Raw genomic sequence first — 72,089 nt, forward strand, 5'->3', positions numbered from 1 at the left:
TGGTGCTTGCTAAACACCGGGGCGAGGTCATGATAAACCTCCAGGACAGAAGACAGGTCAGGGGGCTCTGGCAGAGGGAGGGACTCATTGGAAACAGGACCTTGGGCAGACAGTTAGTATGGCAATGAATGGTCAAGGAAATAATCTTACCCGAGGTCCAATCAATATGTGGGCTGTGGTTCTTAAGCCAGGGGTAGCTGAGCACCAATGGAGTGAGGGGACAGGCGATGACATGGAAACTCAACTCCTCCCGATCATTACCGGATAACAACAATGTCACAGGTACAGTCCTGTATTCTATCCAGGCTAATGGCATGCCATTTAGAGCCTTGGCTTGGGGTTGTTAGGGAAGCCAGGGAAGCTAGTTGCTCACGGATGTCGTTTATAATAGCACACAGGTCCTTTTGATCAGCAAAAACGGCCTTTAAGTTCACACTCATCTTGTGAGAGCCAGTTCATGTTGGCCCAGACGGTTTCCCTGGTTGATGACGGCCTGACGGATCTCTGTGTCTGCTGGGTTCGGTTCCATGGCCAGATCGTACTGTAATGGTCAGGCTAGTGAACCCAAATGCAGAACACAGAGAAATAGGCAGATGATGGTAAACCCAAATGATGGATGAATTTATTGTAGAAGCAAGGTAGAGCTCGGGAGAGGATGAGGGGACCACGGCAGAGAGGAGCTGAGCAGAGTTCGGGTATGGGCAGTACAGAGGTGATGAGGGAGTAGTGGAGAACGGAGTAGCAGTGTGGAATGGCAAGCAGGGTAGGGTAGCAGGGCAGGCAGGGCAGACAAGGCAGACAGGACAGGCAGACAGGTAGACAGGTAGACAGGCAGGTAGACAGGGCAGGCGAGTAGATAGGCAGGGCAGGTAACAGGAGGCTGGAGTCAGAGGCAGGAGTCAGGCTGGAGTACTGCAGGCACAGGGAAACAGGAATTAATATACAAAGGATATACTGATGGGACAGTATAATGGAAAGGCTGGAAGCACGACTTAACAGTAAACTGAAGCTACGATCTGGCTGAGTGGTGAAGTCTGGACCGGGTCTTTATGGCAGGGCTAATGATGAGATGATGACAAACAGCTGGTTATCCTGAGTCCCGCACACCTGACTCCACTCCTGTAATCAGAGAGAGAGCGACAGTAGGAGAGGAGGGGTACTGCAGGCTAGATGGAAGTGGAGGGCGTGACACCTCCACATGATTGTGTACATGTTTTGTGAAGATATAAAAATGTAATCGGTAATTAAGCCTTCACATGCATGCCAGGGTTCTTCCCGTCCTTACCATGTGAACTTGGCGGCGCCCCTATGTAAACATTTCAAGGCAATTTTAACTATATATTTAGTAATGATAGAGTAACAATTTTTGATTGCCAATGACATCGTTGTTAAAAGTGAAAGCGTTATGATGTTCCTCAGTGAATTTAAATGTTCCTCAGTACATTTTTTGTGCATTTTGACGTGAATAAACGCGAGTTGGGTTTTGAAAATGCAATCCAGCGCCACGCTGTTCAAAAATCCTGGGGAGAACCCTGCATGCAGTATATCATTCTTTGCCTTGAATTGAGTAGCATGTGGGAGATCCTGTATCATTTCTATGGAAGAGTATTGTCAGGAAGGCAGAGTCACTATCTTTTACCTTAGACTGAAGACCCTCTAATCTAATCTTTTTAGATTACACCTGGGAAACCAGAAACCAAAAACAATATGCTAATTATCTTACCAGATATACAGTGCCCTGTGTAAGTAATGGGACAGTGAAGCATTTTCTCTTCTTTTGATTCTGTACTCAACTTCAAACAGAGATTCTCAGCTTTTATTTGATGGTATTTGTGTACATATTGGTTTCACCATTCAGAAATTACAACACTTTTTATGCATAATCCCCCTATTTTAGGGTACCCAAAAGTAATGGGACAATGGCTTGACAGGTGTTTCTGGTAAATCAGGTGTGTTCGGTCACATCATTTGTGCAGGCATAAGAGAGCTTTCGATGTGTACTATTAATTCAAGTTTTTTGATTTGGCTTTGGAGTTTGCTCTTGGTCTCTGTCAACATGAGGATCAAAGAGGTGTCAATGAAAGTCAAGAAAGCCATTATTAGGCTGAAAAAAAAAACTAGCCAAAACCTTAGGTGTCGCAAAATCAACCGCTTGGAACATCATTCAAAAGAAAAAAAAGTACCTTTAGCATTCACAAACAGGCTGGTAGGTCAAGGAAGACCTCTACAGTGGATGACCAAAGAATGCTCACCATAATTAAGACTGTTCGATACTCAGCCTGCACAGTGCCAAACATATACATGTTTTCTTGGTAGTTCAATATTTTAGGGTTAGGGTTAGGGTTAAAGGGTAAACAAGAAGAAAATTATATATTATTATTCTCTAGTATCTACTGATTAAAATTATATGCAACACGATTCCTCAGATGATGTTAGTGTCAAGAAATATGACAAGAAATCTGCCCTGTGCATTTCACTCTATGGGAAATCCCATAGGAATAATTTTCATCCAGTGGAGAGATATAAATAGAAATTTAGCAAAGTGTCTTAAAGACGAGAGCATAAAACCTCTTCTGATAGAGAGGGACTTCAAAAATGTAATTGGATATAGGACGGAAACATCGCTAATGATGGTTAAAACACAGAACACCAAATTTCCTGATTCATGGCTTATTCTGGGAACTTGAATCATATACCCGTGAGGGGAGTCTAATGGCAGTGGAAGTTTGTTTTTCCTGTACCCCAAATCTCTTATTATATCTTTGATTTTAATGTGAAAAAGAGCTACTTTGAACATATATCCATCAAATGCAGCCCTTGCATTACTAACTAGAGAGAAAATCTACACACCACAATCCCTTAGGCTTAAACACATGTGTACACAGCTGGATGTGATGTCACAATGATGTGATGTTACATACGATGGCATCATACAAGGGTTGCCATAGGGATAGAGTATTGGGTATGTGAACTTTCTGGGAGTCAGGTAGTTGGAGAAAGACTGAGCATTGGTAAGTCCTCTACAACATTTTACAATAACTTCATAGTCATTTTGACAGTATTGTACACAGAAAATATTGTCTTTGGTGTGATAAGAAGTCAGAAGTCATTAATGGTGAGCAACATGTATTTCTCTTGTAAGATTGGATGTAATCCAGATTTATTACCCAAACTTTGAGAAATAGCTTTCCTTTGTATTGATGTGTTTTTAGGTTAGGGTAATATGCAACAAAACAAAACAAAAAAAGACGCACTAGTGTTCCAACCTTCTCTATCCTACCAATTTAGTCAAAAGCAAACAAAGGTTCAACATGTCTTATTTTCCAACATATTAAATCAGGACGAGTGGTATTTTTTACGAGTGGTGTATTACCTTGGTGTATATACCACTTGTACAAATGACGAGAACTGAATTCATCAATCTGTGAGAGGAGTCTAATCGCAGTGGTAAAAGGTTTCTACAGTACCCCAAACAACTATTTGATTTCATTTGGAATTGTGAAAAAGAGCTTGTGTGTAAAAACTGCAATGTGAGCTCCACCAAACTCAGCCCTTTGATTAATAAAGTTACAGTAACTAGAGAGAAAATGCCCAAACTGCATCTTCACAGGCACATGTACAGTTTAATGTGATGTCACAATGATGTGATGTCAAGTAGTTGGAGAAAGATTGAGCATTGGTAAGTTTTGTCTTGGTGTGAATTAACATTCTAAGAACCAATTCATTGGTAAGCAACATGTATTTCTCTTGTTAGATGTTATGCAATCTGGAATTTGTAATAATTGTTTGTGAAAAACTTGCATTGATTTTTTTTTGCTAAAAATATTATGCATGAATTGCAAAAATATCTCTAAAAATACTTATGAATGTTCCATGAACATTTTTGTTTGCTTTTTAGAACATTGGTAGAATAAAGAGAAGGCTGGATAAGTGTTTTCTAAAAGATAGTTGTAGTTGAGATATTTGTTTGTTTTGGGCTGTCTTATGGTAAGGTCTATCAATATTTGTTTGCCAATAAAATGTCAGCATTATTGAGGGCATTGTAGGTCGTTTTATTGAAAGCATATGCAGACCCAGCCTAGTGCATGGTTGTATAAATGGTATATATATAGTAATTTCAAATGTTCAGCATAGAATGAATTTAGGAATTGCAACCATTTTTATACAGTCACCTATTTTCAGGAGCTCAAATGTAATTGGACAAATTAACATAATCATAAATAAAATGTAAATTTTTAATACTTTGTCGAGAATCCTTTGCAGGCAATGACTGCCTGAAGGCTGGGACCCATGGACATCACCAAATGCTGAGTTTCCTCCTTTGTGATGCTTTGCCACCTTTTACTGCAGCTGTCTTCAGTTGTTTGTTTGTGGGTCTTTCTGCCTTTAGTTTTGTCTTCAGCAAGTGAAATGCATGCTCGATCGGGTTGAGATCAAGTGATTGACTCGGCTATTGCAGAATATTCCACTTCTTTGCCTTAAATAATTCCAGGGTTGCTTTTGCAGTATATTTTGGGTCATTGTCCATCTGTACTGTGAAGCGCTGTCCAATCAACTTTGCTGAATTTGGCTGAATCTGAGCAGACAGTATATCCCTAAACACTTCAGAATTTATCCGGCTGCTTCTGTCCTCTGTCACATCATCAATAACCACAAGTGACCCAGTGCCATTGGAAACCATGCATGCCCATGCCATCACACTGCCTCCACCGTGTTTTACAGAAGATGTGGTATGATTTGGATCATGAGCCGTTCCAAGCCTTCTCCATACTTTTTTCTTCCCATCATTCTGGCACAGGTTGATCTTAGTTTCATCTGTCCAATGAACTGGGCTGGCTTTTTTAGATGTTTTTTGGCAAAGTCTAATCTGGCCTTTGTATTCTTGAGGCTTATGAATGGTTTGCACCTTGTGGTGAACCCTCTGCATTTGCTCTCGTGAAGGCCTTTTTGTTTTGCCAAGCTCACCAGTGCATTCTTTTTTTCTCAGAATGTACCAAACTGTTGATTTGACCACTCCTAATATTGCCGCTATCTCTCTGATGGATTTTTTTTGTTTTTGCAGCCTAAGGATGAGGCCTGTTTCATTTGCATTGAGAGCTCCCTTGACCGCATGTTGTGAGTTCACAGCAAAAGCTTCAAACTGCAAATGCCACACTTGGAATCAACTCAGACCTTTTACCTGCTTAATTGATAAAGAATAATGAAGGAATAGCCCAAACATGTCCATGAAACAGCTTTTGAGGGGCTACATATAAAAGAGCTGTAATTCCTAAACCCTTTCTCCAATTTGGATGTGAATACCCCCAAATATATATGGACCTAACTGTATGTTGTAACACAGTGACATCACACGAGTGGTTACACAAGAAGGCTCATATTTGATGCCGGCTGTCATGGTAACCTACTGGAGGTCAAATCTCAAATGACATTACACATATAGCATACTGCTTTTGCACATGCAGTTCACTATTATACTGTAGGGAATAAGCTGTTATTGGAGATGCAGATTGTGACATAGAAAGTCACATTTTCACACCTACCATTAGAGAAAAGATACTGGCCAAATGCATGGAATGTAGGCCTATACATTTTCTGCACTTTCTGAGCTGATCATGAGTTCAAAGGTGCTCGTGGAGTGAGTTGCAGGTCAAACTCTTTATTATTTAGCTACTGTATTGTAGTGGGTTGAGTGAAATTTATTGCTTTTAACTATGTACTGTGTTTTGGAAATGTAATGTACTGTTACTGTATGTGATGTTAATGTGCTTAAATGTGTCTGATTAATATTGCCTTTATGTGCCTGACACCATAAACAAAGTACCTTGTGGAAAAACAAACTTCTTCTAATCTAATCTAATGCCAGCTTGTGGTCAAATGCAAAAAGCATGATGTCACCGTGAGTCGTAATGTTATAATAAGGTCTTCAGGTGACATTCTAGAAGGTTAGAGTTTAGCAGTTAGCACAGTTTTTATGAGGCCGAAAAATTATAAATATGATCATGTATTTTTTCTTATAACATAGTGGTTGTTCTGGCTCTTCGTGAAAGGCATGAGGAGAAATGGAGAGAAAGGTAGAGAGAAGGGGTATATGAGGCTGGAAGAGGAGGAGGGGAAGACTGAGGGAGAAAATATGAAGACGGAGGTGAAGAGAGTCACTGAATCAGTGGAAGACAGGAGGGGTGGGAAATGAAGGAGAGAGAAGAGAGGACGAGGAAGAGAATAGATATGGTGGGGGAGGAGGACAAAGGGAAGAAGGAGAGCTGGGAGATGGACAGAGGTGAATTGATGGTGGAGGAGACCAATGAGATGGAGAGATCAGGACGAAGGGATGTAAGGGTGGTGGCAAGACTGGACCCGGGCACAGTGAGAAAGTCTGAAGGAAAAATTGTCAAAGAAGATAGAGGAAAGAATGGACAGGAAAAGAAGAGAGGAGGCAGAAAAGAAGATGTCAATGAAGAAACTCTGTCTGCATGATGAAGGAAAAGGAAAAGAGAAGAGAGAGGGAGGATAGGACGCTTAAAATGTACTTTAAAATGTCATACAACAAACGAAGGAAGCATATGAAAAGAAAAAAGAGATCTGAAGGAAGGAGAGCAAAGAGACACAGAAAGACTGAGTTGAAGAGAGTGATGCAACAGCAAATACAGAGAGAGGAAGAGAGGAGGAGATTGTGGAAGAAGAGATAAATAGGAAAATGATACATAAAGAAAACGGAATGACAGAAAGAGAGGAAAGAATGAAAGAGGAGGGGAGGAGAAAGGGAGAGCCAGTGGAGGGGAGACAGTGGAATGAGAAGACTGAGGAGAAGAGAAGGAGAAGAACAGAGGACAAAATGAGAAGACAAGAAGACGAAATACAGAAAAAGGAGAAAGTTGAGGATGAGGAGAAGCTGGAAAGTGATGGAGAATGGTCAGAGACTCAATATCGTGAGAGTGATCAAAGTGATGATGATGATGATGATGGTGAAGCTGAGGACACAACTAGTGCTGAAGAGAAATGACAAAAGTGTGGATGAATGCAAAGATAAAGTGTCTGATGCACTTAGATGTAGCATGGGGATCCTTTTTCTCATCGGGCCTCCGTCCATAATACATCAGAAATATGTATTATATGGCTCCTTTGCCGACTCATCAGTTACAGTAGGACAGAGTTTAAAAGTTGGCCACTGGTGTGACAATGTCGCAGGCATACAGTGATGGCACTAGTAAGTTTTATTTCAGATCATTCACCTTGGCAAAAAACAACCACCAGGCATCGTCGAGCAATTCTAGTGGATATGCTTACAATGTGTCATAGTGTGTTTACAAACTTAAAGTTTATGAGTTCAGTAGCTTATGAGTTCAATTTGGAAAAGGTGAAAAAAGGTTAAAAAAAAAATGAAAACCTTAATTTAGAATAAATCATGTCTTCATGGACACTTCATAAAATTATGAAGTGAAGCATATTATTCTTGCATATTATTATAAATATAATGTTTCTCAGTTGATTCTGCGCATTTCAGCAGTAGGCTATATGGACACAGCGCGCTCACAAAGCAAAGAGTGCAGTTCGTGTCAATAATTTTCCGCTCTGACAACGCTGAGTTCATGATGAACGTATTTCACATCATTGAAATGAGAACTTTCATGAAGCAATCAAAAATGCTTACATGCCATGTGCAATGACATGAATAAAACAAATTATATTTTCACTGTTTTACTGCCCGTATCCAACAAGTAATTTGTAGTTGACAACTGTCTGTATTTGACTGTTCTTTTTCGCCCTTGTCCGTCATGTTGGCAGAATGCATGTTGTCATTCCGGCTCCAAAGAAGACCAAGGCTACTTGTCTTAATGACTATCGCCCTGTGGCTCTCACGTCAGTCATAATGAAGTGCTTTGAGAGGTTTAAGTCCCATATAAAAAGTCCCTGCAACACTAGACCCCCTCCAATTTGCATATCGTCTCAACAGATCCACCATTGCCCTCCCCCTACACACTGCTCTGTCTCACCTGGACAAGAAGGGCACCTACGTGAGAATGCTGTTTATTGACTACAGCTCAGCATTCAACACCATGGTCCCCTCCAAGCTCGTCACGAAGCTCAAGGACCTGGACCTCAACACCTCCCTATGTAACTTGATCCTAGACTTCCTGACAGGAAGACCCCAGGTGGTGAGTGTTGGGTGCACCTCATCCTGCACTCTGACTCTTAATACGGGGTCCCCCAAGGGCTTTGTGATCAGTCCCCTGCTGTACTCCCTGTTCACCTATGACTGTGTGGCCATGCACACCTCCAAATCCATCAACAAGTTTGATGATGACACCACCGTGGTTGGCTTGATCACCAACAACGACGAGACAACCTATAGGGATGAGGTAAGAGTCCTGGCAGACTGATGCCGGGATAATACTCTCTCTCTTAATGTCAGCAAAACCAAAGAGCTGATCGTGGACCTGAAGAAACAGCGGGGGACCGCCCCCCCATCCACATCTGTGGGGCTGCAGTGAAGAGAGTTAACAGCTTCAGGTTTCTTGGTGTCCACATCACTAAGGATCTAACATGGTCACACCGCACCCACACAGTGATCAAGTCGGCACGCCAGCGTCTGTTTTTCCTCAGGCGGCTGAGGAACTTCAGCATGTCCCCCCAGATCCTCACAAATTTACAGGTGCACCATTAAGAGCACTGTGTCCGGCTGCATCACTGCCTGGTATGGCAGCTGCACTGCACAAAATCATAAAGCCCTGTAAAGAGTTGTGAAAACGGCCCAGTCCATCACAGGCTGTGAGCTCCCAGCCGTCCATGCCATCTACTCCGAGAGATGTAAGAGAAGGGCCAGGAAGATCGTCAAGGACAACAGCCATCCTAGTCACACCCTCTCTCTGCTTCCACTTTGTGTGGTGGTGCGCATTGACATAGGCGCCTGCTACTGTAGATTGTAGCACATGATTGGATGAGTTGGTATTGTCATACTGACAAATATATGGAACACTTATCAGAGGTGTTTATAGGCCTAGTGTCATAAACCTAGATCCAATCATGTCTTTCTTCTCACTCAAACTAATCACTTTGTTATTCTCCCGTCAAAAGTCACCAGAATTGATTGTTTAACATGCAACACAACCCCCCTTCACCCCCCTCACAACATATTAGGCAGCACCTCCTCACATCTTTTCCTGTCCTTGATACTGTATATTAGCTTCTAAACATGGTGTACTTTGGCTCTGACAAAGGTATATCTTATGTAAGATCATCCGTTCGTGATGTTGCGATTGCAAGTCACAATGTATCACATTACAGGTGAGCTAGTCATCAAAATAATTGACTAAAACACTTTCCAAAAGTTTAAAATAATCTGCTGGTGGTTATTGTTTGTGAGTGCTGTCAAATGCGCACTGACAAATGTAAGCAAACATGGATATTTGCAAATGCAAGACACATATGGCATCCTTCACAGCTCTTATCACCACCTTGTGGTGGCTTTCGGCAGTACTTCACACTGTGAGTGCTGCAGCGGCGGCACTGAGGCCTACACCGCTGAAATGTTGGTATGCTCGTATTAAACTCCTGCCAACTGTATGTATACAAAGTGGTGTAGTTTCTGAATGGTGAAACCAATATGTACACAAATATCATAAAATAAAAGCGCTACTTTAACCTCATAGTAATTGTTTGATTTCAAATCTAAACTTATGTAGTATGGCCGAAAGAAGAAAAAATGCTTCACTGTCCCATTACTTACACAGGGCACTGTATATTCAATCATCATTGAATTGATCACTGTACAAAAACAAATTCATCATATAATTTCTATAATGTAGATCAGGTGAGCACCATCCACAAACATGTTCTCTATGTCAATTGAAAACAAAGACAATCTAGATATGTAAAAAAAAAGTGTCAAAATGTCAAATGGAAAATGCTCTCAAATGCCTTTGGATAACAGAATGGAATGTGTGGCATGTTCCCTGTGTGCAATAGATTATTTATGTTGAGCATGACAGTGTACACAGAGTGGCCATTTTACAGTATGTGAACAAGTCCTTGTGTGTGATTACGATATGGGCCTATAGACGACTATAGAGCATGTGATGACAGGGAGTTTTAATAGTATGGTTGCTTTTTTGTTAGTTTACTGTCTTTATTTGTTTAAACTTTAAAAAAAAAATAATAATAATTACATGTGGTCCTGTGTATACCTGCTGCTGAACATGAATTTCCCTTTGGGGATTAATTAATTAATCTCTCTCATATACAGTATGGTACTGCACTGGGGTAAGAGAAGGGGTAAAATGTGTGTTTATGGTAGTGTGCCTTGTGCCCTGGGTCCATGTTTTGCCCATTATCCTCTCTGTGATGTCAGTGTAAAAGGCCCGCGGCCCAACAACTGCACCAGGCCAGTATCAAACACTTGTATGTGTGTGTGTGTGTGTGTGTGTGTGTGTGTGTGTGTGATGCCAATTGGGATGCAGTCAATGTCAGGGAGTGTGCTACACTACATAAAAAAAGGAAATACCCAGAGCTGCTTATCATTGTTTTGACTTGTGGGGCCTATTTGTGCCGTGCGGTAAGTCAGTATAAAAAACACAAAACAGGAGTATCAAAATAGTTAATCTGGCTTATGCTTAAGAGTAAACAGTAGTAGCATCAATCAAGTGCACAAGAATAAAAGTGTAATACACATGGATGAGGAACTACAACTCAGAACTACTGCTCAGAGTCTCTGTACAATCGTTCCTTTCAAGGTGGAGTCTTAATCTTAAGGCGCTCCAGGCTATTGGCCACCCATGCTCTGGGGAGAGGGGTGGGCGTGGTTCTAGCACCACGCCCATATTAAGGTCCATGGGTGATACAAATGAGCTCCAGCTCATGGATGAAGAAGGGGTCAGGGGTTGATCTCCATGGGAACAATGGTGAGGATGGCGTCCTCGTTGCCACGACGCACCACCACCCGGAGGGTGCCGTTCCCTTTGATGGCCTTGCTGACATCATTTGCGGAGGAGATACGCTGGCCGTTGATGGAGATGATGACGTCATGCTCCTTCAGACCGCCACTGAGGGAGGAACAGAATGACAAGCTTACTGTATGACACTTCTTAGTGACCTCTTTTTAGTGTAAAAGTACAAGTGCAAAAAGGGGATAGTTCACCCAAATTAAAAAAAATAACATATTTAATTCCTTTCCCTGAAATGAGTCTATGGACAAGTGACCAAACACTTTGGTTCAGTTTATCTGGGCACTGTCACTAACTGCTAATTGATAGCATTTTTAACCAAAATCCAATGAAAGCCAATGGACCCTAAACTAGCATGTTTTAAATTCCATGGCCAAATCATCTGACATTCTCTGAAAAGACTAAATTACTTAAATGACATTAATATGATTTGAGCATGACATTTCAAACATGCTAATTTAGGGTCCATTGACCTGCATAGGGTTTTGGCAAAAAATGCAAACTATTAGCTGTTAGTTACGGTGCCCAGATAAACAGAACCATCAAGTGTGGATTGAAGTCTGTCCATGTCCATATACTCCTTTTAGGGATAGGAACCGAATATGTAATTGTTTAATATGGGTAAACTATCCATTTGTACAGCATTCAGAGTAGAGAGAGTGCTTTGAGCAACACACAGAGGAAATACACTCCCAGGCCAGAATAGAAATCTAGTAAAAACCAAATTACACTAAGGTTGGAGAGGTTACCAGAAGTGATATCAAAGGCTTGACTTTAACACAACAGGCTCTATAATCACTGGCACATGTGAACTCCCCCCCCCATCCCCCCAACCCCCCCTCCCTCCCTCACCACCAGCAACCCCACTTCCACATTCCACATTCTCCTCATGGCACTCAGCTAACTGCGTTTATAGGCAAACATTATTTAACACCACACCTCTTATGACACAGAGGTTTAATAGATGTACAGTACATACTGTACTGGTGGTTGGTTGATTGGGACCCAGGCACAACCACAACCACAACCAGAATACTGCATGCTCACTGTTTGAGGGACAAAGAGAACAGCTGACCTCAGCGCACAGAATGCACCACTAAGGATGTGGGAGGAGGGGGCGGAGGGGGAGATTCAAGCATGTTGGGGTAGGCTCAATAATGTTTTGCTAAAGTAGTTGTGTGGCTGTGAGTTTGGATGTGTGTGTGAGTGTGTGTGTGTGTGTGAAAGAGAGAGTGTGTGTGTGTGTGTGTGTGAGAGAGAGAGTGTACATGCGCGCATGCATGCTTGCGTGTACAATGTGTGTTTTATGAATGCATGCATAAGCTTGTGTGGGGGGAAAAGTTGGGCGCTTGAGGGCCTTACATACATTTGGAATGTGTACAGTGGAAGACAGTTCCAAGGACAATATCCATGAGTGCAGAGAAAGAGAACTTGTCCTCCTCATATATAGAATAATTAGTCTCACACCATTAGAGTGTTTGTCCAGTACTTACACTGCTGCCGGCGTTTTAGCGATGACCTCCATGACATACGCCCCTGAGGTGACATCAGGGAAGTCTGTATGTCTCCCCTTCAGCTCCTTAGATAACCTACAGAGTGAAGGGGATCAGTGAGGGTGAAGCATACAATGAAAAAATTAAATCAACTAAAGATTAATTCTATACCTCAAGTATGTCTGGTATATAGTGATCGGACAGTGAAGCATTTTTTCTCATTTTGGCTCTAAGGCCAAGGAAGACTTATACTCCAAATGTTTGGATTTGAAATCAAACAATTACTACGAGGTTAAAGTAGCAGCTTTTATTTGCCGGGAGTTGTTTATATATTGGTTTCACCACTAAGAAATTACAATAGTTTCAAATGTATTGATTGTATTGTATTGAAATCCCTATTTCAGGGCATCAAAAGTAGTGGGACAATTGGTTTGACAGGTGTTTCTGGTAAGTCAGGTGTGCTCTGTCACATCATTTGTGCAGGCATAAGAGAGCTGTCAATGTTTAGTATTGATTCTAGGATTTTTACGTTTTTGGTGTTTGCTATTGGTGTCTGTCAGCATGAGGACCAAAGAGGTGTCAATGACAGTCAAGGAAGTCATTATTAGGCTGAAAAATCAGAAACATAGCTAAAACCTTAGGCTTGTCAAAATCAACAGTTTGTAACATCATTATGAATAGCAATGGTGAGCTCAGCAATTGCAAATGTGCTGGTAGGCCAAGGAAGACTTATACAGTGGATGACTGAAGAATGCTCATCATAATTAAGAAAAACCCAAAACAACTGTCACATAGATAAGGAACACTCTACAGGAGGTAGGCATCAATGTGTCAAAGACTACCATCTGTAGAATACATCACCGGCAGAACTACAGGGCTTCATTGCAAACCACTAGTTATCCTCAAACAGTATGGTCAGGTTATACTTTGCTAAAAAGTACCTAAAAAGCCTGCAGAGGTCTGGAAAAAGGTATTGTGGACAGATAAGATTAATATGATTATGTACCAGAGTAATTGCAAGTGGGAAGTTTGGAGAACTAAGGATCTGCCCAAGGTTTACAGTCTGTTATATGAGGGGGTGGTATGGTTTGAGCATGTATAGCTGCCACAAGAACTGGCTAACTTGTCCTAAATGATGATGTAACTGCTGACGGCAGCAGCAGAATGTATTCTGAAGTGTACAGAAAAATCTTGTCTGCTCGAGTACAAGCAAATGCAAAAAAAGTGGAAAGTTCTCCACTGGCCAAGTCCATCTTGAGATTTAAATTCAATTGAACATACATTTCATTTCCTGATGATGGCTGCAATACAGGCCTGGCAGAGCATCACCAGAGAAGATACCCAGCACCTGGTGGGGTCAATGGGTCGCAGACTACAGGAAGTTATTGCATGCAAAGGATTGTCGACCAAATACTAAACATGACTGTTTAATTTGGACATTATATGAATCTGTCCCATTACTTTTGGTGCTCTGAAATAGGGGGACTATATATAAAAAGTGTTCTCATTTCTAAATGGTGAAACCAATATGTACACAAATACCATCAAACAAAACTTCAACCTCATTTGATTGTTTGATTTCAAATCCAACCTTTAAGAGTTGGAAGAAAACATGAAAACTGAATATTGACTGAGCAGAGCTTCTACTTACGCTGGAGTGAGAGTCATCATCCTCACACCGATATACCTCTTCTTTGTCACTGCTCTTCCTGAGGATTAACATTAAGACCAAACCATTATGTTTTTTTTTGCAAATTTTAGATTATTTGCATAAAATTCTACTGACAAATGGATAGAAGCATTAAGTTATTTTGTCATTTGCAATGGGGGTAACCCCTTCATTTTCACATGGAGAGTCTTCGGATGGATGGAAAGCTAGCCCTATAATGACAGATTCAGTTGCAAGGGGTTTTTAATGAAAATACTAGTGTTTATAGCCACCCTTGAAGCTGCCTTAGAGTGCAGCAACACAAGGTTTTATATGTGCGCATATGAATGCATCCTACCTCGAGATTGTCTGTCGTAGGATTCTGCCAGGAACTGGCGGATCTTGTCTGAGGGGATGGCGAAGGAGATACCAGCGGTCACTTTCAGAGTGTTGATCCCAATCACCTCACCATCCTACAATTAGTGAGATCAGTTTAGTGGCAAACAAAAAAACACACAGTATGATGACTCATCAAAACCACAATCCTACACTCTTAACATTTTCATACAATCATTCACTACACTCTCAGAAAAGAAAAAGTTATTAGGGGTTCCTTATGGCACCATTGAGGTGCAATGAAGTCATTTATAGAACCATGGCATGAAGGTGGTGCTTTTTGGAACCTGTTACACCAAAAGATTTAAATTTGGAACGTTCTCATCATCAAGAGGTGCTATATCTCATTCCACGCAATGCGCCTGTTTAAAGTTGGGATGTCACATGAACATGAGCATAGATCTAAGAAGAACAAGAACCAACATCACAAGTACATCGGTTAGGGAGACATTACAACATAAAAAAAGAAATTCCCAATTACCCCCAATTCCCCAGCAAACTTGTTACATTGCTCCCTCCTGTTGCCAGGAAATTGTGGGTAATTGTGAATTTCCATTCTTTGTGTTGCATTATCTCACTCACCGATGTACTTGTACTGATGTTGGTCCATGTTTGATTCTAACGATTACATCTGTGCTCATGTTCATGCATGTGTTTTGTTGGGGTAGTTGGTCCGGCGCCCCTTGGTGTGAAGTGTGTGCAAGTCTATCGGTGCGGCCCTCCACTTGGTACAATTAAAATTGTTGCACAAGGCCATTCACCTTTGAGGTATCTTGAAGGTTTTTACATTGAGATATGTTGACTAATAGCCTAATAACGTGAAATAATAATGTGTGAAATTATAATAATAATGTGAAATTGCCTGGACTCTTCCTGAAGCTAGGCTGCTACTTCTACTTTACAAAATATCTACAAAGATTCAATTAGTGGGGAGGCTAGAGGCCACATTTTGAAGGAATTATGCCTTTTATGAAAAAAAGCACCAAATTTGACACAGAGCAAGGGCAGGTCTTAAGAAGCAGCTGCTTCTGCTATTTTCAAAATGGCCACTAATATCGCTTTAAGGCCAACACCACACTCATTTCGAATGGCCATATTTGAATAGATTATTGTTGCAGCAAGACCAATGGTGTTTTATAATGTCTGTAGGAGTGTAGAGAACACAAACATACAACAAAAGTGTGCCAGCTATGTGTGTCTGTTGGAAGAAATATGACAGAAAAGTATGCAAAAAAATGTCAAAATCACATTTCTTTTTTTTTAAATCACCTCCCATCGTGGGTGTCTTGGTGGAAGGAGCCTAGCACCAGGGGATGTGGGAGCCCATGGAGCCATCCTGTCACACAGGCTGTTTGTTCCAGGTGTAATTGACAAGCCCCCAGGGCCTGTGTGGACAGGCGCACACCAAAGGTGCACAGGCCATTAGAGAAAGCTTCTGCAAAATAATAATTTGTTGCAGAACTCTCATGGGCAGGTCAGCTGGACCAGGGGTACTTGCCCTCCACTGTGTTTTGTGGGTTTCGTACAGTCCACTGCGTAGGGGAACGCGGCCCGAGACCTCAGCGACTGAATACAGTCCCTGAATACAGGACAAGATGGGCTTCTACAGCCTGTATATACTGGTCCCCAAAAAAGGCGGGGTTCCGTCCCATCCCGCATATATGGCGTTTCAACGAGCACCTACGTACCGTACGGTTTCCGAATGCTTACGCATTGCATTCTGTTGGAATCTATTTGACCCAACGAATGGTTTACCATGGTGGATGTCAAGATGCATATTTCCACATCAGGCAATTTCGGAGGTTCACCTTCCGACTTACGAATATCTAACTTTACCATTCGGTCTGTCTCTGGTCCCAAAGACACTCACATAGTGTGCCGAGGCAGCCATAGTCTTCTTTCGGGACAAGGGCTTGAGGGTCCTCACTTACATCAACGATTGGTTTATATGTGCGGTCACCTCGGTTCAGGCAGCAGAGCACAGCACTCATGATGTCGCACCTGCTTGTCCTGTGCTTCTGGATAAATAGCGCCAAAAGCTCACTCACACTGACCCAAGAGACAAACCTTGTTGGTGACTCGGTCTTGGCTCGAGCTGCCCCCACTGTGGACAGGCGATAGTCTTTTCTTCTATGCTTCAAGGTGTTTTGTCCAGTCACGACAGTCTTGTACTGTATGTGTCTGAGGCTACTTGGACGCATGGCCTCCTGATAGTGGTCATCCCACTTGGCCTCAGACTCAATGAGTAGTTCCTTTATGCATTTCCTCTTGTCAGTCTCATTTCTCCCACTCTGAACAGAATGAGGTTGCGCGGTCTATCTTTTCTCCTGACTGCCCCGCATTGGCCAGGGAGACCTTGGTGGACAGAGATACCACAGCTTTTTACGCATGACCTTGATGGAGTTGATGGATCTATGGGTTAGCCCATGACAGGTCAAATTTATACTCGGAGGGCTTGGCCCCGAACATGTTTCAGCACAATTCAGGGTGCTAGAGCCCCCTCCACAGCATGTCTACATGATCTCAAGAGGAGGATGTTTGACGGTAGGCTGTAGAGGTGTGGTATGGTGCCTTTTCAGTGCTCCACTCCCACAGCCCTCTCCTTCTTACAGGACATTAAAAGCTACATAGCCACCATCCGGCATGCCATGTTGGTCCTGGTGAAATTACTATAAGAAACTGGCCTGTCGTTTTTGCGAAGGGAGCGCGCTGTATCCGTCCGGTCACCAGGCCACCTGTGTCATTTGGGACTTGTCTCTGGTTCTTGATGCACTTAGGAGTGCTTGATCAAGCCTTTGGTGACTGTCGACTTTAGACGTTGTCTTATAAAACGGCTTTGTTGCTAGCCTTGACCATGGTCAAGAGCAGTAGCGACCTCCATGCACTCTTGGTTCATCCTTCATGCACTCAGTTTGCCCCTGGGCTCTGTCTAAGGCTAACCCTAACCCTGGCTAAGGTTATACAACACTGCAACTCCTCCAAATCAAGGTATGTTTTCACTTTTATTAATGTATTACCACCGGAGCGCGCCGGTATACCTGCTAAACTGCTTGTTGCTTTCCTTTGTAGGTTGCATGCATTAGTTCTAATTTCTTAACTATCATTATATGGTGACAATGTAGGCTGTGCAACTGTTATGGTATGACGATTTGGTCACAGACAGCTGTTGTGCATGAGCAAAGTGATTCTGTATGTGGCTGCTATGAAAGTGAACTGTATGTGATCAGATCAGAGCTAGATGCAGGTAAGAGTGTGTAAGGAGGTATTGAATGTGTCACTGTCACCTTGGTTACTCTAATGTAACTCTTCTCATGTGCACCTGTATTATAAACTTTAATTTGTAGGGGAGGTTGTAGCAACCTCATGATGGGTATAGGGGTGGATATGTAAATAGCCTGAACCTATCGAACCTAATTTCTATTACATCCAATGTGATGTAATAGAAATTAGGCCATGCTCATAAAAAAAAAATCATCCTCCCTAATCTTGAACGACACCAGCCGCCACTGGTATCAAAGCATGGAACCTTTTTTGGTTCCATATAGAACTGTTAGGGTTTATATGGAAGTCATTTTGTGGCAGACAACTGAAATGCAATCATACAATCATACACTTGATCACAGACACTTTTTCTAAAGGAAAATAATTCTCACCAGATTCACCAGGGGTCCTCCTGAATTGCCATACTATAAATGGAAAAGGAAATAACCTCAGTTCAGGTGCATCACTCCAGAGATTAATATGGGCATTTAAACATGTGTGTGTCAGTAATGTTTTGTTAAGGCAATTGTGTAAGGCTATGTGTGTAAGGCTGTGTGTGTGTGTGTGTGTGTGTGTGTGTGTGTGTGTGTGTGTGTGTACTGTATGTGTGTTGAGAATGTGTGTTTACGCACTCACATTGATGATAGCATCTGTCTGGATATAATCCATATCAGAGTTGTGGAGGCCCAACTCTTTGCCCCCTCGCTGCGTGGTGCTGACTATCCCTGTGGTAACAGTGTTCTGTAGGGAGAAGGGACTTCCGATGGCCACCACAAACTCTCCAGGCCTCAGCGTTGCAGAGCGCCCCAGCATCAGCACCGGCAGCTTGGTCTGAAGTTGGGGACAGTCAAGGGGGGACATATTTAGATGATACACACCCCTCAAGAGAGTTAAGGGGAACATATTTAGATGAAATACACACCCCTCAAGAGAGTTAAGGGGAACATATTTAGATGATACACACCCCTCAAGAGAGTTAAGGGGAACATATTTAGATGAAATACACACCTCAAGAGAGTTAAGGGGGACATATTTATATGATACACACTCCTCAGGCACATTAACCTCCTATGTAAGTATTTGGCAGAGGAAACAAACTGTAGTTTAGGGGAAACTGACATGAGGATTACAGTATTTAGGTCCAATTGTAGTCTCCTTAGTGTCTTTCCATAAGTGGTCAGTATCATTTATTTCACTATTTATTTAAAAACCGTCAAAATGTCATGGCAATACAATTGAAGAGATGGAAAGAGACAGCGAGTCACTGGCCAGACAGACAGTGGAAGGATATATTTATCCATCCACAGTTTCCGTTTCTGCATGGAATCATCTCTGTTGAACAGTCATAGCCCACGTGCTGCCACTCGTTGGGTTGTGTGCCCAGAATGTCTCCCAATGCCCTGACAACAGCACCATTTCGAGAGACCTGTGTCCGGAGTGTTCCGTCCGTGTATCCGTTTTGTTTACGCAGGGTTAAAAATAGAGTCAGTGTGGAGGCTAAGGTAATAGAGACCAGCCAACAAGCCAAAGATAAACACAGACAAAAGAGTCTCCTGTATGTAAACACCATTTCACAGTGAGCACACACAAACGCTCTGAAGTAAATATTCATACCCTCAGTCATATAATATGACAATACTTCACCTTCTATTCTAATAGGTCCTGAAAAGGTTTTTAAAAAATGATGTTGCAAGGTGATATAACCAAGACTTGCAAACAAAACATTGTGGGTTTTGAAGCTGCTTTGGGACAATTTTGACAAAAGTGTTTTTAGTTGTTTTGTTTGCTAATTCTTGTTGCTAATGTTTGCTAATATCTTCCCCTGACAACTACACTTTCTGACACCACTTCAAAGCTATTCCTAACCCATACTTTCACCACTCAAAGATACGGCCTAACTGCCACATAAGTTGCTAATGCAGTTTTTTTTGTTTTATTTATACGTCTTCTATTTTGACGAAATAGGACTTTGCCTGGACGTGGTATACTGATGTTTTGCAATGATACCATGTTGGAGATAGCGATAGAGGATCTTCAACAAAAAGCTCCTTTATTTACCTTCTGCCATCTTTAAAATCACCTGGCAGAAGCAGTGAGCATTCATAAACAGATGTACAATTACCAGAACTATGGAAAACCGTGCTTTGTTGCACTGTACATCTAGAGTATTGTCCATTGTCTTATGGTAGGTGTCATCATTCTAGCCCGACCTGCATCGCCTAAACTACACCAGGGAGGTGCCCTATGTTCCCACAGCCATACGTTAGCTTAAATTGATATCAGGTTAGCTTAGGTTGCTGGCATGTTAGTTGCTGGCAGTTGCATGTAAAACAACTAGTTAGGGCATTCGACATGAACAACAAATAGGTTTAGGTAAGGGCTAAGATTAGGTTAAGGCTAGCTAGGTTAGCTGAGGGAAGATAGAGCTGAGAGAATATAGACATGATCCCCTGCATCTGTTGTAAGACAAGGGCGTATTGTCATGAGAGACAGTAGAGTGGGGGTGGAGTGACCGACAGGGGGAACAAAACTCCAATGTCGCCATAGAGGCATGTCTTTGTTTAACGTTACAGCTTTGTTAGTTTGGAGTAGTTTAAAAACTATTACATGAAATACTGTTTTACAACTCCAGATGCACACTTATGGTCAAGCATCACACTGTTATAAACCATGGCTAATCATTTCTGAGGCACACGCAAACATGGGCATGGGGGTTCATTTCACGTGAACCAACAAAAGCATTTGTGTACATTGACACCAACACAGCTACTACCAGTTAGAATCCAGTATATACACACAAAGGTAATTGGCAATTTGTGTTGGTGGTAACTGGTGAAATTACCACATGGAGATGCTGAAGTGCTGTCTCGCCTGCATCCAGGTGGGCTGAGTAGTGGTAATACATGCGCGTGTTCATGACAATGAGCAGATCAAGTGCCATCAGATGTGCTGAAAGATTTTGGCCTTGAAAATAGCACAAATATTTCAGACACACCACCCACCACCCCTTACCAGCGCCCGCATTTGCGCTAAGACTGTTTTTTACATAAAATACAGCCCTCTAGGTGCTGCAAACACTTGTTTTTGCATACATGTAGGAGGAAAGATACACATATCCAAATATATTGTATGAGCTGTGGAGAATCTATGCCATATGAACAATAAATGGTCTCTCGCTGATTGCTACACTCCAATGAATAACGTAGGTAATATCAATATCAATGTCTTAACTATATTTGGTAACCATATCTTTAGGGACGTAAAGCAAGATGGTGAACACATGTTGTAGTAAATATCACAGCCAACATAAGAGCAAACACATGGCCAAAAGCTTGACGTTTTCTTTCCTTTAGTCTGGTTTACATAGTTTACGGGGATCCTAGATGACTTGATTGTAGCCTTCTTCTAGACGCCACATGCCTTTGAACCCGTGCCCCGGCAGATCTGAAGAGATGTCTATCTGCATGTTTGGGTCTCTCTTCCCCTGCATCGCTGACTTTGAACAACAACCACCTACAAACTAGGCCAAGTTGGAGGCATAAAAAAGAAAGGACACACGGCTTTCCTTTGCCCTCTGCACACTGCACAGCACACTGCACTCCACTGCATCTGAAAGGACAGGAGCTCTTCTGGGGGAGCAAGCGAGTGAGTGAAATGGAGGATGAGAGGAGGATGTGATTCATTTTCCTTCTGCTTCTTTTCCGAAGGATGCGGCTGGCTCTTCTTTCCACAAGATGGGAAACGGAGCATGTCCTCGACTTCTCTTGAAAGGGACCAATGAGAGTCCTGGCCAAACCAGCAACAGTCATCTCAGGAGACGTCTGTGGGATGGATCGTAATGGGTGGCATATACAGGCATCTATTGTGGTTAAGACCTGAGGAACCTTCAACGCATAAGTGATGTTGTAATCATTTGCCTTGTTATCTTTAATTGTCTATTGACATGACGTCCAGCAACAACATTTTTATTTAAAAAAATTGATTTAATAAAACCATTCCACATAATTGTAGTTGAGCAGACAATAAGTGCAAAGTGGTACCTACCAGACATTTAAAACCGTGAGTGAGTGTAGAGGGTTAACCAGTGAGTTGTTGTTACCCTACGATGTGATGACTTCTATCTTTATCTTGACAGCGCCACATCACAGGGCCAACTCATTAGCGTATTAGCTCACTTAGCTTTCCAGACATATGGATCCGTTTTCCAAGCCCTGACCACATTCCCTTTCTCTCTCTGTCAGGATGGAGGGAGCGCAGCACTTTTTCCCCTTCTCGTCCTATGATGTCCCAGCTGCTGCAGACAGACTAATGTCTTCCCCAGAGACGAGGGTTCACCACAGACCGGGAACGGACCGACCCAGTCACCAATAAACTCTGCTTCTCACAGAGCACCGAGTGGTGGGAGTATGGGACTGTACTGTACTGTAAAAAAAGTACATTTTCAAAGCTTACATTCCCAAACATGTGTGATCGATTCCCTGTGAGCATATACACACATTTTGACAATAGTGACCCCCTTCAATTGAGTCCCACATGGAATGAATTGAGACAAGAAGGAATTGTGGGACAGAGAAAGAGAGAGGGAGAAAGAGCAAGAGAGAGACAGAGATAAAGAAAGGCGTCTGCCAGACAGACAGAAACTACTTTAAAAAGTACAGACCAGAAGCCCTGAGGATATGTTCTTGATGACTGTATTTTCCCTTGCACTTCAAATCAGACATTTCCAGCTTTCTCTCTTCTCTTTTGCTCTCTCATTATCTATCTCCCTCTCTCATCCTCTAATTTCTCTATCAATGACTCTTTCCAGTTCCAGCCACCCCTTCCCCCCAAACTCTCTCATTACTAGGGATGCCAATCATGTGTCTTTTGAAGAATAAGAGTAGACCAGTCGAGTCAACAGTGGTCTTCTAAGCCAAGCATTGGCAAACATTGTAGGTCACAAACATTACTCATAATTTGCTCCTTTCAGCATTCGGGGCCAATGTAACCTGTGCATATACAACATATAGCTCTGTCCTTGTGGTGAGTGTCTTTTCAGCTGTGCTCTGCAGCCAGAGAGAGTACTGCAAGCTATTCTGTGCAGTAACTTCTAGCCTGTGGCTTTGAATGGGCGCCAGGCATTCTTTCATATGGTTGTCTGTCGACTATGATTCATGGGAGATGTGTGTCCCCCTGATCCACATAGCGGAGTCTGTATGTTATTGTACACTCCTGCAAAAAAAAAAAGGCCTGCCTCCTTACCATTTCCAAACTTGTTTCTAATTCAAGCATGTTTGTTCATCTGTTCATCTGACTGTGAATCTGTTCATCTGCCCCCCACCAGTATAAATGCTACCCTTTCTGCCCTTTGGTATTTGCACAGTGGAATATTGAATAAATACTATGAAAATGTGTGATGATTTGCGTCGTTTTACACAACTTTTGGAAAACGCTGCTCCTTTTTGAAGCCGTTTGTCATTGGCCCCATCCTTGATGTCACAACAAGGTTTCATTTTAATAGAGCACCATTATTCCTTGTGTGTTTAGCAACAGAAGGATATATGCAATAAAAGTAAATATGCATCAATACATCATTCATAGTTCTGAAGTAGTTAGCTAGCAAGCTAATTATCAGAACATAAATTGATTTTGAAAGACCTCTGCATGCTCGCTAACTATTTGGATAACTATAGTTGGACTTGCTGAAGCAAGCCCACTAATTAGCCACTATTTATCATTCGGATACATGCAGGGCTGTATCTGTTGCAGCGGTTCTGCATTTTCGAGGTCTTCCCATTCAGGTTCAAACTCAGGTTCATACATGGCTAAATATCTCTGGCTGGCTTTGCACCATTGTGTTAGCTAGTTATCGCAATCATGCGGGTCTTGTTTTGGTTCTCATGAAGAGCTGAGGCAGTGACCGTACTGTTAGCCAATCAGGGTTGTGGAACATGAATATTAATGGTTTATGGAAACACACCTACAGCAGCAAACTGTGTATTTCCAAGAAGAAAAGAGGCTTGGGAAATTAAATAATAAGAAATACTCATGATTTATCTTCAAAATAAACACACACATTAGTTTATGAGATGCTCAGGATACACATGTTTAATTAAACTAACTGGAGGGGACCTTTAATAGGTCTTTTCAGTATGTCTGAGGTATTTTTATGTTCATTGCCAATTTCAACTACTTTCAATGCCAGCATTTTACGAGGAACCATTTTGGTTGCACCTCTTCAATGATCACCTCTCTCGGTTGTTATGTTGAACACCTTTCCTGGTACAACATATAATTTACATTGTAATCCAACTCCCCTGCTGTTTTATTGTGAATAACATGATAATTGACTAAACTTGTTTTTATCTAGATCTAGATCTACAGCTGTATAAAGAATAGGAAACTCTTGGATCAAACATGGCTGCTTCTGGCCTGGAAGCCTGTCTCCTGGGTGTTGAACCTCTGAATGGCATTCCCACACACACTCATACACAGGGATCAGATAGCACTTTGAAGCATAGGAGCTACTGTGTAAAGCCACACTCCCTAAAACCTACTATTTGCACCACTTACAATGAAGTATCCATTTAGAAATAACATTGGTATGATATTCTTGGAGAAGTGGACAGGCATATAATTCAAGCATTGAACCAAGACAGTATACTGTACGCTGTACACTATGTTCCTGTAACTGTATGTGACGGGTTCCAAGTGTCTAACATAAGGCCAAGCCTCCTCATAGTCAAAGGGTGACACTTGAGTTTATATGCCTCAGGCAGGGCTACCTCATTAAGAAAGTGTGATTCCAAACCTGTCTGTGCATCTACTTGAATCACATGGCCATTATTTCTGTGTCGGTTGTATTGAGGTCTCTTACCGGTGACTCAATCTGGATAAGGGCGATGTCGGCCTTCTCATCCACGTCTTTGATCTTGGCCTCATAGGTGGCGCCGCTCTTTAGCTCCACCTTCACCCGGTGCTTATTGGCCACTACATGGGCGTTGGTCACAATCTGTCCGTCCTCCGCCACCACGAACCCTGAGCCACTGGCCACCGCCACCTCCCTCTTAGAGTAGGCCATCCTGAGGGGGGGAAGGGAGAGACAGACAGGGCAGAGAGAGAAAGATCGAATAAGAGGGGGGGGGGGGGGGGGGTAGAATTGACAGAGTAGAGGGATAGGGATACAGGGAGTGGGAAAGGGCGTGGTAGAGAGACATGAGGTGTGGATGAGGAGGATGAGAGGGAGAGGTAATGAAAAAAGAGAAACACATGAAAAGGGTTTAGAATGAGGTGTTCTCTCAACTAGTGTGGCCCCACAACATCCAGGTGGGCCAGGCAGTAAACACTGGAATGTCTACACATGCATGCACACACACACACACACACATAAGTACACACACACAGGCACGCAGCTCTTACTTGCGGTAGAGTTCAATATGTACCACAGCTGGGGCGATCATCTCCACCACCTCAGCGATGAAGTTGTATTTGTGTCTCAGGCTGTTTGGGTTGTCTTGGGCTAGAAATACAACAACAACAGAAAGTTGGAGGATAAAAATGAACTCAATCACTCACACAAATACGACATGATGCAAGAATAAGCCCAGTAAATGAACCTGGTCTTTATCTAAAGAGAGAGAGGGAAAAGAGGGATGACAGTCAGTTAGTGGCATAGACAGTCTACCCTGCTGCGTGTGTCTGGCTCTGTTAGTGCCACTGAAACCTCCTTAAGACGACAAATCATGAAATGTTGACTGATTTACCATATAATTAAATCATACAGAGAGGGCATAAAGCCTTTTTACACAGGCTGCATATTAACTTCTCTAAAGATTATCACAGACATTTTTGCTTTTTAAGTTCAGACAGCATAATCATACCTGTAACACCTCTCTCTTTATCTTTCCACTACTCCTCGAGTCATGTTGTCTCACAATCTACACCTTCCTCATGAAATCCCCCAAAATGTGCTATTTCTGGCAGAGAGGCGCCCATAAGCCTATAAATACCAACCACTTGTGTTATTCTGGAATCGCTGAGTCTATCTATAATGTTTCAGTGAAGGGCAAAAATAATACTATATCCTAGAGGTATAGTTAAACACAAACGTAGAATCAGCAAAGTCTTGGCATACTGTACAGTACACCACACAATTATATGTTCAGGGTCCACAATGTTTCTCTGGTCCAAGAAATTCTGAGATGAAATTTGATACATATTCCATACATGCCCTCAGAAGCTGTAATCATCCCAAGCACAAGGCAATAGGGAAAATATTAGTTCTCCATCATACTGCATTCTGCTTCTACTACACAAAGTCCAGTATGTAAATTTGATTTGTGTTTAATGGCCATTATCAATCGGTAGCGATCAAGGAATGAGATCACATGATGAAGAATGTTCTGTAAAGAGCCTTGTTATTTTTTTAATATATTGCTAAGGTCTTTTTCAAATTTGATGGTGTGGTTGAGCACTGGTATTTAGATACCTATTTTACATTTTGTTTGTTTACAAGGACATGGACACTAATTGGTATTAGAAAACATAGCATAGGTACAAATTCATTGCAGCCAGAAAAGGCAGCAAATGCAAAACTACATTCTTTAACTTTAAGAACAACCAATGAGAACAAAGAATGTCATGGTTCATTCATGTGAACAAGTTTGTGGCCTTTTGCTCCACTACAAGCTAAAAGGTTTTCTATGCCCAATAGTATTTTAGGAACACCTGCCTTGGACTACAGTGGAAGTCAAAGTTTGAAACATCAACTCCAAAGAGTGTAGAAAATCAAGGAATGGAAAATAACTCCCCACCCCAAAACAACTTTGTTCCATAGCCATGGTCAAACACAATGGTATTAGATGGTTGGAACGTGTCCAGACAGTGTTAAGGCCCAGTTCAGTCTGGAGGATCTGAACAGGTCATCTACAAGCACCTCCCTATGTTATGATGATACTGTACCTCTGGACACATCACTGGAAATGGAAAAGAGGGATGGTGGATTTTGGCCAATCGATGACGAAAGTATTCTTGCTGATTTGGAGGAAATCAAAGAACGACCTGAGACAGGTTACATTTGAATGACACACATGCACGCACACACACACACACACACAGTGCAGTCTCACAGACAGTTAAACAAAGATGAATGGGTTTCTGAGTGTTCACACCCCAGGGATGCTTTAACACAGACGGAGAGTGAGAGTGAGGACACTCATCAGGCCAGACATATGGTAATCCAGGTGCTTTGCTACGAGGTTGTGGTGCAGCTGCACTGAACACATACAGCACACACTTTCTAAGCTTTTGAGCTTAGAGTCGCATGAGTCACATGAAACACACATACTGGTCTGTGTGAACATATCCAGGATATCCCATCTCCTAAATCAATTACTCTCTTGCCCTTGCCCCTAGGACATAATTATTGACTTCATGTATTGATCTAAAGTGACAAAAGCAATATAGCAAAAACCCATCTGTCTAAGTTCTGAAACAGGCACGTCCATTATGATGGGCTACTTCAGTGTGCTAGGTTGTGGCTACTGGAATACACACATTAGAATTGATGCAGCACCAGCCAAGACTGATGAAGTGAAAGTGTGAACGGAGAGAATGGAATAGAGAGAGAATCCATAGAGACATAAAGGGGTGGAGTTTGGACGGCTGGGCAGTGACATCAACCCTGTGGAATATATTTTAATGGCGTAAAAACCAGTCTTAGCACAAACGCGGGCGCTGGTGGGGGTGCTAGGGGGTATGTCTGAAATATTAGTGCTATTTTCAAAGCCATAATTGTGCCACTTGACCTGCTCATTGTCATGAACACACCTCTACTACTGCTACTCCACTCATCTGAGCACAGGCAAGGCAGTGTATGAGAGACAGAAACAAGAAGTCAGGAAGAAATTATGCGCATAATCAGCACACGTGATGCAAAATTATGTTAGTAATCATCAAACTGCACACCAGAAATGACCCACCACTCACCTACTGTATACATTCAGATTGTCATTCCTTTATGTTAATTGAAATGGTTTGCATGAAACCCATTGTACTCAACATCTTGATTCTCTTACAGTACCACTTTTAAATCAACGACTAAATTGACGACTTTAGAAACCAGATGCAAATGACATCATGCAAAGTGTAATTTCATGTGTTTGCTTTGCAGTGAGGCCACGGTCTAGAGCCCAGAGTCCTTAGGCTTCCCTGCTTTTGCAAGAGGACCTTGTGTAGCTTGGCACAAAGCGATGCAGCCCACTATAATGTTGACTTGACTTTAGAGGAGCTGGATGAGGAACTTGATTTGAAGTGATTACAACCCAAATGTTAGGTCAGTCACTAAAGAGACACTACTTCAACTTTGGCGTGCCAACTGCCTATTACAGTGTCCTTGTGGTTGATGAGGTATACACATGGATTCAGCTGCAACACAAATTTGTGTGTGACACAGACACACAAAATACAATCTCCTCCTCACACAATGTATGTTTCCTTGCCTAGAGGTAAGTTCTGTCCTCTTAGCTGCAGGTGTTGGGGTGTGGTGGTCCTAGTCAGAGCTGAACACATAGTGGATTCAGACAGTCACACACAGATGCTCAGACTGGTCTCGCCCTGTGAGTATGACCATGTCTCTGTCCAATTCAGCTCAAAATGGGTCTGTATAATTTAAAAACTGGCAGGAACAGATCACATTTAACATGAGCATTATCTTGGTATGATACGATGCTCAAGTAATCACTAAATTGAGGGTAAAAAGAGGGTAAAAATAGCAAGTCCCTTTAAAAGGTTGCCATAAATGTGAAGAATGCAGGGCTGTGTTATGGTATATCATAAAGAAAACACATCTAGAGATGGACCATAGAGATGGTCTGGTTTATGTTGAGTTCCAACATTTGTTTCAGATTGCAGGTCTGATGACAACCAGCAACTGTGGTCAGAATAGAGGTCCCCAGAAAGTGGAGTCGATAGGAATGAAAAAAGATAGTGACATATCCAGCCATGAAGTTAGTGATAATGATAAATTGCATTTATTCAGGCATAATTATTAGTGGTTAATGCCCATACCCCTATAACAAAGTGTACAGCACAAATTAATGGGATTAATGGGACTCAACCTAGCAAACAGTCTGCGTTTCGTGCTGAATAGATTAAAATACATTTAAATTGTAGCTTTTGTTTTGTTGTCAAAGGACACGACGTTTGAGTCCATGTGAATAGGCCTATATGCTACTGTAGGCAATGACCAGCTGCAAAATATCTTGATGCTATTCCACACAGTCCACAGTTATGTATGGATTTATGCATCACGATATCAACAGGGTTGAATCCTAACACCAGATAACTTTGATTTTCGGGTAAATCATAGGTTGATATAAAATAATAACCTAACCTATTTGCGCGTATTTCAAGGATTTGGACCCAAATGAATATTAATGCGTACCTGTTGAAAACAGTCTTATTAAACATCCTTTCAAGCTTTATAAGAAAACCTGACACATTACCTTTTCCACAAACTCCGCGTTGAATGAACAAAACAGGTGGTTGCTGAAGTTTAAGTGCCCGGTTGCTGACTCTCTTGAGCTCGCAGAGATTACGGTAGGACACACCATCGCTGCCACAAACGGGGTCGGTAGTTTTGCACTCGCAAACGCCGCTCTTGCCTCTCCTCCTGACCGTTGCGGAGTATCCTACTCCGTCCGACACCGAACACTCCAGCCCCTCGCCGCACACCGGGTCTCCGAGCTTCCCATTTCCACCGCACGCTTCGCCCTCTCCTGAAGCGCACACGGAGCAACAGTGGCAGTGGTCAAGGACTTCTCCTGCTGGGCAATCCGATGGCATACGTGGGCACATCGACTTGTCACAACGACTGGGACAGCCGATAACATACCTTTTAGAGATCTGTGCTTCGACATGTAAGGATGTCAAGCAAACGATTACGCACAATAGTGACCAACACATTATTAAAATTTGAAGCAGTAACACTGATAAACGTAGGAAAGTTAGCCACAAATGACCTGGTTCCTACTTTGGGATGCTGGAAGCTAGTAGTTGGGAGGCTACCAGTCGCTTCAGCTGTATAAGGATTTAGAAAAGCTCCACTTCCACTGCGCACGAATACTCACGAGACTTTGCGTTTTTCTGCTGGCACTGCATTTATAAAAGCCTACTCAATTCCACATGACCGGCACACATTCTAGACAATACCAACAAGCGTTGTGATTGGTGTAGGTATGTGACGTCCTAAAAGCAAAAGCTTATGTATTTACTGTACATTGATTGAGAACCTCTTCTTTCAGAGTATTACAGATAAAGGCAATGAATCTGATTAATTAATTTGCAGCTAGATGTTTAACAATTGAGATTTTGTGTTTGTGTTGGCCTTGGCAAAGACAGTACTTAACCGCAACCTTAAAAGTAGGTTGTGTTGAGGTTGTGGCTAAATTGATGCCAACATAACCTAATGACTCGCTTCGGTTAACGTAACATTGGCAGGTTGACATAAAGTATAGTAGTCAACTTATTCTCAGGGCAGAAAGAATCTGATTGGTTTAGGTCAGAACACATCCGATTGGTTTATAAAACGACAATGGGCGGAGTTTAACACATGCACAACTTTTGAAAACATGGTGTAGGTTTGAAATGAGAATCTTGTAAATAAAACTTTGAGTTACAATCTATAACGTTTTTAAATCATTATTGTGTTACAGCAGTCAGACAAATGTGACAATATCTCTAAGATACAACTGGTCTTCTACCTTGAGTAAAATAGCAAGCTAGCAGCGACATGCTAGGCTAATCATGGCAAACTAGGTAGCTAAGCATTTAGCAACCTCTTACCTACTCATGATGAATAAAGAAATAGAGCTAGCTATCTAGTTTGGTGTCAAATATACAAGTAAGTCAGCTAAAATGTATTTTGATTGAATATAGCTGAATAAGCTTCATGAAAGAAAACGGGGAGGACAGTAATGCTGGGGCAGAAACGTAGAATCATAAGCTAAACACAGCTAGCTGGCTAGCAGATATCTATCTCTTACTAATGTTGAGTCATAGAATAGAGCTCGCTAGCTATGTCTCAAATATAACAGTAAGTCAGCTCCTATTGACTTTCTCAAAACATTTAGTTGAATAAGCTATGTAAACGTACAAATTGAAATTGACCCGAGGCAGCAACAAAACATGCTAAACTGAACTAGCTGGCTAAGTAGATAGCTACCTTACTAATGTTGAATCATAAAATTAAAACCATTAAAAGTAACCAAAAATAATTGGTAAGATTGAGCTAAATAAACTAGAAATTGGAATGCACTGCTTAAATGCTGCGCCAGGGACAATAATGTTAGTTTGGGGTAAGATTGCCATAGGATAGAATTTAGATAATTCCATGGCTATCCCTAGGGCAGTAAATATTATATTTTATGTCCATTTGTGGCACCAAGTGATATTTACTCCAATCCTGAACCCAAACTAACAATATTGCCCATGGGGAAGCATTTAAACAGTGAATTCCAATGGCTGCTCTGAGGGCAATACATTTGTTATTACCCTTTAAGCTTGAAATTTGCCCTTACAGCACCAAATGATCAAAACTCAAACTATAATGGCTTCCCCTGGGGAAGCATTTAAACAGTGAATTCCAATGGCTGCCCCAAAGGCAATACCTTTCTTATTACCCTTTGAGCTTGAAGTCTGCCCTTAGGACACCAAGTGATCTTGACCCAAATAACATGAATATCCTAACCCGAGAGCAGTCAATACCTTATTATTATTATTATTATTATTATTATTATTATTATTACCTATTTTGCTTGACATTTGTCCTTATGGCCTTAAGTGATCTTGACCTAAACAAAAATGTCTCCCCCCAGCATAAACAGTTTGTTCCAATTTCAAGTTTATACAGGCTATTCAACTAAATGTTTTGATAAAGTAGTGGGAATTGACTTATTGGCATATTTTTGATTTTTTTCTATTGTATAACTGAAGAAGGTAGTTCTCTGCTCAGCTAAACTACATTTAGATTATTATACAGATTATTATACTTTGATCGCCAACAACATTGTTGTTAAAAACGAAAGCCTCAGTGAATTCAGCATTTTAGCTGTATTTCTTTGCGCATTTTGACATGTATAAATGCGAGTCGGGTTTTGATAATACAATCCAGCGCTACAAAAAAAATCCTGGGGAGAACCCTGGAATCTTATACCATTACATTATTGTCCCCCATGATTGGATCGGAGAGGGGACTATGGATCGGTCTCTGTCTGTTCGTATGTCGCACGCTTTATTTCAAACACCACTGTGACAATTCTGACGAAACTTGCGTCTTATCATCCAGATGCGGCATTTACAAAATTACACTGATAGGCCTAGTGCTGGGCCTGTTGTGCTGAGGCGTTGTCTAATGTCCGAATATCGAAGGGCTAGTTACTGAGGTGGTGTGTGCTGGGATGGAGGGAGGTCACATCTTTCCATGTAATGAATCAATATAGTATGTCTTGTGGTGGCTGGACTAATAATGATACACATTTTAAAATATCACTTTGGTAACAAAACGGTTTGGTACAAAATGGCTACTATGCTAATAGGTTGAGTTACAATAATGGCATTGCACAAGACTTCATCCCCTGAGCTGTGGTAGGAGGGGTAAACAACACTTGTCTTCATGGGCTGCAGTATCAGCTAGGTGAACATGAAGGATTGAGGTCTGTGTGGCTCAGTTGGTTGAGCATGGTGCTAGCTATGCCAAGGTTGGGGGATCAATTCCCGCTAAGACCACATACACAACGAAATGTACGCACACACTTTACTTAAATCGCTGTGGATAAAAGCGTCTGCTAAATGGCATATACTTGCGTATAGATTGGCAGACATTTGGAACACAATCAGCTGAAAACAACCAAGTTTAGGGTACACCATATACCACTTGCTAGGCTGTCATTGTGAATACCAATTTGTTCTTAATTGACTCCGCCGTAGACTGAAGACCCATCCATTCAGGCTACATCTTGACTGTCCCTCCGAAAGACCTCTTCATCCCCACTACCCCCCTGTACAGTTTCTCTACTGTAAAAAAAAAAAAAAGAATGAAGAAATCCTTCCTTCTTCTAGCATTGTGACTGCCAATGGCCCCTGGTCCTAGCATAGATTTGTTTATCTTATGATGACTAATGGATAGATGATTCACTTACTTTAGACAAATGTACTTGTTGTAAGTCGGTTTGGATAAAGGTGTCTGCTAAATGTTGAACATGTAAAATTTAAAAATGTAAATGACTCGGCTGGTTAAACAAAGGTTAAATAAAGCCACAACTACCCCCTGTGAAGGTCACCTGTAGACTCACCACCTGAGGGCAGTGTAGTCCTTTAACTCACTAGGAGGACTCATTCAGAGCATGAATGATTTTTACCAACACTTTGTGCACTCCCCCACACGGATTTGAATGGGACTGGACCAGCATAAGAGACCATGCCCAGGCATAAGAGGCTATGTCCAGGTATAAGAGACCAATCAAACCAATTCAGTTAAATCCATGTGGGGATGTGCACAAGTGGACAAATGGGACACAGCACTGGTCTTTTAGAAGTTATTTAGATAACTACATTATTTTATATGATATATAGAGTGGATTGCCCCTCTTCTATGTGTTCTACGCACACGCACACACAGAAGTTGATTTAGTCGATCATGATGAGCTGCTTAACAATGTTATTATATTATATATTAATATTATACATTATAATAATTCAATCGACACATGCACATTTTGTATGTTTATTTCAAGTCATCCACACAATAAATAGTGACATCATTGAAATCAATTACACAGGACAAAAAGGGTTAAAATAGCTTTGTTTATGATTTGAATTCATGCAGGCACTTAAATGGCTATTTGGTTTAGCAGAACTACAACAGGTCTCTTGAATCAAGGCCTCTGGGCAGTACTGCTGGGATAACCTTCACTATATGGCAATACAGGCTCAGGAAAGTTCAAAAGGAAACATACATCAACCATAACAAAACAATGTACACATATTCCATACCACAAACTGTCTCCTTCTCCAAACAAAACCACAGAGAGACACACATACGCTCACACTCACACACTTTGAAGTCATTGTCACAACAGCATCATGCAGTGGAAGAGCTAAACTGAATCTCTGCATGGTGGTACTCTGACAAACCCCTAGGCCTTAACTCCTGTCCAGTTAGACTGCAGGTTCTGCTGCTGGCTATTGCTCTGGGGTCAGTTTCCAGATAGCTTCGTAGCTTAAGTAGTACTTCATCTCTTTGTATCTCTTTTTTTTTTTTTTTTTACCTGGAAACAATTGTTAATTTTTCACGGCTTTGCTGTGGTGGAGAAATGAAGTACTACTTTGGGTACAAAGCTTTAGGGAAACTGATCCCTGGTCCCTCAATGAGCCATAAGGCCCTGCTAATCTCTAGGTTCAACCCATTCCCACAATTCTCAAAGGTTTGAGCTCATCATCAGATTTGGCAAAAAAGAAAAAGACTTGGCTTTAAGTCCTCTGGTACTCGAGTGTGACAGTGGCCCCAACCAACAGTGACCAAGGGTTACACCCTCACTTCACACTAGGGGTGACTGCAATATATTTTGGTCATACATGATTGTACACTTTCTAGACAGAAAAATAAAGACATAATTATTAGTTAATTAATAACAAACAGTGGATTTGTGAAATGACCAGACTAGTCTCAGATCAGTTCTGAGCTAAGAGAATAATTGAAAATCATGTCCTTGTGTTCGAGGACTATTTAGTCATTAGGAAATAGCGTACTCCCTTCAAATCTCCCTTTCATGCTTGTTGGCACAGTGGTACAATCTTAGGCTCGCAATTCAACGTGTAAACATTTGTTTGCCCATGTAGTCATTAGATGCGGGTTAAAAATAAAGCTCTTTTGTTAAATGTTAAATCAACATGAAAAAACTAGTTTAGTTCTAATTCAAAAACAACATCACCCCTAAAAGTAAATAAATAAAAACCTTTGAAACAGAGCAGGCAGGTGAGAGAGGATGGTTAATAATAGTGGGTAATCTTTGGTGAAGGGTAAATCTTTCAGCTCAGAGTAAATCCCACCTTCCATACATACACACTGTGTCATGTTACATAGCCAATCACTTTGGCGTGGAATCCCGCGCCTGCTCTCATGCCGAACTTTCATTCCAGAACGTTGTCATCCAGAGGACTTCCATCAGGGTTTGGTCGAGACTATTCAAGACCAATCTCCCCTGCTCTGCTTCCCTCTTGTTTTTTTCTCATGTCCTCCATGTTCACTGTCGTCTCTGGCCATCTCCCCCTTTCTGTAGCATATAACATCTAGCATACCACTACTGCTAGGTTAGTGGGTTGTTAGGAGGGTAAGTAACAGTGCTGTGACAGGGGTCAGACCTCACTGACTGGCAGGTCAGCATCGTCGAGGTTGGGGGGGGATTCGAATGGGTAGGGCTCGAAGCTGCTGCGCCGTCTCCATGGCGACTCCAGGACGGTGGCAGTGGTCACTTGGACAGGCGTGTTGTCTCCTGGAGGGACAGGCGGGCATGGCTGTGACTGGGGCGTGGCAGGAGGCTCATGAAGTGCTCGCTGTCCCACGCCAGGCTGCGGGCACGTGCTGCGCGTGATAGCAGCAGGGCACTCTGGGGGGTAGGGTGGCACTGCTGCAGATATGGGCGAACGAGGGAGGGGGGGCCCCGTGTGGCTGTGGTAGAAAGTGGAAGGGGAGGAACGGCTACAGTGCTCCTGCAGAGAAAGAGAGAGGAGGGAGAGAGAGAGGGTGCGTCCCACAGAGACACTGTCAGATGCTGAGCATAGGGTGGTGACCACACAGGCTTATTTGGAAAAACATAGTCATTGACAGTCAGACTGGAAGCAAAGGGCCTGATGCAGTGGTATTAGTAGTACCGTTATAGATACTAGTAGTAGTAGTTGTAGTATTAGTACCGTTATAGATACTAGTAGTAGTACCATTATAGATACTACTAGTAGTAGTACCGTTATAGATAGTAGTAGTAGTAGTTGTAGTAGTAGTACCGTTATAGGTAGTAGTAGTACCGTTATAGGTAGTAGTAGTAGCTGTAGTATTAGTACCATTATAGATACTAGTAGTAGTAGTACCGTTATAGATACTAGTAGTAGTACCATTATAGATACTACTAGTAGTAGTACCGTTATAGATAGTAGTAGTACCGTTATAGGTAGTAGTAGTACCGTTATAGATAGTAGTAGTACCGTTATAGGTAGTAGTAGTAGCTGTAGTATTAGTACCATTATAGACACAAGTAGCAGTAGTAGTAGCGTTACAGATACTAGTAGTAGTAGCTGTAGTAGTAGTAGTACCGTTATAGATACTACTAGTAGTAGTAGTAGTAGTTGTAGTACCGTTATAGATAGTATTAGTAGCTGTAGTAATATTAGGACCATTATATATACTAGTAGTACCGTTAAAGATAGTAGTAGTAGTAGTAGCTGTTTAGTAGTAGTAGGAGCATTATAGATACTAGCAGTAGTAGTAGTAGTAGTACCATTATAGATACTAGTAGTAGTAGTTGTAGTAGAGACAGTAGCGGTGCTGGTAGAATGGTGGCAGGTAGCAGGACAGAGATGGTAGTAGAAACAGTAGTAGTAGTAGTAGTAGTAGGAGTAGTAGTAGTAGTAGTAGTAGTAGTAGTAGTAGTAGTAGTAGTAGTAGTAGTACGGTGGCGGGTAGCAGGAGTAGTCCAGAGGTGCTAGTAGAAACAGTTGTAGAAGTGGTAGTAGTAGTGTTCAGTTTTTTAAAGTTAGTGTTTCACTGTCAGATTTCACTCTCTGAAAAACAAGAGGGGAGGAGGAAGAAAGGGAAATAAACAAAACTAAATGTTGAAAAAGGTAAGAGCCCATTACCCCAAAAAACAGTTAGTTAAACATTTGCTAGTTTTAGTTACCAACACATACTATATTCCAGTGATACTTGATCCGGGTCCCTGAGAGCCATAGTGGGTCCGGGTTTTTGTAACAGCCCAGTGCTATATCAAATCTGATTCCACTAATCAACTGATCTTCAAAACCTTGATTGGCTGAATCAAGTGTGACACAAAAGCCTGCAGCACTGCGGCTCTCCAGGACCAGGAGTGAGGATCACTGATCTATTCAATCTCAAAACATTTTTAAAACTAGTCTAAGATAGTGAGTGGACATACAGGCAGTGGACAGGAGGTAGAACGATAGACAGGCAGGATGTAACACATCTAAGCCAGGTACACAGCTGCAGGAGACTGCAGAGACAGAGATAGACAGGGACAGGGAGACGGAGAGAATCTGTAAGAGACATATGAAGTGATACATAGACAAAAACAGAAACAGGAAACAGGTCTGAGCAACAGCTATTTTACTTGACTATAAAACACTCACTCGACACTTTATTAGGAACACTATACTAATATTAGGTAGGGCCTCCCTTTGCTGAAGGGATGCACATGGTCAGCAACAATACTCAAATAGGCTGTGGCATTCAAGCGATGATTGATTGGTATTAACGGGCCCAAAGTGTGCCAAGAAAACTTTCCCCACACCATTACACCACCTCCACCATGAGAAGGTGTACAGGTGTTCCTAATAAAGTGTTTGGTGAGTGTGTGTCTGTGTGTCTGTGTCTGTGTGTCTGTGTGCATGGCGGTATACAAGTGTATGTGGAGTATGTACACGCCTAACAATGAAGAATATGAAGAAAGCAGTGACAGCAGAGGTGAGGGTTAAAGCTGCAGTACATTCAGTCGAGGGCATGACCGATCATTCATGGGACTGACCCCAGAGCTGAGGTAAAGAGGTGTAGGAGGAGGAAAAGGAGGAGAAGAAAAGCAGCAGAAGAGCAGATGAGAGGAACGGGCAAAGGGAGAGAAGCAAAGGCCTTGTTTGTTTTTTTAGCATTATGGAGGTGCTGGGGGTAGACACAGGGACTTTAGTTTGGTTTGTAGAGAGGATGCGGACGGGCAATGACTCACATCCTAGTCCATTACATGTAAAACCGAAAAGTTGAGAGAAGTACACACAATGCAGACGGAGCTTTGAGGTTGGTGGTGGTGTGTGTGTGTGTGTGTGTGTATGTGTGTGTATGTGGGGGGGGAGGTGTACAGGAGCTGAACATACGTGCTGCATTCCCCGATTCGGGACGTATACCTCTGTATACAGGGGTTGGACAGCCGTCTGGCCTGACGCATCTGCAACAACACAGTGCACAGCTGGATTAGAGCAGGGCTGAGGGGCAGCCCAGCCTAGCCCAGCCCAGAGACCAGGGTGGAAAAAGAGAAGGAAAGAGAGAGAGAGTAGAAGAGTAGACATGTGGCTTTGCTTGTGGAACGCCACTCGCAGAGAGAATCCTTATGACCTAGAAGGGGGGACCCTAGGTTGAAGTTTCCCAACCTCTACCCCCAGCAGTCAGTATGTTGTGGCCCCTACTGCGTTCTTCTCCCTGTATCCTTGTTTGAGCATATAAATACTGGGTTGTGTGAATGCTCCAGCAGTGTGTGTGTGTGTGTGTGTGTGTGTGTGTGTGTGTGTGTGTGTATACTTGATGACATGTGAAGTAGCTAGTATCAGCATGAACCCATTCCTGTTTACTAAAGACACAGACTGAAGACAGAAGAGGAGACAGACAAGAGCATGCAGCAGCCCCATCCTCCCCTAACCCCCACCTCACCACGACCCTAGGACCAGTCTGTGAGTACGTACTGTGGCTGCAGATCTTCCCGGCCCCCGCTGGGCTACGATGGCTCCAGAGACTGCCTTGATCCAGCTGTGCATCTCCTCTGGACTGTCAGCCTGTAAGGAGAGAGGGGACAAGGGAGGATGAGCCAGGGAGAGGGGGAGAGGGTGGACAGGGGAGGGTAAGGCGGGGAGAGAAGAGACAGGGGAGAGAGGGGGGACAGGGGAGGGTGAGGCGGGGAGAGAGGGGACAGGGGAGTGTGAGGCAGGGAAAGGAGGAGAGAGAGGACAGGGTGCAGGGAGAAATTAAGTCAATGTGTTGTTGGGGGGGGGGGGGGGGGTACAGGGAGAGTTAACTATACACAGAAGGTGAGAAATGTCTTGACATTCATTGGATATTTTCATCTGTGAAAGGAAATGTTCTCACCTGAATGAAGAAGGTCCGGGAGGTGGTGACTACTTCAAAGAGATTATCCCTCATCATGATGTCACTGAGAATACAGAAATTCACTGGTGTACAGACTACAGTATATATGCTATTTTATAGACTGCATACTGTAAGATTTAGACTGTTGGGAAACAGGCTAATCAGGCCAACCATTTTGAACTCAGTGATGTGAACTCGGTGAGTGATCAAGTTAAGCATGACTATGACTAAGAACTATCAAACCAATTAAGATTCCTTAAACACAGAAGTTGTTACTGTCCTTTATTTTCTCACAATATTGTGGAGGCTTTCCTTCTATAATGAGAATGTGAAGACGTGTCCAGTATAAGCACCTCTGTTTGCACTCCTGGACTTTTTGAACCTCTTTTAGTGGAATCATCCTCAGAGGCTCTTTCTCCTGAAGCGAGAGAGAGAGAGCATTACCTTAAAGGATTTGATAAGAACTTGAATATGTTACAAACTATAATGTTTAGAATATTGCTATCTTTATGATATCTGCTTCACATTCTTTTGGGTTCCCCTCTGTTCAGTAAAAAAGTGTTCAGAGCCTTAGAGTTGGGCATTGATACAGTGTGTTTGGTACATAAAAAAGGAGACAGAGAAAGAAGTGTCCTTGGGCACTGTTGATAACTAAATAGTGAAAAATAAGGGCAGACAGGTCACACTTGTGTTTGTGTGTGTGTCTGTGCAAGCTAAGCACAGTGGTAATGCATATGGCAAACGCATGTGTATATCTTGTTTAGGGAAGTGTGTGTGTGTGTGTGTGTGTGTGTGTGTGTGTGTGTGTGTGTCTATATAACAGGGAAGGGCAGGGAGACCAGAGGCACGCAAGGACATGTGCACAGAATTCCATGGAGGTGAGGTAAAACGTGTCAGGACTGTGAGTGTGTTTTGTGTTCTGTGCACCAGTGTGTGAGTGAAAATGATTCACATGCAATAAATGTATTGTCCTAGAATGCTTGTCGGAGTTATTGAAAAGCAATTACCAGATCGGATTTGAAGTAACTCATTGAGTTCTCCTCCAATAAGAAATATCGCCGCTTCCAATTCCTCATCTGGAGAAAGAAGAAAAATTGTGCTTTTTTTAAACACAAAAACACTACTTGGATCGGGGGGGGGGGGGAAATAAATGTGGTGCAGGTGCACTAGGAGAGTAGGAATTAGGGTTGGGCCAATATTAAATATTATGGAATATCGGGATATTTAGAGCATATAGTATCATGATATTGTTCTCTAACAGAAACTCTGTAACTGTAAAAGTGCTAAAAATCCAGATGTGTGCATAATTGCAGTTTCCCGCTTTTCTAGCGCTGTATCTTTGTTTCATCAGACTATTTACAACACCAGCCATACACTCTATGGGCAGCAGTTCAGTCATGTTTGCTCATGTTGGCATGTCTCCACCATACTTCGGATATTGTGATATTTTCAAAAGTAATATTGTTAATATCACCCAACCCTAATATGAACATGACTAAGCGACAGCCTCAACCCCTGAACATCTATGGACCACAGAGACAGGCCTCACCACGGCCCCCTGCTTGACGCAGTAGCCAGACTTGATGACCGTCTGTTCCTGGGGCGGTCTGCCGAGGAAATAGGGCAGCTGGCTGTGGGACCTCCGCAGACCCTCTCGCTCCCGTCCCTCCTGCCCATCGCTCCCTTCCTGCTGGAGGAGGAATTAAACTAACTGTCAGAGCTCCGATTAACATCATTAACAACGTTTCATTTTAAAGGGATGTTCCACTCTTTTTTTTTTTTTTTTATGTTTTATCGGGGTTTGGCCATGACCATGGCTTTAGTTGGTTGTCTGTCTGTGCTAATCAAGGTCCTCTAAGGTCAGGGCCAAAGAAGTGGAACATTCATTATAACACCTACATGCCAATTAAACTGTCAGAGCACAGATTCGCATCAACAACGTTTCATTATAACACCTACATGTCACACACGTTACAAGTAGGTCTTCAGGTAAGGAAACTGTAATAGCTTTTTTTAAGAAGCAATTTTACAAGTTTGAGACAAATCCATCTAAACAGCAAATGCAACACAACTCCAGTAAACCTTGTTACCTGGGTTTGGGTGATGATGGGGACTCCCCCGATGATCTCCGTCTTGTATGAGACCTGTTTCTTGGGCACCAGGACATCGAGAGGGGCTTTCTGCTGGTTCTCTACATTCTGATGGGGATCACATGGCTTTGGCACCTGCAATAAGATAACAGAGTTGTTGACAGAAAGACGTGTTAAAGGAATAGTTCACCCTTAGATCATACTGTCTTACTCTTTCATATACCTTAGATGTTGTCTGTTGACCAATGGTGACACCATCTGCAAAGCTCCATTTGCCACAGCAGTCGAGGGCTAGCATGTTAAACTGCTAGCCGAAGCTATATGCTAGGTCTCGGCTTCTGTGGCAAATGGAGGCGCTTCACAGATGGGGGTCACCATTAGTCAATAGACAACATCTAAGGTATGTGAAAGAGTAAGACATTAAAGAGATAGTTCACTCTAAATACTGTAAGTGATGCTACATTTGTTCTAAATAAAGAGATGCTACATTTGGATTTGTTCTAAAATTAGTACTCACAAGCCAAAAATTTGTTCGCGTTTTACCTGATTGGATACCGGGGGGATATGATAAAACATGCCAGCCCTCCTATTGCTGCCTTCCAAGCAAGTGTCACTTTCACTTTCATTACTGAGCAAATGGTCTGTTTTCTCATTACTTTAAAACAAATACGGTAAATACTTTCAAGTTTAGATGTCGGTGATAGGTTAAATTACTGAAACAATACGAATTTGGAAAGCTTTTTTGGTTTTGGAGCCAAGCGCGGGAGAGGATGTGGAGTGCACAGCCTCCATACAGTCAACACTTGTATGATGTTAAGAATTAGTGACACAATCCTGTAGCATCTTTTTAAGGGAACCTTTCGGTCACTGTCTGTTTCGTGATGGTGTGTATGCCTTTTGGATTTCCATACTTTGGTGTACGTGTGTTAACCATGTCCTTAACAAATCCCTCCTTCATCCCCTTTGTGAGGTATGGGGGATGGAGGGTGGGGACGGGTTCCCAGGAGAATAGTAGGACTACCCTGTGCCTCACCAAGACCAAGGGCAGTTTGACAAAGACGTACATTCTAACAATACAGCATCCTGTGACTCACTCTCTGGCTCGCATACAAGTGAAACAGACTTGAGACTTTACTCACTTCAACAATAATTACTCATCTCCTCTAGATTGTGTGTTAGATAGTACTTTGTTTACAGAGGGTCTAAATTATACATTTTAAGGTTAGGGATGCTCGGAACATCCGACTGCATCATTGTGACATTATGAGAGAGCTCTGAGTTTGCACCAGAGCCAAGGCTGGTGTGTGTGTGTGTGTGTGTGTGTGTGTGTGTGTGTGTGTGTACACTCACAGTGATTTTAGTGGCCTTGTTGAGAGCATTCACCCAGTCTACCAGGTCTTGCTGGTCATTGGCCTGTAAGAAGAATTTCCTCATGCCAGCATTGATCACTGAGAGAGAGAGAGAGAGAGAGAATTTAGAAACTGAATTCAGTAATGTGTGTGAGATGAAAGTAGAGCACATATCAGTGGTGACTGTAAACAGGTTAACATGAGCAGAGCTGGGCTGAGAGGGAGTAGAGTCAATGTATCATCTGCTGTAGCTAATAGGACAGAACATATAAAGAGCATTGAGTCCATTATGGTTGCATCTGGGAGTGGAAAAAGGCTGCATTAACACACACACACACACACAGAAAGAAAGCAGTTTTAGGTCAAACCCTGATTAGCTCTGAATCAGTGATTCTGACACAGAGAGTGCTCCTGTCTTTCTCTCTTTCTATCTCTAAATCCCGCCTTTCATCCCTCCCTGCCTTGTCTTTTAGAGCAATGTGATCAATTACATTATAGCCTGGGTGGCCAGCGAGTCCTAGAACTTTATGGCACAATGAACTACATTCTTCCTCCGTTTCTGTGTGTGTGTGTGTGTGTGTGTGTGTGTGTGTGTGTGTGGTCCTACACAGCCCCTTCTCTGCGACACAGGCCTGACCATGGAACTCCCCCTCTGAACATGTCACAGCACACAGACTACAACCAACCACACTCAAGAATAGAACACAGACCTCACTAATGGAGAGCAGCGGGATGGGGGACTTGTGATACAGTATAACAGCTTTGGAGTGAACGACTGGATGGATGAGTGGGAGAGAATAAGCAACAGGCATGGGCAGTTAATTAAAAATCCTAAGACAAGGAAAATAACATATTATAACACATCTAAAAGGTCCAGGACCACCATTCAAACAAGCACAGGAAAACTGTATAATATTTTCAAATGGGATGTAGTAGTAATCTCCCCACTGTGAACAGTTAACATTCTGTGTGTTTGGCTGTAGGGGGAGGGTGAGTGTGTGGGTATTTAAGGGCGGTGGGCACTGAAACTGGGAATAAGCTGGGAAGGGGGAAATCAGAGAACTGACTCACAGTTGCCCACATGCATACACACACACACACACACACATACATACATACACACACACACACACACACACACACACACACAAAGAATGTGTGGTTGAGTCACACATGCACATGAACCATAGCCTGACACTCGGCTTCTCTTTTTACTGTAAACCTATCTGGAAGCATGGCAGGCTTTTCCCAAACTTTCAGAATCAGCTTTTCCTAAATAGGGCAATTAAGAGTCCTTTAAAGCCATGGGAGGCAAGGGAGGGCAAGGAGGGTGGCGGTGGTAAACATTTTGGTAATCAACCAAACACAGCAGGAGAGCAGCAGTTTATAAATAACCCAGACGTTTTAAAAATCGCAGTCCGATTAGGATGTCGGCATCCTATCAAAACTTCAACAAAAACATACACACACAGTGCAATTTGTGAAAAAAGGGGGGGGGAGTGTTTTTTTTTTTTGGGGGAGGGGGGGGGTTATAATTCCAGAAATGTTGTACAAAGAACTCTGTAAAAATGTAAATCTTAAACCCTATAAAAACAAAGATATTAATTCCAAAATTACATGAACTGTTATCCTTGCATTAAGATGGACTCAATTCAACTTATTGAGTGATTTGTTGATGATATTTTTCCATTTTAATAGTGTCATAGCAAAGGGTCTGAATACTTATGTACATGAGATATTTCTGTATTTCAATTTTTAATAAATTTACTGACATTTCAAAAAACGTGTTTTCGCTTTGTCATTTTAGCTTATTGTGTGTGGATTGATGGCAAATTCTTTTCATTTAGTCCACTTTAAATTGAGTCTATAACACAACAAAATGTGGGAAAAGTGATGGGGGTCTGAATACTTTCCGAAGACACTGTATATACATGTATATATTTATACTTTTGGCTTTACACTCCAAAAGTTTGGATTTTTAATCAAACAATTACAATGAGGTTTAAGTAGTGACTCTTAACTTTTATTTGATGGTATTTGTGCACATACTGGTTACTGCAACCATCTTCAGTTGTTATTTGTTTTGAGGACATTTCGCCTTAAGTCTCTTCTTTAGCAAATTAAATGCATGTTCAATAGGATTTAAATCTGAAGATTGACTTGGCCAGTCAACAACTGTCCACTTTTTGGCCCTGTAAAACTCCCTAGTTGCTATGACAGTATGTTTTGGCTTATTGTATGATGAAGCGCCATCAAATGAGAGTTTGGAGCCATTTGCTTCTACTTGGGCTGACAAGATGTTTCTGTACACTTCAGAATTGCCGTCAGCAGGTACATCAATGAAGACAAGTGAGCCAGTTCCAGTGGAAGCCATACATGCCCACACCATAACGTTTGCGATATCTGAGCTCACCAGTGCTGTCTTTCCTTTTAATGATGTTCCAAACTGCTGATTTTGGTAGGTTTTAAAGAGCAATTTTTCAGTGAAATTAGAATGGTGATGTGCTGTGGGTGACGATTAAAAAAAGAAAATGTCAATATATTTTATTTTTCAGATCACTAAGACGGAAATAGTGAGGCAATTTAAGTAAACCACGGCCCTTTCAAAATGCTGTTTTCTATTGTGGAGTAAAAGGTAGGACATGTGAAAAATTCTGCAGTCATTGAAATTCATCAAGATTTGTAGCACAACAATCATGAAAGATGGTACATTTGTGTGTTTGTGGTGGTTGCTTGAACTCTTATCTATCTAGACGGATTTCCAATTTTACATTTCGCCAGAACAAGAAGTCAGGAAAAAAGAAAAGAAAAAAAAAGACAAGTCAGAAAAGAAAAGAGCTTTCGTGCATGGGTGAGATTAAATGCTAATTAAATTTTGAGACAGGACTTCATTACACCCCCTACAGCCAAACAATGATTGTGTATGATGCACACTTAACTGATTAAACATTTTTGTAAAACTAAATAAACATGCATCATGAACTAAGCTTTCCTGTGGTCTTATTTCGTTTTTTTACCCCTCCACTCGATTAGCAATAGCTCCTGTCAGAGCAGCATTGGTACCGTAGCTAGCTAGCTGACTTGCATCTGCTGAAACCTAGCTGGCCAGAAGTTACTGTTATGATTGAAAGGTAAGATAATTGTGTTATAGTTACCTAGCAAGCCAGGAAGCTAACTACATGGAGCTAGTGTTTGAACATACAGAGAGCCTGACTCTATTGCTCATCGTTTGCTAACTTGCTAGAGATCTTAAGCAAAGTGGTGCCGTGTTTAGCTGACACCGTACGTTTATGAAAGACGTCTGCTAGTAGTTTGTTGTCTGTCAGTTGCCGATTTCAAAAGACAGAAAAATCATCAGGCTGTTAATTATAATTGGGGTAGTCCTATAAACATAAGAAAAAAATTTTTTCGCTGTGCTTAGGTATTAGGAAATTAATGTACAAAGGCATATCAGAAGTGGGGATGTAAAAAGATGCTGATCAGAGGGGGTTAATCCCAACCATCCCAGGTGGCAAAATGCACGCTGCATACATATACACATGTTGCTGTGTTCTTACCAAAGCAAAACTCTGCCTTTGGCCTCTGCTTTGTGGCATCGCTGACCTGCAAAGCAAGAAGAGAGCATAAAAATCATGGTCCCTCTCTTTAAATAATTGAGAAACACCATTTATAGAGACACCGGGTGTGTGAGGTTTAAACAACAATCCAATTAACAAAATATAGAGCTAAGAACTTTAGCAGGCATATTCCTAAGTGAAGCCAAGTTTGTGTTGTGTGTGTGTGTGTGTGCGCGCGACAATACAACTTGCCTGCAGGGTTTACACACCCTCCTGGCCAGTGAATCCTCTAAACCAGTTATTAAAATCTGCCTAATATGTCATTGTCATCCTAATAGCCTATAAATGATGAGAATAAGATTGCTAGGAAGTAATTAATCCGATGCACCCCACACGGTTTGATCCAATATCAACACAAATTGTGTGCAATTGAGGGAGCATGCAACTCAGGTTGTTTGTCAGTGAAAAGAGCTGTACAGAGAATGACAGAGACGGTAGTGGTAGGAAAGTCCGTACAAGTTATTTCATTTGCCTGGTTAATGTCGTATTATTATTATGCACTGACTGATGAAAAAAGCCTACCTGTATGCCTTCACATAGTTTAAATAATCTAACCATTAAGTTAAAATTGTGATAATGTAATTTCTTGCTGCTCACAATTTAGATATTATTTAGGTTAGTATCCTAAAGGTGGGTGCTACACATTGGTAGTGGATGAGGTGAGTTCCACAAACAATCTAAAGCGCTTTGAGCCCTGTGTAAGGTGTACAGATAAAATTGGGCCAGTAATTCATACTTGGTACTGGCCGGTTTTGCATAGATTATTTATTTGAGATGACCATGATAGGCAGTTGTCCACCTGCACCCTCAATAGCCTCTGCCACCTCCTCAATTTGATCTCCTCCCATTTTGTATTTACTATTATTATTCCAGGTTGTTGTGTCAGCCTTTTCCTTGCAGAGCAGACCAACACAACCTTGTTTTTTTTCAGTATTCAAAACCAGTTTATTTTGGCTCCGCTATGTTCCCCAGTCTACCTAGTAATAAAGACCTAGGTAGATGGGGGTTTCTAAAGAAATTGTGTTGTTATAAATATATATATATATATATATATATATATATATATATATATAACATAAAAAGTTAAACTATAGAATTAAACTGTCATTATACACTCACTGAACACTTTATTAGGAACAGTATACTAATACTGGGTAGGGCCTCCCTTTGCTCTCAAAACAGCCTCAATTCTTCGTGGCATTGATTCCACAAAATGTTGGAAACATTCCTTTGAGATTCTGGTCCACGATGACATAATTGCATCACGCAATTCCTGCAGATTTTTCAGGTACACTTTCAAGTTGTGAATCTCCCGTTCTACCACATCCCAAAGGTGTTCTATTGGATTCAGATCGAGGGACTGGGAAGGCCACTGAAGAACACTGACCTCATTGCTCGGTGAGTGTATACACTGCGTCCACAATTATTAGGCAAATTGTATTCCTCAGGATTAATTTTATTGTTGAACAAATACAATGCTCTCAGTCAATCCAAAATGTTATTGAACCACAAACCTGAATGTTTAAGAAAGAAAAAGTGTGTTTTGTCTTTCTCAGGGGAATATATAAGTGTGCAGAATTATTAAGCAACTAAATTACACAAATATTTTTTTCAAACTCACTTTATTCTAAATTTCATTAGAGTAAGTGTAACAAATAACTAACACAAAATGACAATTAAATAACATTTCTGGCCTTTCAAAAATATTCAGTGACCAATATAGCTACCCTTCTTTTCAATGACTTCAACTGCCATGAGCCTTCCATCCATGGAGTCTGTCAGTTTCTTGATCTGTTCACGATCAACATTCGCTGAAGCAGCAACCACAGCCTCCCAAATACTGTTCAAAGAGGCGTATTGTCTTCCCTCGCTGTCAATCTGACGTTTGAGAAGGGCCCACAAGTTCTCAATAGGATTTAAGTCAGGTGAGGAAGGGGGCCAGGTCATTATTCGGTCGTCTTTGAGGCCTTTGCTGGCTAACCAAGCAGTGGAGTACTTGGATACATGTGATGGAGCATTGTCCTGCATAAAGATCATGGCCTTCTTGAATGCTGCAGACTTCCTGTACCACTGCTTGAACAAAGTATCTTCCAGAAACTGGCAGTAGGTTTGGGAGTTGATTTTCAGTCCATCTTCAACCCGAAAAGGTCCAGCTACCTCATCCTTTATGATAGCAGCCCATACCAGTACCCCTCCTCCACCTTGCCTGCGCCTGACTCGAAGTGGTGCCCTGTGTCCATTAGTGATCTAGTCACGGGCCCATCCATCTGGTCCATCAAGAGTCACTCTTATTTCATCTGTCCATTTCAACCCTAACCCTAGAAAAATCTGTCTTCGGGTATTTCTTGGCCCAATATTGACGCTTCAACTTGTGAATCTTATTCAGTGGGGCACTTGACACCTTGTACTTCTGGACACTCCAGGTAGGTTGCAGTTCTGGAATATGGTGGCACTGGAGGATAATGGGTTCCTGGTAGCTTCATGTTTAATTATTCTCAAGTCTTTTGCAGTTAATTTGCGCCTTTTCTTCTCCATGCGTTTTTTGCGACCCTGTTCAATATTCGCAACAAAACGTTTGATTGTCCGGTGGTCACGCCTCAATAGTTTAGCTATTTCAAGTGTGTTGCAACCGTCTGAAAGGCATTTTACAATTTGTGACTTTTCAGTGTCAGTTAAGTCTCTTTTTTTGCCCATTTTACCTGAGGTAATGAAGCTGCCTAATAATTATGCACACCTTAATAAAAGGTGTTAATCACTTTAGGCCACACCCTCCCTCATTACACAAATGCATATCACCTGAAAATGATTAAATCCAATAAGCATTCAAGTTTATATGGTTTGGAGTTGGAAAATGTGTATAGAAATAATGCTACGGTCAGAATACTCACTTGCCTAATAATTGTGCACACAGTGTATGTTTTCCTTATTTCAGGCAAAAACTCTGTAAATGCAGACTGATTCTTTGAATGAAAGATTTATTTCAAGTTTGTTAAGTGTCGTACAGGCTATAAGGAAAGAAATACAGAATATCAAGATATACATTGTGTGTACCCCAAATGTAAAAAAATATTTAGATGTGAAAATTAAGCCGTATCGCCCAGCTCTATTGTCAAACCCGGATGGATGTGAGTGAGTGAGTGAGAGAGAGAGAGAGAGAGAGAGAGAGAGAGAGTGAAAGAGAGTGAGTGAGAGATCTGTGGTTAGGAGGTTACATTTAAGTCATTTTGCAGACACTCTTATCCATAACAACTTACAATGGAAGTATATTTGCCTAAAGTAAGTGAATCAACTACACATCACAATCATCGCAGGTAAGACTTTCTATAATAGTTAGTGCTAGAAGCAGCCACAGTGCTAGAGAAAGGGATGAAAACAATTGTTTATTTTTGTGTATATATATTATTATATATCTCAAGACTATCTTATCTTACCTTGGAGATGTAAGTGAGCTTGAGTGAGCCAACGCAGTCCGCACCAATAGGCAGGTTCTACAGGGATCAGAATATAATAATCAATGTTTCAATAATAAAGGCTATGCCATTTAGCAGACGCTTTTATCTAAAGCAATTTACAGTACAGTGAGTGCATACATTTCTTTGATATATGGGTCATTCCATAATTAATAGTGAGGATTTCTTGTTGTGAACATATTTGGGACCCATAATTGGGTATTATTGGTTGTAATTACATCAATGTATAAGTTCAGAACAGAACAACATCCAAGAAAATTAATGCATTGATTTAGATAAATGTGTTGTTATGCTTGGTGTCTTCACAGATTTGACAAAAATCGTGTGACATAAAATTATACATCTCTTTCTGTAAATGTATGGCAGTATTATGCATCTTTATAATGTACAGTATATTCAGCATTAAACAATTAAATTACACCTTAGTCTTCAACCCTGTAATAATACTGGACCTTGCTCTTTGATGTATCCTTATGTGCACCTCTTGAGATTACATCGTAATGAAAACAGTTCTCATAAGCACACAAATAGAAATAACTAACATGAGTTTTCCGGATCTAATACTTCCAATCGTCACCGTGACATGATCTATACACTGAAACTCATGGTTGTCATTAATGTTATTGTAACCAATCAGGCCTAATCTTAGTTGGATGTACATTTGATGTCCAGCCATTTTGTTACATTGTGACATTTTTGCAGGTCATCAATTAATTCAGGAAAGGGTTTTATGAATGAAAATCTACAATCTCTACAAAAGCAGGCTTGTGTGTTAACCCACACGATGCAACACAAATTATTGGTGTTAGCGAGGACTGTTATGCCATTCAAGACTGCAGATTCATGAGGTAGGGGGACCGTAATACTGTCAACATTTGTTTTATGATTGAATCAAGGTAGATAAGTAACATTAAATCTAGGGATGCATCGATACCACTTTTTCATTGCCGATAACGATTACAAGTACTGAACTTTGAGTATGGGCAGATTAAAGTGTAACAATCCGATAATAAACAGCTGTATACAAACTCTGCGTGGGGATTTGCTATGCTTGGCATCATTCTTGTCTCTCTTAAAACAGTAAACACCATGCACAAGTTGGGAAACTTATTGATTAAAGACCCTATTCCATAACTTTGCATAAGAAGAATAATACAACATGAATTAATTTTGCCATAGTTATTGTTGTCATAGCAACAGTCAGTTGACAACACATGTGTTTGGCAAGATTTTAGGACAGTTTGCGCCATGGCATCGGATCGGTAAAGAGCATTCCCTATCTCCAATTGCCGTTCCAGCATTATAGGCCAATATCGGTGCATCTCTAATGAAATCATTAAGTTCACAGATGAATGTTTTCTTAAAGGGGTTGTGTTCACCCAACTCTGTTTTATCTTAAAAGAAGCAAGACACTGCTATGGTTGAGGGACGTGCAAAACATTCCATTGCATACATTGCTTCACCGCTGTTTATATTTTTTTAGTACTTCTATTTTATTTTATTCTATTTTAAAACGTATTGTTGCACTACTCTGTGGCACTGTCACTTTTGCATTTCACTGTATACTTGTATGCACGTGACAAATAAAGAATCTTGAATCTTGAAAACACATCCTTCCCATTGAGGACAACAGGGAAAAGGCACTGGCATATTGAGTAAGCTTATGGTCCTTTTTTTATGGTCCCTTTGTTGCCTACTTTGACTTTTATTCCTGTAACTTCACATTTGAGAAAATAATTAAAACAAATTGGAATCAAGTAATTTTTTAATTTTGACCCTGATTTCACACTTCGGCCCCTTTATTTATGGAGTGGCCCATATGGGAAATCAAACCCAACCAAAGTGCACACAGACTACATTGGTGAGAAGTGAGTGAGAAACTGTCAGCCACCAAGGAATAGGCCTTTTACTGTTTAAACTCCCATGGCTGTTATACTTTTTATCTGTATATTTTTTTATGTTTTGCTTCGGTCTTTTTATTTTCCTGTTTTATTAGTTTTCCTGTAAAGTATTGCATCCATGTATGAAATGGGCTATATAAATACAGATTTGATTTCCCATCCACCCTGATGCCATCTAACACAGATCATTACCATTTGGGACATTTGAATGAAATAAAGGGACTGTTAGTAGGGTTCCACCCAAAAAGTAAAACAAATAAAATAAAAATGATGCTGTGTTATACATGTATGTGGAACAGTCTGCCTAATCATGTAACAACTACACTGAGCATGATGTGAAAGACACTTTTGACAAAATTGTTAAAAAAAAAAAAAAAAAAAAAAAAAGGTTTTACGTGTGGACTGGAGTAATGATAACAGGCACTTTCAAAACCTGCGGAATGCTGAAAGCAGCTAAAGCTAGAGTGCCAGTGTAGAGTGCCATCATCCAAACAACGGATACGGATAGGCTACCGCTAGCTAGCGCTCTATTCTGTTAGCGTACCTGTGGGTTGTCCATGTACCACACCAGGCTGCCCTGCTGCGTGTCCAGGATAAAGTAGCGGCGCAGGAACTTCCCGCTACTCTCGTTCTCCTCGATGTCCAGGAACCCACAGATCCGGTTCTGTCGATCCACGTAAGGCATCTCGGAACTTGCACATTCCCTGGCCCAGGGGCTGGGAGAGAGGAGGAGGGGGAGAGTTGAAAGAGAGCCTGGAGGGAGGAGAAGAGAGGGGGGGGAAGTAAGAGGAGGAGAACTGATGAGTTTCAGTGTTACATGGCCTGCTGGTGACTCCTGCCACCTTTGCCACCCTGCTCTCAGGGTTTTCCCCAGGATGTTTTTTAACAGCGTAGCGCTGGATTGCATTATCAAAACCTGAGTCGCGTTTATTCACGTCAAAATGCGCCCAAAATACGGCTAAAACTCTGAATTCACTGAGCAACATCATAACACTTTCGCTTTCGTTTTTAACAACGATGTTGCGATCAAAGATAGTTACTTTACCATTACTAAATATATAGTTTAATTTGCCTTGAAATGTTTATACAGTGGCGCCGCCAAGTTCACAGCGTGGCACAGTGCCACTCTTACATTCTTTGAGGAGAGCTCTGGGCTCTCATGTGACATGACACAAACCTAAACCCCACCTTTTTATCTTATGAAAATTATTTCGTTGTGATTTTTTTTCAAATCAGTATATTTGAGTTTAGCCAGATTATTTGCTGTAATATTTGATCTGACTGTTCTGGAGGATAACATTGAAATTGTAACCAATGGTTTATTTGTATGGCTTGTTTTAAGAAGAAATTACCTTCACACATATTTTTTTGTACTGATGATAGTTTTGCATTATCTTTAGGAAAGAAGTCAATGCAATAATCATCATTGAGTAGAGATGGACGAGACTGAAAAGAAAACATATGCTTAAAATATTGCGCTTCCTCTTTCAGACTATCATTCAGTGATGATTCAGTTTTTATGTCATTTTTCATGAGTTTTTGTATATTCTTATCGGTAGCATTTCTGTATTGAAGGTTGAAGAAAATTTCCCCAATTTCCAACCTATTCGCTTTATTTTTGTAATAAACTATACTTGATTGTTTATGTAATAAGTTCCTCCGGTTCTCTTAGTTTGTTTTCTAAGTTGTTCTGTTCTTCTATAGTACCATGTGCATCATCATCATCATCATCATCATCATCATCCACTATTAGTTTCTCTATTTCTATTATTAGCTCTAATCTGCACATTCATTTGAAAATGTCCCACACAATAAGAGGATCAGCTGTATCTACATTATGAGATCTATATTATCAGTTGTATCTATATTATTTTATAAGAAAAAGTCTGTTATAAATTATTTTGTCTAGGAACATACTGTCATTCAAAAGGTATTCATTAAATTTCCAGTATCCCTGCCCACGCGGAAATTCTGTAAGAGTTATTTGAAGGCCAACTAAATGATGGTCTGATTATGTCACCTATCAAAACTATTTTTTGTTTTTTGGTGCCAAAGAGAAAGACACAATGAAATAGTTGATACGACGAGCTTCATTTGGCCTCCTCCATGTATACCTCACCAAGTCAGGGTTTTTAAATCTCTATATATCCACTCGTTCTAATGCATCCATAATAGTTGTGATCTCCTTGAGCATGAGAGGATGATCATTTACAGTATGATTTCCTTTACGGTCCATTGATGTACTTAAAACTGTGTTGTAGTCCCCTACCATAATAATATGATAATTTGTTGGTTGTGAACTCAGTAGATTGTTTAAGATATTCTCAAAGAAGTGTGGATGATCATTATTTGGGCCATATAGATTACCAAGATGAATCTGTTTATTGTCCAATAGCATCTTTAAGAGGATCCACTTACCTAACATATCTTGGTTTAACCATCCAGTCAAAACTTTTTACAAATACATTTTAAAGTAGCCAGTTTTGCCTCTACTTTCTTTTATCATTAGGCACTAATTACTGTTACTACAGCACAAATAGCCCATCTTGCTCAGAGGTCTTAACCCTAAATGAGAGAAATGTCTCTCTTTTTTTAGACATTTTGGTTCTGTTTAGGCCTAATGTTCTGATTATTTTATGATTTTGAACACTGGTTTATTCAGGCTTCAGTTCTAAGCAGAAAATGCCAGTCAAACTTTATTTTTATTTTAGTATTATTTTATGTATATTGTGGTAATTTTCATTTTCGACCAATATGAAAACATATATTGTGATAACTTCTTTGGCCATACAATAACGCCCAGCCCTAGTTCCAGGTTTATGAGATGGCTGCATTAATCATGGAGCTTAGTCATGTTAAACACAATCCCAGCTGGGCTGAGCAATATTTAACCTAACCTGTGCATTGCTTTAGCCTGGTTGAGCTGCAATCATTTCTGATTGAAGGAGAGTAAAACAGGCCTTTTTGAATCTAAGATAAAGAGTCTCTCTATCCCTCTCTCTCCCTCTCTTCCTCCTCTCTCTCTCTCTCTCTCTTCCTTTCTCTCTCTCCGTCTCTGATAAAGAGCTGTGTGTGGGAGGATGAGGGGCAGAGCTGGGACAACAGGCCTAGTATTTCTGCATATGTGATGACGTCAGGACAAGCCCCCATATCCACTGCTAGAATCATCCTGCATGAAGCACAAACTAAAACAAACAAACAAAACGCGCTTGCACACACGCGCGACAGTGTGTTACACCTGTGTGTGTGGGGGAGGGCGATTATTTGTAAATATGGCTAAAGACTTTTAAATAAATGCTTTTACGCTTTTCATGTGCAAACAAATGTCACGATGTGTGAATAAAAACAGTGACAATCATCTTTCCAAAATTATAAATAAAAGCATTGCTTTGTGTTGGCATACAATCATTTCAATACAACACTTTAGCTGTCGAATCTGCACTTGCGGATCAAATTACAAATTATGTTTTAATTTGTTTACAGAATGTTGCCAAGAGAGAAAAGAGACAGACAGACAGACAGACAGACAGACAGACAGACACACACACACACAGACACACAGACACACACACACACAGACACACACACACACACACTAGGCTAACCAGCTCAAAACCAAGAGAAGGTCAGAGGGGGGCGTGTAGTGGACTACAGACTTGCTCGGTCATGGGGGTCTACATTCCCTCCTCATGAGTGAGAGAACGCTTTGTTCACCACTGGCAACCAAATCACTAACAGGCTATCAAACAGCACAAAGCAAGGCAGAGTGAAGGGGAGGGAGGGAGGGAGAAAGAAAGAAAGAAAGAAAGAAAGAAAGAAAGAAAGAAAGAAAGAAAGAAAGTGAAAGTGAGAAGAGACGACCACATATCGGTGAGAAAATGACAACAGGACAATGATGGGCAACAACCTCAGTCTAGACAGACACACGCAGAGCAATCACATCTATGCGACCTATAGCCTAGGCCCTAGGTAATCGAGCAACAACTAAAACAACTCAAAGTCAAAAACAGAGCCTTTTATTTTTAGAAATGTTTACAAATTAATGAAAAATGAAAAGCTAAAATATCTTGAGTCAATAAGTATTCAGTCTCTTTGCCATAACACTCCTAAAATTAGCTCAAATGTAAAAATGTATTCAATAAGTCACTCAATGAGTTGAATTCAGCCCATCTGAGTACAAGGATAATAGTTCATGTGATTTCGGAATGAATATCTTCGTTTTATAGGTTCTGATTCGCATAGGAATCAATTACACACTGTGTGGATTAGGCTATTTTAAAGTCACTGTAATTGATAACCCATGATTGTATTTATGCCATAATGAATTATAATTTACACTAAATAGTCTGCTCATTAGCATAACACCACAGAAAAAAACCCTCAAGTGAAGTTAGTCTCTTAATCGGCATAAGGCTACTACTAAGTGCACTCACATTACCAGGGAGGCCCAGGTTCAGTGTCAGCTAGAGTTGTGTGTTATATCCCCTGTGCACCACAATAACTTTATACCAGCACAGTGCTGCTATCATGACTCATCCAAGTACTGGTTGATGAGTAAAATAAGGAACAAACATGACCTTATATGACACATGGCTGCATGTCTTAATTATTAAATGTGTTTAATTTTAATTTACTTGAATAAAGAGATCCAAACTGACCTGTTAACAACGAGACCTGAAACCTGACAGGTTAGGTTGGGTTCTAGTCCCGACCCAATTGTTATGAGTGATTAACAAAGAGGCTTTTTTTGCGAGTAGTGTTGTATAGACCTTACAGACTGAATGCATGCTACTTTTTGGGGAACAGACTTTCAAATATCATGAGCTCAGTCCACAGTGTACCAGAGCACACACTTCGATAAGAGGTAATTGCACGCACCCATTAAGTTGAAGTGAATTATTGAATATGGCATGATGAACATTACTACGAAAGCAAATGGGATAGTTGTGAAATGTGTGATGTTATAATATGGGACATCTTTTGTCATTGGAGAATCGGGATAGATAGCCAAAATGCAAGGTGTTCATCTTATTCCATCTTGCATTATGTTACGTTATACAATATGATGTAATTGATGCAAGTTATAAAATACCTCTAAACAGATAGCTAGGTTAAAATACGCAGAAGCTATGGCACTATCTTAAATATTAAATAAATGTGAAATTAATGTAGCTATTCTTAGTAGAACTAAAACCTTGGGTGCAGTTTCATCACTGATGTCTTCTGTCTGTGCACATTTTTAAATAATTGTAACCTGCATTTATATGCCGATGACACTGTTGAATATGCTATTGCCCCCACGAATCACCAGGCTCTTTCTAACCTACAGTCTATTGTCCTACAGAAAGCATTTGTTGAACTGAAATTGGTACTTAACACTGGAAAAACCAAGTATATGTTATTTATCAAATCACCAAAAAATTTATCTGATGATTTATGCATATGTATATTGTGTGGTGCCCGCATTGGGCGTGTCCCGGCTTATAAATACCTGGGCATTTGGTTAGACAAAGAGTTCACGTTTAAAAAACTTACGGAGGACCTTGTTAAAAAGCTAAGATTTAAGGTGGGCTTCTTTTACAGGAATAGGTCTTGCCTTTCCCTGAACAGCAGAAAGCAGATTGTACGATCAACCATCATGCCAGTGCCGTGGATGTCATCATAGCGCCCTTCGCTTCATCACAGGTAATATTTTTTAAGACTCATCATTGCATCCTTTACCAAAAGGTCGGCTAGACCTTGTTAAAGTTCTGTAAATCGCACCATTGCTCCCTTTTTGTGTACAAAGCCCTACTGCATAAACTCCCGGCTTACCTCACCTCGTTATTGAAGTATAAGAATATGAATTACCAAACTCATTCTCAGGATTGGTTAACTCTTGAGGTTCCTCGGGTCTCCACTGAATAGCGTAAATCCAATTTTTGGTGGACCTCACTGCTGGAACAATCTAAAGAGTTCTAGTCATTTCCAACTGCCCCCCTGCAGCATAAGTTCTTTGTGCACATGATATCAGAATGCACAACTGCTGTTCTAGAATTTGATTATTGTGCCATACATGCTTACATGTATGCGTCTGCCCTGTGCGCTGCATTTTGGAGGTAGGTTAAAAAGGTTAGTCTAGCTTGTATAGCTTAACTTTATCTTAAAATTGTGCCTGTATTGGATATCCGACTAATTTATTCAGCCCAAGACACAAAAGTACTTTTTGGAAAGTTGTACTGATCATAATAAGCTAATGATGCCAATTACTGTCTACGTTCGCATCCAAGTTTGTTTACATTTGTCATCATTCAGTGCATTCTGGGTGTCAAACGATGTCTTAGTCAAATTAGGCGAGTAGATGGTTCACTCATGTCGGGAAACCCATAGCAAATCTTTCTGGAATACTTGAAAAGTGAATGATGGGAGTGACTCATATTGCCATCTCGTTGCTACTTATGTGAATGTTTACATAACAAAAAAAATTAACTGCTCACATTGAGGACATACCATTGTAAAGACTTAGGCCTATAACTGCAAAATGTTTCTGTGAAAAAACGATGATTAAATCATAAATATACTTTCTAATCATGTGTTTTAATCAAACCGCTGAGACTGTACGCTTGAGGGACTACTCTAGTCTGTCTGTCAAAGGGTTAACCAAAACAGATAATAGACGCCCACAAATAAAGAGGTGAAGTAGTTTCTCTGAACAGTCAAGATTGTGCAACAAACTTGTAACTACAGCTACAGTAGTAGTAGATATAGGTTCTCTGCTATAGCCAATTTCTCAGATTATGAAAATGTTTTACAATATAAACAGGCTTGAATAAAGCAACTTACACCACGACAATGACATTTCATAATTCAAGTGCACCCAAAAAAAGATTTGTCTTGTACCAAACAGAAAGGCTACCGACAACTGTACATGCATTCCATGCTACCACATTGAACACTGTTTACATTAGGCGCACACTATTGGCTGCTTGTTCAATGGTGTAAAGTACCAGAGTTTTCATCGACAATGTACTAAAATGCCTGAGCAGACAGATAATTAAAAGATACTTTATTTACGAATATGTGACGATGCCAACACATTTTGTAGCCCTTATTTAAATAATTCAGGCTCAAATACAAAACTCCTCAGCAGAGATCGATGAACTTCAAAATGTTGGGATCCGGCCCATGCATATGTGTTCTGTGAGCTCCAATAACCAACATCTTCCAACATTAAGACTTCCAGTTTCGTGACTTCAAAATAACAGTTCAGAGATTAATGGAAAGTCACAATATTTTATCTTATTTTTGCTGAAATATGGACAAATTACTGAAAAGAAAGTATACAATTTCAAAAAATGTAATTTTGATCTTTACAATTTACATATTGGTGCAATTACATGTAATTTTACATATGCCTATTATATTTGTCTAAACTGGACAAAAACATTTAGATTATTTAGACTCATCTCTGGTACAAGTCTACTTGGCAACCTAGAATATGGATCAAGTGAGTCTCAAGCATGTCAGATATGGCACTCTGAGCTGGTTGGCCACAGTAAAAAGCCATCAACATTTTGTAGGACACCACAACTCTCGTTGCAAGTAGAAAATATTTCTGTACAGTCCATTATTCTGGGGCAAATAACATTTCATCAGGGTAATTAGGATATTAGACCAATTGGGGATGATTGTATATATATATTTAGTATGGTAATCAGCATATTGTTTGTTGATCCCTATTTACTATGTTTATATGCTAAATAAAGTTGAACATGGGCGCTTTTATTTTGAAGCAATCCAAATGTACATATATTCACCAGAAGTATGTGGCGGAGTTCCACCCTTATAGCTCACAGAACATAAATGGCCCACGCTCAATCTGGTTCTCTACAATTTCTAAACAAATCGCTATTCACTATCAATTTGCTGGTGAACAACCAGTACAGCGACACGACATAGCCCTTCATTGAAGGCTACAAAACGGTTGCTAGAGCCCATGGGTCAGATACAGCAAGTATGAGAATGTAAGTTATTTTCTCTGAGATTTTCTATTGTTGTTGAGACAGGTTAACTTGAGGAGAGAACCTGGTATGGACTTGAGGGCAGAATTGACCAGAGCCATCAAGTGTGTGTACCAACAAAATGTAAACAGGTTGTGCTATGTATGTAGCTAGCTTACCCAAACACGGACCACAGCCACACAAAACATGGAAAGAAGATTGAGATGGCGCACTGATAGGTAACGTAGCCATATTAGTTAGTTAGCTCATTTAGCACACCGACGGCTACATGAGCTGGCGAGCTAGCATAATAAGCCGTGCAAGTCTACTGCTCCTGCCGCCGTCAACTGCATCTAGCCTAGATGTAAAAAGCCAACAAGCGGCTAGCAAGGGCTGTGTGCTAACCACATACGGACGACTGTGTTAGCAAGCTGCATTTCATCTGGCTTTTCAATCATAGATACCAACACAGGGAACTTAACAAACACGTACATTATTATTAGAGAAACAATTCAAATAGCAACCTACTAAACTTCGTCTTCGCACGAATACCGGAGCGTTTGCCAGTTGAGATGACAGTCCTTCACTTGTTCAACCCATGTTCTTCTGATCTGTATTCTGTGAACTACAGTAGTGGAACTCCGCCCACCTACCTCGGGTGTATGTAAATGAGGATTTCTTCAAAATAAAAGCGCCCACGTTAAACTTCCATTTAGAAATAGTAAATATGGATAAAGGAACCACAAATGATATGTGACTATGTCTGAAAATAAACATGTAATCCTCTCAATGTATTATTTGTGTTTTTAAAGGTTTGTAATTCTTCTAATATTCTAATTACCCTCATAAAAGACTGCTGGACTGTATAGGCCACACATAATGGACTGTACACAAATCATTTTCCACTTTTTTGTACCACCGCTTTACTCAGCAGTACTTCTAGAATGTGAGTTCCAATCTTGATCAGTGTCATACAAAGAGTTGTCGGCCAAACCATAACAACTGTCCCACAAATCAAGAACACTCCAGGAGGTCAGCGTGAATGTGTCAGAGACAAACTTCCACAGAATACGTCACCAGCTGAACGACAGAGACTTCACTACTAGGGGCAAACCACTAGTTATCCTCAAAAAGGATGGTCAGGTTACAGTTTGCTAAAAAAAAATACCTAAAAAGCCTGTAGAGGTCTGGAGAGATAAGACAAATATTATCATGTACCAGAGTGATTGCAAGTGAAAAGTTTGGAGAAAAAAGGATCTGCCCAAGATTTACAGCACACCACCTCATCTGTGAAACGGGTTGGAGGGGCTATGGTTTGGTGCTATGGTTTGGACATGTATAGCTGCCACAAGAACTGGCTAAATTGTCATAATTGATGACGTTCTTGTCTGCTTGAATACAAGCAAATGCCTCCAAATGAATTGATTAATTAATTTCAGAGCCTAAAAGCAGAGTGTTCTTGACTCTCCAAGTCAATCTTCATATTTTTTTGTTATCCTTTATTTATTCAGGGGAGTCCCTTTGAGACCAATGTATTTTTTTCAAGGCTGCTCTGATTACAAAATATATTATTTACATCAAGATTTTGAAAGGATACAATTTACACAGGCAATACAATGTTTTTACAGACAACAATCAATTATAATAAGAGGAACTGAGGAATCCTTAATAAAGTTCCTAAAATGGCCCAATGATACTAAAGCAGCAAGTCTTAGTGTGTCCTGCAGGTCATTCCATGCCCAAGGAGCACAATGACTAAAAGGGGGGGGGGGGGGGGGGTCAGGAGGAATGGACACGCTGAGAGAGATGGAGCAGTGGGCTGTGACGCCTATTTACTATTTTATTGTTTTGCCCATATCTTTCTTTATCACCAGCACCGCAACCCACAGATCTACCGGCCCATTGGGAATTCTCCCGGTGCTCCAGGTAGCCAGTCTGCTACTGAAGGGACCTTGTGGACTCACCAATCTGGAGACTGTCTGATAAGTGCTAGGTCTCCAGGTGGTCAGGGATGTTAGATAGTATGAGAGTTTATAGAGAATTCCTTCATATACATACAAGAGCCAGTGTTGGGTCCTTCTAATGGTTAGGGATGGCCACCCCACTGCCTGATATAAAAGACATGAGATGAGTATGAAACATATCACCTGTGATAAAAACAAAGTGCTGAATGATGACTGAATCTAACTGTTTCAAAGTAGAGGAGATTGCTGCATATAAATTATGCCCCCATAATCGTGGACTGATAGGAACTTTGATTGTATAATTTTCTGCATTTTTTATAATTTGGCTGCATTTAGTACTAACTTGAGGTCCACAAGTGAGAATTGAATGGCGTCAAAGGCTAGACAAAGCTCTATCCACAGAGGAAGAATAAAATGCAGTATCATCTGCATAAAAGTGAAGTTTCCAGTCCTTAACTAACAAGCCAATATCATTTTATACAATGTAAACAGTAAGGCCTAAAATTGAACCGTGAGGCACTCCCTTTTATGATCCCTACAGATTGTGACTTAACACTGTCAGCAACTATACACAGTTCCATTCGTGAGGTAGTTAAAGAACCACTGACAAGCATTCTGATCAAAACCAATTGAGGACAGTCTACTCACTAACAGTGAATTATCCACTGTATCAAAAGCTTTTGATGGATCAATAAACAGGGCAGCACAATGCTGCTTTTTACCTAGGGCACAAACAATAGTAATGTAGCTGAAATAGTACTGTGTCCAGGCCTAAAGCCTGATTGAAATGTGTTCAAGATACCATTCTGGGACAAGAATGAACAAAGCTGAGAGTTGTCCAAGGATATATTTTTAGCTACACATGAAAGCTTGGACAATAATTATTTAGGTCGCTGCAGTCCCCACCCTTATGTAGTGGTAGTACATGGGCTGCTTTCCATATCTTAGTCCCAGAAAGAGATTAAAAAAAAAATATGAGCTACTATATATCAAGCACATCTAATACACCCTTATCACTGTTAAACTGGTGGCTCCTAGCTATATACTTAATGCAAGGTAAACCGTTTGGGTAAAGTTGTGGAATTAAAACCAACACAGTAAAACTGTTTGTCAAAATAGCAACACCGCCCCCTCTTCCTAACCTGTCAGATCTAAAAATATTGTAGCCAACAAGTTTAAGTGTAAAATTTAAGTGTAACAGTCAGAGCCCATGCCGTGATTTGAGATCAGATGGAGTCTCTGTGTTAAGGCGGGTAACACTTTCCATGTTGATTTTGATTGGTATCATTACAAGGTTGTTTATAGCCCTGGACTACATAAGGCACATATAATATAATGTACACAAATATTGTTGCCAGGCTACTGTCCTTACTTGCTGGTGTCCAGCCTATGTTGTGTTTTCATTACTCTGGTCTTGCTGGTTACCAGCTTATGCTGGTCTTGCTGGTGACCATCTTTGTAACAACTGCCCCTCAAACTACCTTTTTAGTACAAAAGTGCATCAAGCAAACCAAAAACAAGCTAAATGTGATTGCATGAGAGGTAACTATTAATCATGCATATTTTTCTATCAACAAAGGCAACAGTAATAACAACAGTAAACCAAAATAAATTCAAGATTCATCCAATTCAAAATTAAGAATGCAATTCATGAAAAAACCTATAAACCCCATCAAAAACTGTTTCTATGTTACCAAAGCCAACCCAAAATCTATACGTACATTTTGCTCACCCTCCTTCCCACTGGACGTGGTTTATAGTCCGTCTCACACCAGTGATTTTGCAGTTTTAACTGTTATAAAAGTCCAAAGAAAAAAGATGAGTCGGCATCGACTAATTGTCTCTGGTCCCCTCCCAGCTAGGGGGAGTGACGAGATCTACAGCAGACTTACGTCGGTCCACGTTCTGGGGTAAGCCTGGCTTGCTAAAAAGTGACAGACTCCACGAGAGCTGGAGTGGTGCTCATCTCCTGTCTAGGAACATAGATGATAGCTTGCATCAATCTAATCCACTATGATATGCTCGGGCACACGCTAGGCAGCAGACTTTTAGCCCCAGGTCTGCTAGTTCAGTGGAGTCTGCCAACAGTATTAGTACACATAGGTTGGGTATTTTAGGTAATCATATTGAGACTGTTTCTATCCCCCGTCATGCATCTGGTATAACTAAGTTAAATATACCATCAGGTAACCTGGTTGGTATAGAAATCTGCACCTCTGCTGATAGTAAAATGCACTCTGCATCTCTTTTCGACACCCAGCTTAAAAGGGCATAATAAACATTAGGTTGCTTACTTCTTAAGCTATTTTTGTTAATGAACTTATTACAGACCATAAATTAGATGTGAAACTGAAACTTGGCTTAAAACAGATTAGTATATTCAGTTAAATGAAGCCTCTCCTCCTGTATTTATTAACAACCATGTCCCACGCACGTCTAAGAAAGGAGGAGGGGTCGCTATGATCTACGTATCTAGGTATGATCTGATACGACACACGTCCAGGTCTTACACCTAAAACGGAGGTGGTGTTCTCATCTTTTGAGGTTCTAGTAATAAAGTCTTTGCAACAGAACCATACGCGTAGCTATACTGTACTTACACTCTGATTTCTCTGTATAGACCCCCTGGGCTGTACTCAACATTCCTTAATGAATTTGCAGAGTTCCTGTCTGATCTGGTAATTCTTAGCACTTATTGACTCAGTTGTTTTTTTACATGTAACTGAACCTACCCACTGCCATCATCATACTCTGGATTTAGTTTTATCGAGTGGTATTGATATTGATGAAGTCTTAGTATTTCCTCATGTGCTGTCAGATCACTTTTTTTATCACATGCTAGCTCAGAGTAACAAACTACCTTAGCCCAGAACCTAGATTTATAACCTAGAACCTAGATTATAGTTTCTATACACGGAGGCGGACTCGGTGGTCGGGATACAGAAAGTAAATCGTTTATTTAAAAAGGGTTCTTCTTTTAGTTCACTCTCGGCCCTGGCCGACTTGTCAAGTTTAGCTTTTCAGCCTTCGTTTTCCCGATCTCTCCTCCATCGCTGCTCTCCCAGTCCCTTCTACTGAAAGCAGAGGCACACACATCTTAAACCATTCCGTTAACGAGGCTTCATTCACAACAGGTGTGCAACAAGCCTCGTTTACGTAACCCTGGCCACGGTCCTGTAGCTCCCTCTACAGGCCGAACGCTGCATGTCCCCCCACATACCCCCACCGCCCGACACAGGCCGGGGACACGACGGCAGACAGCCTACTCCCCCCCCCCTGCACGGGAGAGGAAGTCTGCCACGACCATCTGTACCCCCGGTCTGTGCACGACCGAAAAGTTGAAGGGCTGCAACGCGAGATACCACCGGGTGATTCTCGCATTCACATCCTTCATGCGGTGGAGCCACTGGAGGGGAGCATGGTCGGAATAGAGGGTGAAAGTGCGACCCAGCAGGTAGTAGCGGAGGGCGCTGACCGCCCACTTGATGGCCAGGCACTCCTTCTCCACCGTGCTGTACCGGCCCTCCCTCTCCGATAGTTTGCGGCTCAGGTACAGCACCGGCCGGTCAGCCCCCTCCACCCACTGGGTCAGCACTGCTCCCAGGCCTCTATCCGACGCGTCCGTCTGTAGGGAGAAAGGGAGGTTAAAATCAGGCGCATACAGGACCGTTTCTCCACAAAGAGCGCCCTTAAGGGCCTCGAACGACCCCTGGCACTGGCCCGACCATTGGACCGGATCCGGGGCACCCTTCCGGGTGAGGTCCGTCAAGGGACTGGCCAGCTCGGAGAAGCCCGGCACGAACTGCCGGTAATAGCCAGCCAGCCCCAGGAACGCCCTCACCTCCTTCTTAGTCTTGGGCCGCGGAGAGGCGGCGATGGCCACAGTCTTTTCAACCTGCGGCCGCACCTCCCCTCGACCCAAATGGTACCCCAGATACTGGAACTGATACAACCCGAGCGGAGTGGAGAATGCAATCTTCTCCCGGGATTGTTGACAAGCACGATGAGGCTACACCAGTCACTGCGGGACTCCTCGACCACACCCAGCTCCAGCATGGCTTCCAATTCCTTGCACACAATGTCTCGTTTGTGTATCGGCAACCTATAGGGGCGTGTGCGCACCGTTAAACCCGGCTGCATTTCTAGATGGTGGTCGATAAGCGTAGTCCGACCGGGCAGGGGAGAGAACACGTCAGCGAACCTAGCTTGCAAATCTGCAACGTCCGTGGCCTGGATAGCAGAGAGATGGTCATCAATACCGACCGGAGTGCAAATTTTTTATTTTGGGTCCGAACTCATCTCTCTCTGGAATTATTGTAGCCAGAGCAACAGTGACTACGTCGTTCCATTTTTTAAATAGATTTACGTGATACACCTGCAAGCTATCCCCCCGGTCCGAGTGTACTACCTCATAATCCACGTCCCCCATGCGACGTGTGACCACAAACGGCCCTTGCCACTTTGCGAGTAATTCCGTGCTGGAGGTGGGTAACAGTACGAGCACCTTGTCTCCGGGTGAAAATTCTCGCAGGTTAGATCCCCTGTCGTAGAGGCGCTTTTGACGCTCCTGGGCTTGCTGCAAATGCTCGTGTGAGATAACCCCTAGGGCGTGGAGCTTTGTGCGCAAGTCCAGGACGTACTGAATCTCATTTTTACTGTCGCTAGACCCTTCCTCCCAATTTTCTTTAAGAAGGTCTAGGACACCCCGGGGCTTACGCCCGTAGAGTAATTCAAACGGGGAAAACCCGGTGGAAGCTTGGGGAACTTCCCGTACCGCAAACAGCAGGGGATCTAGCCATTTATGCCAATTCCGACTATCCTCGTGCACAAACTTCCGGATCATTGATTTCAAGGTCCGATTGAACCGCTCACAAAGGCCATCGGTGGCCGGGTGGTGAACACTGGTTCGAATCGCCTTGATGTTCAACAACCCGTATAGTTCCTTGAGGGTGCGTGACATAAAATTGGTGCCCTGGTCGGTGAGAATCTCTTTCGGGATTCCCACCCGGGAGATCACTTGAAACAATGCCTGTGCTACACTCCTGGCAGAAATATTGCGCAGCGGTATTGCCTCGGGGTATCGGGTTGCGTAATCTATCAAAACCAACACAAATCAATATCCCTGTGTACACCGATCAAATGGCCCGATAATATCCATGGCAATGCGGTCGAATGGGTTCTCGACCAATGGTAAGGGCCGCAAGGGGGCCCGTGGAATGGCTGGGGGATTTACCAATTGACATTCGCGACAGGAAGCGCACCACCTACGCACCTCTGCCCGAATTCCCGGCCAATAAAATTGAGCCATTATACGGTTTAGTGTCTTATCATATCCTAAATGGCCCGCCATGGGGTTGAAATGAGTCGCCTGGAAGACCATTTCCCGGCGGCTATGGGGAACCAACAACTGGGTTACTTCCTCCTGACTATGCGAGTCACGACTCACTCGGTATAACCTGTCGCTGATGATCGCAAAATAGGGGTGGGCGCGCACTGTGTCCGGCCGTACCAAAGTACCATCAATCGCTATCACTTGGTCATAGGCCGATCGTAGGGTCTCGTCACGAGACTGTTCGAGGGGGAAGTCACCTACCAATGGGTAGTTCGGCTGGGAAATCTCAGGTTGAGACTCCCCCACCGGCTCCGGCTCCTCGGCAGTGTCGCGAGGCATCGCCTCAGCACAGAGCACATTACACGCCTCACACCTCCCTCTCTGTTGTGCACGCACCCCGGTAGCCCGCTTTACTGCTTGAGGAAACCCCTCCCAATCTACACCCAGAACAAGGGGATGCATGAGGCGCTGGCTAACCGCCGCCTGTACACTATGCTTTTTTCCCTCATAATGAATTTCGATAGCGACCACAGGGTATTCGTGGATGTCCCCATGCACACACTTCACCAACACCCTCAATGCCTTTAACAATAACCCCCGGTCGAACCAGGCGCTCCTGGATCAGGGACTGCATGCAGCCCGAATCCAAGAACGCCTGGTGCGTATCATGTTGTATCCTTACTGGAACACAATACGGCTCTCCTGGTCCAGGGGGAGGGCCCGGTATGTTACCGATGCGGACGACCTGCCCCACCTCCATCACTGGGCACTCCGCCTGAACATGGCCCGGCCGTCCGCATCGCCAACACACCCCCCCTGCCGCTCGGGGTGCTTCCTGTGGGGCCAGGGCTGGTTCTCGATATGACCGCCCCTGCCATCTCGTCCTCGGTGCGGGCGCCGGCCTCTCTCCTTCCGGTATCACGGCTCCTTCCGGGCGCCGACCCCCCGCCCCCTGCCGTGGGGCCGGGGTTGGTCGCCGGGGCTCCCGTGGTGGGAGGGAGAGATGGTCCTCTGCCAAGCTCACGGCGGCCGCGAGATCCTGGGGCCGGTGGTACTGGACCCAGGCGGCGGTTCAGGCCGGGATCCCCGTGAGGAACTGTTCCATCACCACCCGGTCCCCGACCTCCTCCGCTGAGCTGTTCCTCGGGTCCAGCCACCGCCACACGCTGTCCCGCAGCCGCTGGGCGTAGGCAAAGGGCCGGCTCCCCTCCTCCATCGTCAGGGCCTGGAACAGGCGACGGTGTTCCTCTGGTGTGAGGCCCAGGCGGTCTCGAATTGCCCGGGCTAGGGAGGGATAATCCCGTTGGGCGGCCGCTGGCAGGCTGTGGGCAGCGAGCTGTGCCTCACCTGACAGGAAGGGCAGCAGATGGTATGCCCACTCGCCGTCCGGCCACCCCGAGATCCTCGCCGTCCCCTCGAACACCGCCAGGAACGCCTCCGGGTCATCCAGGTCCCCCATCTTCTGGAGGTGTACCTTGGGGGGACCTTGTGGCGACCCGGGCGCCGGTCCTGCTTTGATGGCCCCGACGAGCTCCCGGAGGAGGGCACGGTCCTCAGCCCTCGCCGTCGCCATCTCCCCCATTGCGGACTGCTGCCCCCCTGGAGTTGGGCCTGCCGCTCCAGTATGAGGGCCATCCCCCCGATGGACGCGCTTAACGCCTCCATTTCTCTGCGTCTCTCGTTGGGCGCCACTGTAACGAGTTCCATGTTCACAGAGAGGCAGACGCAGTGGTGTGGTGAGGGAAAGGTCCCGTTTATTCATAAAGTATTGTTTTTCTTTCCAGTTGCCATCCTTCCGTCCTCCCGAACACAGAGGCACACACATCTTAAACCCTTTTGTTAGCGAGGCTTGATTCGCAACAGGTACGCAGCCAGCCTCGCTTTCGAACCCACGGTCCAGTAGCTCCCTCTACAGGCCGAACGCTGCATGTCCCCCCACACTTCCCTTCACTCCCCGCTTAGTCTTCACCGTTTGTTGGCCGCTTCACGAGCGCAAGTTCTATGACTACACAAGCACTATTTTGAGACTGTGATCTCCCCTTTTGTTTCGAGCCTTGAGTCTGTGTTTTTGTATCCTGTTTTGTCTACTATTTCTAAGTAAAGATCCTTTTGTTTGGCACCGCTAACTACTCGCCTGCCTCCCTTTCTCTGCACCACACCTGGGTCCGCTTACAACATCAAATTCTTAAATAAGATGAGACATTTTCAATCATTTAATGATTGCAGAAAAGTTGATTCATGCGTTTGTATCCTCATGACATAATTACTGCAATGTGCTATTATCTGGCTGCCCATATTCTTCGCTGAAAAATCTCCAACTAGTCCAAAATCAAGCTGCTAGAATCCTTATTGAACCAAAAAGTATGATCACATACAGTGACTTTGCACTGGCTTCTGATTAAAGCATGAGCAGACTTTAAAATTCTATTATTAGCCTTTAAAGCGTTACATAGACTCGCTCCCTCGTATCTCGCCGACCTCCTCCAGCCGTATAAAATTTCATGTGCGCTTCATTCACAAGACACAGGGAGATTAGCCATTCCCAGAATATCTAAGACTACGACAGGGGGCAGAGCATTTCGCTACAGAGCACCCCATCTCTGGAATCATTTTCCAATTCATGTTAGGGAGTCAGATTCAGTCTCAATTTTCAAATCTACGCTCAAGACTCATCTCTTTAGTCAGTGTTACGACCAGTCTTAGACCGGCGATAAAGCATCCTTGATGTCTCTGCCTGGATGGCTGGCTTGCTGGGTGGTTACTCAATCCCACTCTCTCCCCCACCCTAATCTCAGTTTTTCAGTTTGCAACAGCCTCTAATCTTGTGTTGTCCTCTTTGTGCTTATCTGTCCGAGGGGCTCTGAGCTAGACTTCAGTTCCTGAATTTGCCCAGGCTGAGTCTACTCCACTCTATATCCTGGTCCTTGCCACCCCACCAGAGTCCCACCAGAAAGATGCCCTTCACTATGGACCCCTGAAAACTTGCAACACACCACATTCCACATTAGTTTACTCTTCAGCACCGGATCAGCCAGAAGAGGATAGGTCCCCCTGGAGTCTGCTTCCTCTCAAGGTTTCTCCCTCTGAGGGTGTTTTCAAGTGGCATATACAGGTAGAGGTTTAATCCCTGCACACCGCCGCTGCATGCCGCTGCATTTATATGCAGTGTAAAGTGCTGCCGAAAGCCACCACCAGGTGGTGAGTAGAGCTGTGAAGGATGTTTGAAAAGAGAATGGTTTACCTTATCAGCTTGCTTTATCAGATAGAAAGGCAAAATCAAGTTCATTATAGCAGCTCATGACTTACAGAGATGAAGTGGAAAATTGTATAAATATCAGGTTATTTTAATGAGGATCTACAATGAGTTCACTGTACTCCAATGGCCTCCACAGTCACCAGTTCTCAAGCCAATAGAGCACCTTTGGGATGTGGTGGAATGGGAGATTTGCATCATGGATGTGCAGCCGACAAATCTGCAGCAACTGCATGATGCTATCATGTCAATATGGACCAAAATCTCTGAGGAATGTTTCCAGCACCTTGTTGAATCTATGTCACAAAGAATTAAGGTAGTTCTGAAGGCAAAAGGAGGTCCAACCCGGTACTAGCAAGGTGTACCTAATAAAGTGGCCGGTGAGTGTATGTGGCAGTGTGTCCACCAAATTGCATATTAATTAACTCATAGGATATGTTTCTCAGTTGATTCCCCCGCAATTCAGCGCATCTATCTATCTATCTATTTGGTGTTAGATCATATTGTTTGTATTGTTTAGTATTATTCTGTTGTGAAGCACTTTGTGACATGTGTCTATGTAAGCACTATACAAATAAGCTTGATTGATTGTAATGTATATCGTGAATTCAGAGCGGTGCCAGAGTTGAATGTGTCAAGTATCAGAACTAGTGAACCCAAGTGCAGCACACAGAGTCGAGACACAGGTATAAAATCATATAGATATTTAATAAGGAACAAACTGGGAAAAGGTAACGGGGTGACTGGGTCGGCAGGTGGGCATGGCAGGCAGAGCAGACAGGGCAGGAGGGCAGGTCAGGCAGGGGAGGCAGGTGAGTAAATCAGACAGCAGTCGAAGCACGATAAGGCAATCCTAAAAAGATCAGATTATCCGGCAGGGGTTAGGTAAAACACAGTTCAAAAACCATGAAAAACAACAGACGTGGAATTGCTGGGATGTATAGGGGTAAGCACAATAACGAACTGGCGGGAATTAATAAAAAACCGGAGTAAAAAACACAGAAGGGTGATGAGGAGACGAGCCGCAGGTGTGTAGATGATGACGTCAACTATCGGCCGCCACGCCCACACCAAAACACTCAGGGCTGGGAAGAGGGAGAGAGACTGACACCGGCTAGGTGGAAGTGGAGGGCGTGACAGAATGTTGAAATGTGAAAAGTTTATTATTGAATAATCTGAATTGCAGATCACGCTTCCTCCCATAGCGGTGAGGAACAATGTCAAATGTCTAGCATGTCTAACATAAATAAGCGCGAGTCGGCTTAAATAATGTAACAGAATAAGTGGGGATGCGGGCAGGGCTGCGCTCACGGGTCGCGTAGATCGATCGGCCCATATGCCAGCCATATACGCATCGACCGGCCCATACGCAGCTAAATCTCAATTTTCGTTAAAACATGGAGCAAATAAAATACTGTAATGTAATCTTGTTTTTTCAATCTTCTATTAACTAACGGAATTCGTTAAATGAAGAACTGTACTGTTCTAGGGGAGTGCGATCATTCTAATTGTTTTTCTCCAGTGGCTGGATAAATTATGACGCTTTTGTTTGGTAATGGGAAACGATTATGAATGCCAAATACGATACATTTTAAAAAAAAAATCTTGAATGCAAACTTCTAACCTGTTGTACTATATTGTTTTTATTTTTGTATTTATAGTTGTAGCCTTCATATGTATTCATCACACAATTCAGAGGTAAAAAACCTCTGCCATGTGAATGAAATAAAATGTACTTGAACAAATATAACACAACAAAATACAAAATGCATACTGTAATTGAAAATGGCTCCCTCTACTGTGCTATACAGTGGTTCACTATTGAGATTCGACCGAGATAATTTTGGACATTGATATCAGGTCTTTCTGGTTGGCTGGTTCAAGAGGTTGAAACATTACAGAACATTGAAATATAAATTAGCAGTGTAGCCCTATGGAAAATTAGGCCTAACTATTAAAAGTTCATTGATTAATAAATAGGAACTAATAAATAGTATAAATAGAATAAGTTCATTAATAGAATACATAGGACTTAAAAAGGGTAAAACTATTACTATGTTTGATATTGAATAGAGTTTCATGGGTTAAGTTCATGTATTGAATTATTTACATTATGTAAAATGTATTTTGTTTTCTTAAATACTATGTTCCCAATGCTGGCAATATTGTAAAGGAATTTACTTTTGATTTCTGTGAGAAAAGATTCAAATGTATAAAGTTTGTGCATTTTGTTTATTTTCATGAGCCAATGAAAAAGTGAGTTGAAGGTCAGGTGTCAGGTGGATGAGAA

At 42.1% G+C, this 72,089-nt stretch overlaps 2 protein-coding genes across 8 annotated transcripts; both read right to left on the reverse strand.

Moving 5' to 3' along the window:
* Positions 1-9,722: 9,722 nt before the first annotated feature.
* On the reverse strand, positions 9,723-29,678 carry htra1a (HtrA serine peptidase 1a; the record flags this gene model as incomplete). The annotated part of the gene is made up of 9 exons (XM_083696420.1): positions 9,723-11,036; positions 12,431-12,526; positions 14,082-14,139; positions 14,437-14,551; positions 18,128-18,160; positions 18,372-18,566; positions 24,592-24,796; positions 25,134-25,233; positions 29,219-29,678. The coding sequence occupies 9 exons, from the start codon at positions 29,676-29,678 to the stop codon at positions 10,868-10,870; spliced, it is 1,431 nt and encodes a 476-aa protein (XP_083552546.1). The 3' UTR covers positions 9,723-10,867.
* Positions 29,679-33,481: 3,803 nt separating this feature from the next.
* LOC310822798 (pleckstrin homology domain-containing family A member 1-like) lies at positions 33,482-59,862 on the reverse strand. 7 transcript variants are annotated; one of them, XR_014554902.1, is made up of 15 exons: positions 59,779-59,862; positions 51,816-52,024; positions 49,332-49,388; positions 45,841-45,886; positions 42,285-42,382; positions 40,935-41,069; positions 40,394-40,534; positions 39,852-39,920; positions 39,198-39,262; positions 38,845-38,908; positions 38,445-38,534; positions 37,863-37,933; positions 36,917-36,991; positions 36,436-36,545; positions 35,416-35,480 (listed from the first exon to the last, which is right to left on the reverse strand). XR_014554902.1 is itself a non-coding variant. In XM_083695301.1 (14 exons), the coding sequence occupies exons 2-14, from the start codon at positions 51,954-51,956 to the stop codon at positions 35,240-35,242; spliced, it is 1,290 nt and encodes a 429-aa protein (XP_083551427.1). In that variant the 5' UTR covers positions 51,957-52,024; positions 59,779-59,862; the 3' UTR covers positions 33,482-35,239. The 7 variants fall into 7 exon arrangements, 6 of the variants coding, with proteins under 6 accessions (XP_083551427.1, XP_083551426.1, XP_083551430.1 ...); XM_083695301.1 differs by lacking the exon at positions 36,436-36,545 and having other exon boundaries at positions 33,482-35,480; positions 40,394-40,531; XM_083695300.1 differs by lacking the exon at positions 36,436-36,545 and having other exon boundaries at positions 33,482-35,480.
* Positions 59,863-72,089: the final 12,227 nt, after the last annotated feature.

This window comes from Argentina silus, assembly GCF_951799395.1.
Source record: "Argentina silus genome assembly, chromosome: X".
Lineage (NCBI taxonomy): Eukaryota > Metazoa > Chordata > Actinopteri > Argentiniformes > Argentinidae > Argentina > Argentina silus.

What these genes read in the sequence shown, in the direction of transcription:
- LOC310822798 (XM_083695300.1), bottom strand. Translation starts at nt 51,956, where the DNA reads ATGCCTTACGTGGATCGACAGAACCGGATCTGTGGGTTCCTGGACATC. An exon ending in AAAGGCAGAGTTTTGCTTTG is followed by an intron (nt 42,383 to 45,840) that starts GTAAGAACACAG and finishes TCTCTCTCTCAG; the next exon opens with TGATCAATGCTGGCATGAGG. An exon ending in CGAATCGGGGAATGCAGCAC is followed by an intron (nt 36,992 to 37,862) that starts GTATGTTCAGCT and finishes CTGTCTCTGCAG; the next exon opens with TCTCCTGCAGCTGTGTACCT.